The sequence below is a fragment of the Elgaria multicarinata genome, chromosome 1, assembly GCF_023053635.1.
Source record: "Elgaria multicarinata webbii isolate HBS135686 ecotype San Diego chromosome 1, rElgMul1.1.pri, whole genome shotgun sequence".
Taxonomy (NCBI): Eukaryota; Metazoa; Chordata; class Lepidosauria; order Squamata; family Anguidae; genus Elgaria; species Elgaria multicarinata.
In genome coordinates this window covers 58,439,230-58,511,318 of record NC_086171.1, presented here as the reverse complement: position 1 = coordinate 58,511,318, position 72,089 = coordinate 58,439,230, and the positions used below count along the sequence as shown (strand labels likewise).

Genomic DNA, 72,089 nt, shown 5'->3' with positions numbered 1-72,089 from the left:
AGTATTTCAATATCAGCAGTGGTGCCTGTCGCTGCTCCTTCAGCATCTTAATACATACAAACTGTTCTTTGTCTTTATCATCAGCCCAGATACCAAGGTCACACTTCAGCTGTCACTAAGATTCGGCAAAATTCCAAGCAGTTTACATAGAGCCAGATCCACCCCATGCCACAGTAGGGAACCGTATTAATTCAACATGGCTGGACTACAACCTGCAGAATCCAGTAGTCCTTTGAGCCTAGCAGGGTCAAACTAACACTTAGAAGCAAGACTTAGAGAAGGGCTTACTCCCAGGCCCTTTCTACACCTAAGGATTATCCCAGGAAAATGGAGGGATCATCCCTGCCTGCTCCTGGTGTTGTCCCTTAACTAGTGATTTAAAGGCCTGCTTCCCTGGCGCGTTAATAGCCAATCAAACACACGAGGATGGAGAATACACTTAATCCATTTACTTCCAATACTGCAGTATGGGGGCGCTCTCCGGTTCCATAAAATGGAGGCGCCCAGAACAAAGGAATCTCACAGTATATATAAACCCTGACTAGAAGAGGGTGTTAGTCTCTTTCTAACCCTTCTATTGGTCAGATCTGGATTAGCAAGTTAAGTTACATTCAATTTTCAAGTTAAGGTGCACAGTCTCAAGGAGTCATAGGTTACATTCAATGCTCTATTGGTAGAAAGTTTTTCCCTTTGTCTGCTAGGACATAATGCCCACCATTAAGGAATGCAAATCTGGCATATAGCCACTTGTAGCCACCCTTTGGCAGAGAAGCCATCTTTTAACCCTTGGCACATTACATTCATCAGAGAGATGAAATCTCTCCCTGGGGCCATCAGTGGGATCCCCTGTGTGTCATTTGCATGCACAGGGATGATCCTGGGAGGATCCCTGGAGAAAAGGTAGGTGTAGAAATGGCCCCAGTTAAGTAAGTAATTTATTTAAACACACTTGGTGAGGTTGGTACTTTTGTTTAACAGATAACTGTGCTGACCCTGTACTCAATCATGCAAATCCTATCTCATGGGCACATTATGACAAAAATGCAAAAAGGGTGTTGGCCACCATGTAGTTCATGAAAGATCTCAGTACTGGCCTACAGAAATGTGCAACTGAAAACATTAGGTTCACTTAGATGTTTATTTTGGCCTTTACCCCAAAGTAATGCAAATTCCCAAAACAGAATGCAGTGGAGGAGATCTCTTGCCACAAGGGATTCATAGAATAAACAACCTCAGTTTAGTAGAGTGAAACTATGGCTTCCAAATTCAGGCTTCAACCACATGGAAACATTTAAATAAATTCAAATTAATAAATGTGCTTTAAAAACAAATAACCCTGAGGTGCACCCCTTTAGAGTCCCCTTAGTATGCATGCCAAATTTTAGATGTCTAGGTTTCACAGTTATGGTGCTATGGCACCAACGAATGGACAGACACATCCTCTTTTATTCTTATAGATACTTTTAAACATCAACATTAGGTGTTAAAAGGGGCTGGAGCTCAGTGGTAGAGCATATGCTTTGCATAGAGACAGGTTCAATCCCTGGCTTTTTCAGGTAGGGCTTGAAAAGAATCCTGCCTGAAACCCTGGAGAGTGGCTGTCAATTAGCGTCGACAATGTCAGGCTAGATGGACCAATGGTCTGGCTCACTGTAAGGCAGCTTCCTACGTTCCCAGGATATGTACACACCGCAATTCATGTCATATTTCATTTTTGTTTTTCCCCATAGTGTCAGAATCACTTTGACATTTTTCCAGAGCTGGCATCAAGATCCAGCGTGGCTGGGCTCCTACTGAGGCCCACACCCCAATGGAGATGGGGGCACTACCAAGAGGCCCTGGACCTCTGCTGCTGCTCCTTCCACTCCTTGCCATTGCTATCTGTGTGTTTGCCTGCCCTGTTCCTTCTAGACCAGAGGAGGCAACCTTTCCTGCCAACTCTTTCCCTGGAAATGAGCTTGCAATGGCAATGAAGAGGACGGAAACCATCCAGAGGAGGAGCTTGTCTTGCCTGCGGACTGCCCCCACCCCGCCATCAGGAAACTACCATGGAGTGTATGTATCCTATACATACTAGTCTAAACCCCATGTCATCATGGGGCTAGAAGTCTGAGAAAACAAAGCCTTCCCTTGATGACTAGCCACAGTTTACTCTGCATTTTCCATTAAAATAAATAAATATTAATGTGTTTTTAATGTTTTTTTTTATCTTGTACACCATTCCGAAATTTTGAATAGGGAGTTGTATATAAGTATTGTAAATAAAATAGATAAATAAATAAAACAAAAATTAGCTGAATCAGTCTGATACACAAAACTGGCACTGAATCCTGTTTTTTCAAAGGTGGAAACGAAACAAAAATGAGCAAATCAGCAAATGTGAAAGCAAAAAAGATGTTCTTTCTAAAAATATCATAAAGCATTTCTTGAAGTTTGCAGCTGAAAACATGATATCAGATCAGGAACTGTTTGGCGCATTCTTTTTTAGCAGATCTTTTAGAATGTCTTTACATTTCAGATTGAAAACAAGTGATGTCAGATCAGCCGCTGTTTGGCATGGAGGAAATAAACTGGCATTTTTACCCTAGAGTAATAGAAGACTCTTTGGCACTTAGCAAAGAAACATAATGTTTTGCTATTATAGCTCGAGCTTTGAACTTTTTTGAAGTTTCATTTTTTTCCCTGCACATTTACACTGCTTTTTTTTAAAAAAAAAAATGAGCAAAATCAGTCTGGTAGATGTCTAGTAATAAGTGTTACACTAACGTATTCTTATATAGATGTGTTTCCTCCTCCCAGAAATACAGGCTCGTTCTATTTGCATAATTGCATCTATGCATTCTTACCCAACTGAATAAATTTGGTAAAAGTTATATTCATTGTATTTGTGTGATATATATCTATATATCTATATATATATATATATATATATATATATATCCAACTTGTTTGTTGCAGGCAGTGGCAATGATTACTCAGTAGGTGGCACTCTTCATTAGAGACATGTTTAGGACAATGATAACTCGAGGTCACACTGCCATTCATTCCCATTGCAAATGCTTCAACTTTTCAGGAACATTGTGTACTGAAGTCAAAGGTTCACTGGAGATTTCATGACAGATGTTTTGTTACCTGGCTGAGGCACATGCTTCTTAGCAGAGCTGCTCTACCATTCTCCTCCTCCTCCTCTTCTTCTAAAACAGTGGTTGGAGCCATTAACCTTGTTGCTTCAAAAAGCAATCTGGATCATTTTGTGAAGGATACTTTATTATTTTTAATTGGACATTTTAGTTTTGAACCATTGGGGAAGGAAAATTTGACAGTTTCCTCTTTGATTGATTGATTGATTGATGAATGACATCACCCATTTCTCCTCCAACGAGCTGAAGGCAACATATGCAGTTCTATCTTCACAATAACCTTGTGAGGTTGGATGGGATAAAAGATTGTTGTGACTGGCCCAAGGTCACTCAAGGAGGTTTGTGGCTGAGTGGGCATTTGAATCCAAACACTCTAATGTAACCACAAGAGCTGAACCTAAAGTCCAGGGGCCAAATCTTGCACTCAGGTTTCCTCAAATGGCCACACACCATTCCCCACATCACCGGGTGGTCCACTCCAACCTCAGTTCTTTGGAAGTTTCAGTTCCTTTGAGTTTGGTGGGGCTTGAGATACAAAACATGGCAGGGCTCCTCCAGTTTTAACTGTTGTGATGAAGAGGGAATTTTGCCAGGTGCTGCATGCATACAAATGACACCTGCTGAAATTCCCTTTTCTATACAATTGTTATAGTTACAGGAGCCCTGTCCTCCTTTCCCTATGGTCACCCTAGTCCTATACAGGTATGCTCAGAAGTCAGTTCCTTTGAGTTCGGTGGGGCTTGCTCCTAGCTAAGTGACATAGGATTGCACTGTTATTGTATCCCAGTGTGTATAGTTTACAGGAAGCAAGATGACAAATATGCACTACAAACAAATGCAAAGAAGGTTGTGGAGATGTGTCTGCATCATAGTAATAATCATCATCATACCCCCAAAACAACATTTTGCATCTCATTCCTCCACACATGAGTGTCACAAGTTAAATGACAAGGGATTTGGTTACCATAAATTAAACTACACGAGATATACATATGTCAGTCATAAAGGACAATGTACCTAGTTTTCAGAGAAGCTATATTTAATTTTTACAATACATTGAAAAATATATAGGGATAAGAACAGCTCACTATCATTAGATGAACATTTAATGATTCCAAAAATTCATATAGCGAGGATCAGTGCAGTAGAGATGTGACATGAGTAAGTTTGGGGTAGTAGAATTGTAAAGAAGAGGGAACAAGAGTAGGTGGCATAAAAGAGGATCCAGTAGTATACAGGTCATGGAAGTTGCAACTCCTTAACCCAGGGGTGGGAAACTTGTAGCCCTCCAGATGTTTTGGCCTCCAACTCCCATTATCCCTCACCATTGGCTATGCTGGCTAGGCCTGATGGGAGTTGTAGGCCAAAATAGCTGGAAGACCGCAAGTTGCCTATCTGTGGCATTACCACTGGTGCTTTTTGAAGTAGAGCCTTTATCTACAAAGTTAATTTTCCACACAGTTTATTACACAATATAGGGGGCTTTATTTCTCATTGATTCTATACATTCTGATTGCTCCTCTAAATGAGTGATTTATTGCATGCTTGTGATTGGCCACTCATGAAAGTCTGCAGATCTTTTAAACAACATCGTGAACAACCAGGACATCTCCCGCAGTATCCGTTGGAAATTCCATGATGAAAAGAACCTCTTTTAAAGTGGTAACGTCTGAAAAAAGCGGCGTCTTCTGCTGCTAGATGGCGCCGTCTCAATGGAACTGAATGGAACTAAACTGAGGGGAAGTATTCATGTCAAACCATGTGGTCGCCTCTCTCCATCTGTTTAATTAAGTCCATAACAATCATGCCAAAAAGCAGGAAGCACAAACACAATTTCCTCTTAATGTAAAGACACCCAGGCCAGAGCTAGACTTAAGGTTTATCCCAGGATCATCCCGGGTTTGTCCCTGCCTGAGTGCTGGATGCCCTGTGTGGCACTTAGATGAACAGGTTTGACCCCAGGAAAATCCTGGGATAAACCTTAGGTCTAGCTACGGCCCCTGTTCCCCTTAACACTACATGTGCTCACTTCAGTTTGCAGGCATAACATGTTTCCCCAGTTTTGAAAACACAACAGTTTGTTTGTTCTTATGCGCTCGTTGCTATGTATAATTGCAATGCTCCTAGGAATGCAGTTGCATTGACTGATCTGCCCCCTTCCCAGTAATGAGCATTTCCACTCATTTTGGGGCTTGCCTCTGGAACCACTAAATTGCTGTTCTGCAAGAGGTAGGGGACGCTTGTGGACCAAAAGTGGCAGGGCTGCTGTGCATGGACCAGAATCGGTGGCCAGCTCCGCTAGCAGATGGACAGCGTTGGATCCTGCCCATAGTTTTGAAGCAGTAACTTCTGGCCCTCTAGATGTTTTGGCCTACAATTCCCATCAGCTTTAGCCAGAATAGCCAAGTTCAAAGTTGTTTATTTGTTGTTTCAACTATCATGGTCATATCAACTTTACAAATGCATACCCCAGCAATACAGGTGAGCACACACAAACTTTACAATACAAAGAAGTAAAATACAAAAAGACATTTACAAGATTTTCATTAGAAGGTGCCCACAAATATGTAAAAGTTAGTTTTAATACAAAGAATTAAAATAAGAGACACTGAAAATGAAGAGCCAATGAAGAGGGATATTGAGAGTTGTAGGCTAAAACATGTCAAGGGACACAACTTTCCCAGCCCTGCTTTAAAGTGACAAGCACACGTAAAGGTTCCCTTCTGCTCCCCAGTCACAATGTGTCCCCCTGTGCCCCCATTTTGTAAACCTTTTGCTTTCTGTTGTAGAGCCTTTGATTGTGTGGAAAAGGCTGTGAGGCTTTGGAATCCATCACAGTCCTATTAAGTACAATGGGACTCACTCCCAAGTGAGTATAGGATTTCAAGTATAGGTTAGGAAGTTGGACTTGGAGACTGAGATCATCAAGCTCACTGTCTGACATTGTGCCAGTTACTATCTCTCAGCCTAACCTATATCACACAGCCAACCCTGCCACTAGTCAGAGTGAAGCAACTGACTCATGCCGTAGCTAGACCTAAGGTTTATCCCAGGATCATCCCTGAGCGTTGGATGCCCTGTGTGGAACTTAGATGAACAGATTTGACCCCAGGACAGTCCTGGAATAAACTTTAGGTCTAGCTGTGGCCTCAGACAGCTAATTATGAGTATCATTAAAGGGCAGTAAATGGTTAGTTATTTAGGCAACAGGGCCAGATCTGCACCAAGCAGGATATGACACTTTGAAAACAGTTTGAAAACTGTATATGTTGTGTGTCCTGGGGCCCAACGGTTGTCACTACTGTTATAAACTGTTTTAAAGTAGTAGTGTAGATCCTGCCCTATACTCGGTCTTACCTGGGGCTTATTTTTCAGTAGATTTGCCTAGAGGAGCTTACTTCTGAGAAGCCACACATAGGATTCCACTGTGTATCATTGTGGTATTTTATTGTCAGGGATGGGGAGAGGCTCTGTTAGGATGTTCTGCCTCAGATGCAAAAATAATTTGAGAAGTTGGCTTACTTAATTTGCCGACAACCATGCTAATACAACAACTTACTCGTAGAAGCACAGCCTCCATTCAGCATGGTAAGGTGAGGTGAGACAGTTTCTTACTATTGCAACAGAGGAGCTGTGGATCTGATCGTTCCAGCACCTAGTAAGTAGGTGCATTCCTTAGCAAAGCTAGAATGCAAAGGGTACAAAGATTAACCCCTCTGAGATAAACAAGTTAAATCTGGATCAACAAGCTGATGAAAAAGCCAAAGCAATTCACAACACCTTCGATCTTTTGGAGCACATTGGGTGGTAGGCCTGTACTTACTTATAGACAGCTCCCCACTCTAAAACAGCTACTTACCAGCAACAGTGAGCCACATAACAGAAATATGGACTCAGGGATCAAAGCCTGCAGAAGATCCAGATGCCAACTCTGTCCCCATGTCTTCTATGTCAACAATAACTTCAAGAGCTAATAATGTTGTGCACAACATCAGAGGTTCATTCACCTATTCACCATCCAATGTGATATGCTATCGTCTGCTAGCAATTTCCTTTTGCATTCCTCATTTGAAACAGGCCAGTCTCTTTGCAAAATAGTAAATGAACTGAAATCTGACATCGTGAATGCCAATGTTCAAAAACCAGTGATGAAATGTCAACCTTGTTGGGAGATTGCCATTCCTTGGGCATCCATTCCTTGGGCATCTCTGCCAGTTCCATGAACCTTAGGGCTTTATTGGAAATAACCAGTGAGTTAAAACAGTCTAGTCTGTTCTGAATCAAGAGACCTAAACATGTGATCTGCTTTTTGGTTCAAGTGTGCATTCATCAAACCTAACCTGAACATAAGTTGAAAATAAAATCAACCCTTATTTATCTCATACTGAAACCTGGACTATTATTTGAAAGTTTAACCCTAAGTGATTTAATCTCTACAAATATTATAAACTGGGAGAGCACATTTTTACTTCAGCTGCATGCTAGATTATAATTTCCTACATGACAATTTCTGTACCATTTTGATTAATGTTCAAGATATAAAACCATAGTTAGGATGCAATCCTATGCATGTTGAGACAGAAAAAAAGTCTTACAACTCCCAGGAGTTTTTTCTTTCTTTCTAAACATGCATAGGATTATGCCCTTAGATAGTTGTGTGTTTATTCCACAATGCTCTTAGACAGACAGAGCAGTCCTATACTCACATTATACCAGAACTGGAGGTATCCTGTTGTTACATTGACTCAGTCCAGGAGAGGAGCGAAGAAACATGTAAACCCAAAATGTAAGAATGGCCTAAAAACCACAGGCACGCCTGCCAGCGTCCCTGGAAATAATGCCACAGTTCTGATGAGTGACACAGCTTCTCTATCCCTACGCCATCACATCATGTTGTGACAATGACACCAGGGAAAAGACCGTAAAAGGGTGATCCACACAGCATCTAAAACTAAGACAACAATTCACATCTAAAGAAATCTTATATTATAAAGAGCTACAGAAAGAGATGTGTTTAATAGGGACATTCAAAAGAAGCAAATCTTTCACTTGCACTTCTGAAGTAAAAGCACTCACTCTGTAGCAAGATTGGAGTGTACAGAGGTTGCACATGGATCCTGTACAGGAAGAGTCAGGAACGAGCTACTTTTTAACACTTGCATTTGTTTGAAGTGAAGCTTAAGAGCACAATTATACTGGAACAACTCTGTTCTATTCTCTGTGAAGCACTGGATTAGAGAAATAGTACACTAGAAAAAGGTCCACTAAAATGAATGAGAATTGTATAAAACCATGGTTATGTAACTCCCATTAATTTGGGCAGAAATTATTACTTACAGCTTTCTGCCCATGTATTTATCTTTACTGTACAACCACAGGATAGTTACAAGGAGCTTCTATCTCTCCCCTAGAACTACCCCCTCTCATTCTCCTATATATGGTGCAATTTATTTATTCTTGTCTATACAACAAATTCTTTGGTTTTTCAGGGTGATAGTCGAGATTGTCTAATGCAGATAAATTAATCCTTTAACTGGTGGTGCAGTGGAGTTGGGAGCTCACAAAGTGGAAGCACCAGGACTTTTTTATTAGCAGGGATAATTCTGTTAACTAAAAAGGTGGATAAGTATTATAAAAGCCTTTTAATAAGTTAAGTTTCACTAGTGCAGAAAAAAGTATATTGCCACTGTAGGGCTGTGTTGTCTGACATTAAGAACACACTAACAAATACTAAGAAGAACCCATTTAAAAAACACTCAAAGTCAAGGGATTTTTTTTTAAAAAAAAAAACCCAGACCAAACGCGTTTCGACCCTAAAGGAGGGTCTTCCTCAGTGGTGTTCACCAGCGAAATCGGGGCCAGCTTTCGCTACAGAACATAATAAAGAGGCTCCTTGCAGATAGAACACCACCTTGGCAGTTGGGACAGGAAGCTGTATCCCAAACCTGGGATACTGGCTGAAATATACTAGCCCAATACATACTTTAAAAAGCAAGGGACAGTAACATCTAGTGGTATTGGCAATTTGTAAATAACTACTTGGTATTTCTAAGTGTCTATATAGTATATGTGGCCACTGAGGAAGACCCTCCTTTAGGGTCGAAACGCGTTTGGTCTGGTTTTTTTTTTTAAAAAATCTTTCTTTCGTCGCCAGCTGAAGACCTTTTTATTCACTCAGTATTTTAACACTTAATTTTAACTTAAATTTAAATTATACTGTTTTAACTCTGTATTTTAACCTTATATCAATTTTGCTGCGTGGTTTTATCCTGGTTGTGCTTTTTATATTGTATTTTGTATTTGTTTTTTTAACTTGTTGGTTGTTTTATGATGGTTTTAATTTTTGTGAACCGCCCAGAGAGCTTCGGCTATTGGGCGGTATAAAAATGTAATAAATAAATAAATAAATAAATAAAAAAATCCCTTGACTTTGAGTGTTTTTTTAATGGGTTCTTAGTATTTGTTAGTGTGTTCTTAATGTGTTCTTAATGTCAGACTACACAGCCCTACAGTGGCAATATACTTTTTTTCTGCACTAGTGAAACTTATTAACATATTAAAAGGCTTTTATAATACTTATCCACCTTTGTAGCGTATGGCCACAGCTAGACCTAAGGTTTATCCTGGGATCATCCAGGGTTCACCCCTACCTGAGCACTGGATCCCCTGTGTGTCACCTAGATGAACAGGTTTGACCCCTGGATGATCCAGGGATAAACCTTAGGTCTAGCTATGGCCCAAGTGAACATGGATACGATCCGCCCCTTTCTCTTACTTTACTGTCTTTAAGGGGCCTGGATAGCTCTTTTGCTTATCTGATAATTCTGTTAACTGCCACCCACTCAAGCTTTCCTGTTCCTCTAGGCTGCGACCCTCATAGTAGTTGGGGTGGGGAATGGATTTCCCCCAGCAACAATGTACTGTTATGAGCTCTTCCTGTAATAATGCAAAGTATTTTGGAGTGGCTTACTTCTGAATGGGCAATTAACCATTAGATTTACATAAGCCATGCCTCAGGTGTAGATGAAAACTGCTAGAACTGGTTTGTTGATGTGGATGACTACAGCTGCTGCATTTTTGGACTTTTCTTGGGGCATGACTATGGACAATGGCTGATGAGTGCCTGCACTTCAACATTTACCACAACATTCCTGGCTTTAACAATCTTTACTTCCTCTGCCCATCAGGATTGTTAAAGAGTTGTAAAAGGGCAACTCCCCTTTCAATGTATACTTACAGATGAGATGAGTAGTCTGAGTAAAAATAACAGCTTGCATACCTCTATTCAGCCTCTATCTCATTTTGAATAAACACTGGGTACAGAAGATATGCCAGTGGTTTGCACTGAGATGGATTATATTTATGAATTGCCTGGTTATATTTATTTCCCACTCAACTGTACTGGTTCAGCCCCAAAGGCTCACAATCTAAGAAAGCATACCAATGACTTAAATGAATTAGAATTAAATTAATTAGTTCCCTGTATTAAATTGAGGATTGCGGTTACTATACATTAATTACTGCGTATCTTTTTTTAAAGGACAAACCATACGGAAGAGTTTTTCTAAAGTGCGGAGAAGAACCAGATAAGGTTGACATTGCTATAGGTTTTCACTCCACTCTAGACCATTAGTCACATTAAGCAGCTGTTAATATCAGAATTTAGCCATGATCAAAATCAGGGCTGGCCTTATGGGTGGGCAAGCTGAGCAGTCACTCTGGGCTAAGCTGGATGGTGGAATGTTGGTGGTAGGAATGGATGACTTGTGGTCCTCCAGATGTTTTGGCCTACAACTCCCATGATCCCTCACTATTGGCTATGCTGGCTAGGGCTGATGGGAGTTGTAGCCAAAACATCTGGCGCTCTACAACTTGCCCACCCTTGCACTGGTCTGTAGTGATCTACAGCAACAAAAAGCTGTAAGTGTGTTTAACGTTTTCAAAATGTTCTACTGGTTGTTTTTGTACTAAGTATAAAAAATAACTCCCATCAATTAGCTTTGAAGTGTATTCCTTTTAAAATTCCCAGCTTGATATCATTCATTCTACATAAAAATCAGATGAACAAAGCTTTACTCTGAAGCAACATTATCAAGTGCTATAAGCACTACAATACTATAAACCTTATAAATAATGATAAAAGAAAGCTGTCAGTTTATGGTAGTGGTGGCAGTGGCAAAGGCTTTCCTCACTCAGGCCACCCTTTTCCATAGTGCTGCCCCGGACCACAATTTAAATTGAAACACAAACTCCCCCTCCAACACACACAACTCATTTGCATCAACGTGGCATTTGCCATAGCACAAACCATCTCTTGTAAATATTTGTTTAGGAGCATGCTATTTTGTGAAGGCTTTACAAGAAATAAACTATCACAAGGGACGAATTTACATGGCAATTGCAGCCATAGTCTTCTGCATGAAAACAATCCATGGTAAGATACTCCTGTGAATCAGTGGGAATCAGTTGAAGGCACATTGATTTCAGTAGAAAGTTGTGCCCCTTTGAAAGAGATGAGACACACTGAAGCATAACTAAGGGCAGGAGTGTAAACAAATGCTGGGTCACCATAACTCAGGGGTGCAGAATCACTGGCCCAGGGGCCAAATTTAGCCTACCTAGGGCCCAGATCTGGTGCACCTGTGGCCCAAATCTGCACATCCAGGATTCTCCAGATGGCCATACCCCTTCCGCTGTCCCCCCACCCATTTCCACTGACCTCTGATGGTATGTTAGTTTCCTGGCCATTTGCAGTTTTTCCCCCATTCTAAAAGGTAGAAAGGCCTCTCTTAAGGCTCAGTTACTGGCAGTAAGAGCTTTAAGCTAAAACAGGCTAGTATATTGGCCCCACCCCTTTTGCCACGCCCACCACTGGCCCCCAAGAAGAGATTTCCTGAAATCCATGAAAGAGGTTCAACACCCCTGGCATAAAGTTATAACTGAAGTTCTACAGCCTACTTGAAACTCTTAAAGCAATAGAATAATAAATCATTGTTTCCAATGTGTATTTCCTGGAGCACACAAGCTAACTGTATTTCATGGAACACACTATCATAGTCTCAAACCAGATTCTGTTTGCTAAGTATAATTTGCTGCAGCTTGAAACTGACCAAAAGCAGACTAGATTCCAAGCAGGGTTCTGCTCCACCACCTCTCCTACCCAACATTTTATTTTATAATAATACCTCTTTCTCCAGCTCTTTTCCAATAGCAATTAGCTTGTCTCTAGATCTCAAGTCTCTAGATCTCATATTGCATATCCTTACATGGCTTGGGACCACAATACCTGATGGAACGCCTCTCCCGATATGAACCTATCCATACACTACGCTCAACATCTAAGGTCCTCCTCCGAGTGCCTACTCCGAGGGAAGCTCGGAGGATGGCAACAAGGGAGAGGGCCTTTTCAGTGGTGGCCCCCCGACTGTGGAATGATCTCCCCGACAAGCCTTGCCTGTCACCAACATTGTTATCTTTTCGGCGCCAGGTCAAGACTTTTCTCTTCTCCCAGGCAGTTAACAACATATGCTGAGTTTTTAACTGACCCCAGAATAGTTGTTTTAAATGGATATTGTTGTTTTTATGCTTTTGATGGTTTTAAATTTTTGTATATTTGTTTTTAATGTTCAGTGTTTTTAACCTTTGTAAACCACTCAGAGAGTTTCGGCTATGGGGCAGTATAGAAATGTAATAAATAAATAAATATCCATTCCATTTCCCGATTATGTCCTTCTCTCCATCCATTGCAGGGGGAAATAGCTGGAAAAATCTCACATAGTTTTCCATACTGTGAACACTGTTACTGCAAATGAAAAAGGAATTACTCACACCCAAGTCTTTTGATAGCATATGGCCGTCAAGAAACAGAACAGGCTGATAGGAATGTGTGTATGTGAATATTTCTGGCCTTATGTTCCTATAATCAGCAGATCTAAGTGTTGTTCTTCATGACACATGGTGCCCATGTGCTGGAAAAGATGGATGTCAGCACATTTGTGGAAATTCTCACTGTGAAGTTCCAATTCAATGTGACAAGCAAGATTGAGAAATAGCCTAAAACATATGAATGATACATTATGAAGCATGTGAATGATCATTACCAGGAAATGATGCAGCCTGGAAAATTTGGTGGAACTGAAAGGATTGCCTCCAACAGACATTGAGCTTTATCACACCAGCGTTATACTGTGCAATCACTACGAATTGCATGCAAAGGACTCAAAAGTTTTCCATTTTATAATCTGGTTTTATTGTGAAGTACTCCCATGCATCCTGCTTTAATTGTGCTATAAAAGCAAATAGCCATATTTTGATACTAGTTTTTGAGCGTATCATCCGAGTGGCCACTGGGGTGCAGGAGCAGGATTGGAAGAAAAATTAAACAAATGCTTACATCTGCGTAAGCTTTAAAGACAAAGACATCAAAATTGGCACAGTAATAGATATTAAGGAATGCTTTATGCATACCAAATTTGAATTGGACTGGGTCATCCATTGATTTTTTATGATTTTTTTTACATTTCCCCCCTTAAACCCACTTCCTGGTATGCAAAGGATCTTGCCACCTGGTAGCAACAACAACAACACCGACAGCTTAGCGCTGTAGGGATAATTCGAGGGAAACAGGTACGTGGGATGAAGCTTATTGTCTCAATGCCACAGAAAAAGAAACACAAAGCAAGCGAGGTGATACGGGTAAATCTAAATCCAACCCATTGCCTTCTATGCTATGTCAGGTCTGCAGATGTTTCCATCTAAACACATATTGACTGGGTTAAGATGACACAATATCCTATGATGAGTTAAATAAGACATGGTGGCTTATTTAATCCATCATGGATTGTCATATTGTCTGTCAGGTGTGTGTTTTAACCCACAATGGCTTATTTAGAGCTTCATCTCACATACCTGTTTCCCTTGAATTATCCCCTACTGTGCTAAGCTGTTGCCGTTGTTGTTGTTGCTACCGGGCAGCTAGATCCTTCGCATACCAGGAAATGGGTTTAAGGGGGAAATGTAAAAAAACCATAAAAAATCAACGGATGACCCAATCTGATTCAAATTTGGTATGCTTAAAGCTCTCCTTAATATCTACTACTGTGTCAATTTTGATGTCTTTATCTTTAAAGATTACGCAGATGCAAGCATTTGTTTAACTCATATCAAATCCTGCTCCTGTGCCCCAGTGGCCGCTCGGAAAACAACAAATGATACGCTCGAAAACTAGTAGCAAAATACGGTGAGGCTTTTGCCTCTGAAGCACAATTAAAGCAGGATGCATGGGAGTACTTCACAGTAAAAGCAGATTATAAACTGGAAAACTTCGGAGTCCTTTGCACGCAATTCGCAGTGATTGCACAGTATAACGCTGGTGTGATAAAGCTCTTAGCCAAAATAATCCACTCTGATAACCCACGGTCTGCAGAGTAGGTTATTTAACCCATCATCAGTTATCGTGTTGTGCGGCAGAAACAGTGGCTTATTTGGGTTGCCATACTATAGAAAGGGAGGCATTTGGGTCGCCTACAGAGTCACTTGACAAGAGTGGTCAAAACTGCTGCTACCACAGATCTATTGCCATGATCTCCCTAGCAACTGATTGTGCTTGCAGCCCAACCCCACTCTAACCCTTCCTCAGGTGCGCTGCAACCTCCCAAGTGTCAAACACTGTCTTGGTCAGGTGGCAGCAACTGTGCAGGGTTGTCATTTTGCCTTGTGTACATCCTTGCTGGGGGATGCTGTGTATGAAGTTTTGTCTGGTTCCTGCAAACTTCAATGGAGTTATAGCCGCCACTCCCTTTTTGAGAAAAGGTGCTTTCGCTTGCATTGCTTTGTCGGTTTGCAGGGATTCAAAGGGCCTTGTGTTCATCCCTGCTAGGGAAGGATGTGGCGATTTCTACACCAGCCGGGTGTAGAGGGAGGGAGGGGGGAGGATCTCGTGATCAGAATATTGCTCTTTGTGGCAGCCTTCCTTCATTTCCAAGAATACATTCCATTACTCGTAGATATCTCACAACACACACAGAGAACTAATCACACTTAGTGATTAGTGCAATAAATTCATATCAAACCCATACATTACAATGTATATACTGCTAAAACTTTATTAATAATTTCTAAGAAACTTGAAAGGTCTGGATGGAATAGCATGACAGGTTAAATCATTTCCAGCCCCCCCCCCCCAACAGGCCCCCTTCAATTTAGGTGCTTTCCTCAGAGCTGGCTGAACAGGTTCTGGGCAATATGGCAAGAATCTAGTCCAGAATTTGGTACACAATTATATACATGGTTTTAAATTACCTTTATGAACTTTATAATAGCAAAGCACAAAGCTCTGAGAGGCCTCGTTTCAGATACTGTATTACAGTCTGTCTCATCTTTCCTTCCTCCTCACCTCGAAAAAGTTAACACTGATTAATGTTCACTTATTTATTTATTACATTTCTCAAGGTTATAATAAGACAATTACTGTTGACTGATAAAAAACAAGATTAAAACAGCAGCAGAACATGACAAAACTGAAAATAAAACTAGCAATGTGAGGTGGGGTGGGGCAGTGCAAAAATAGAAAAAGCACTAAAAACAAATTCCTAAAATTCCTGGGCTCCTGCAAGTGCTGAGGGTGTTTTTGTTTTTTTAAAAAAACAATTAAAAAATAGAATGAAGATCCCTCAAAACTTCATACTTTAAAAGGTATGTAGAAATCCTGCCCCCACTCCCCTAGGAGAAAATTCTCTGAAATCCTCACCTCTCCCAGACTCTTTCGCCACAGTTTTCGTCCCCCCCACCCCCGCCCATGAAATGCCAAAAATGGAATGATTGAAATTTTCAGCACAGCACTACTAGTTATGTTGCCTAAGCATGTAACTGAATACCAGTGGCGAGGTGTGTGTGGCAACCATGGTAGAGGACTATTTGCCTTTATTTCCTGCTTGCAAACTTCCTGGATGCAACTGTTTAGCCACTGGGGGAAGCAGGATGTTATGCTTCAGCTATTGGTTGGTATAAAAATGCAATAAATAGATAGACAGATATTTATGAAAAGATGTATAAACTTGGCTTAGAGAGCACATTTCCATCACATTGTTGTGTACAGAAAACTCCATCAATACAGCATAGTAATATACTATCAAATTAGAACCCTGTTACTTTATTTATTTATTTATTACATTTTTATACCGCCCAATAGCCGAAGCTCTCTGGGCGGTTCACAAAAATTAAAACCACAATAAAACAACCAACAGGTTAAAAGCACAATTACAAAATACAGTATAAAAGCAAAACCAGGATAAAACCACACAGCAAAATTGATATAAGATTCAAATACAGAGTCAAAACAGTAAGATTTAAATTTAGGTTAAAATTAAGTGTTAAAATATTGAGAGAATAAAAAGGTCTTCAGCTGGGACGAAAGCAGTACAGTGTAGGCACCAGGCGGACCTCTCTGGGGAGCTCATTCCACAACCGGGGTGCCACAGCAGAGAAAGCCCTCCTTCTAGTAGCCACCTGCCTCACTTCCTTTGGCAGGGGCTCACAGAGAAGGGCTCCTGTAGATGATCTTAAGGTCCGGGCAGGTACATATGGGAGGAGGCGTTCCTTCAAATAACTTGGCCCCAAACCGTTTAGGGCTTTAAATGTCAATACCAGCACTTTGAATCGGGCCCGGACCTGGACTGGCAGCCAATGAAGCTGGAAAAGGACTGGCGTAATGTGATCTCGCCGGCCAGTCCCTGTTAGTAAATGGGCTGCCCTATTTTGTACCAGCTGAAGCTTCCGGACCGTTTTCAAAGGCAGCCCCACGTATAACGCATTGCAGTAATCCAAGCGAGAGGTTATCAGAGCATGGATAACTGTAGCTAGGCTATCTCTGTCCAGATATGGGTGTAGTTGGTATATCAACCTAAGCTGATAAAAGGTGCTCTTTGCCACTGAGTTCACCTGTGCCTCAAGTGACAGTTCTGGATCGAAGAGCACCCCCAAACTACGGACCCGATCCTTTAGGGAGAGTGCAACCCCGTCCAGGACAGGGCAAACATCACCTCGCCGGACAGATGAACCACCCGCTAACAGTACCTCCATCTTGTCTGGATTGAGTCTCAGTTTGTTAGCCCTCATCCAGTCCATTACCGTGCCCAGGCACTGGTTCAGAACAGTCACTGCCTCACCTGGGTTTTACTCTGTGCAGCACCATGTACATTGATGGTGCTATATAAATAAATAATAATAATAATGAAAAGGAAAGGTAGAGCTGGGTATCATCCGCATATTGATGACACCTCAGTCCACATCTCCAGATAACCTCCCCCAGTGGCTTCATGTATATGTTAAACAGCATAGGGGATAAGATAGAGCCCTGTGGAACCCCATGGCTTAGAAGCCACGGCACAGAGCAATAATCCCCCAGCAACACCTTCTGGAATCGGCCATCCAAGTAGGAGCGGAACCACTGCAACGCAGTACTTCCAACTCCCAGCTCAGACAACCTATCCAGAAGGATACCATGGTCGATGGTATCGAAGGCCGCTGAGAGGTCCAGGAGAACCAACAGGGTCGCACTCCCCCTGTCTCTCTCCCGACAGAGGTCATCCCACAGGGCGACCAAGGCAGTTTCCATTCCAAAACCAGGCCTGAAACCCGATTGAAATGGATCTAGATAATCCGTTTCATTCAAGAGTGCCTGGAGTTGCCCAGGAAAGGAATATTAGCCACCAGCCTGTAGTTGTTAACATCTTCCGGGTCCAGATTAGGCTTCTTCAGGAGTGGTCTAATTACCGCCTCTTTTAAAGAGGCCAGCACCACTCCCTCTCTCAAGGAGGCATTTACAACCTCCTGGACCCAGCCGGCGATCCCCTCCTTACTTGATGTAATGAGCCACGAAGGGCAAGGGTCAAGCACACAGGTGGTCGACCGGACTTGGCCAAGCACCTTGTCCACATCCTCGGGCTTCAATAACTGAAACTCATCCAATAAAACTGAGCCGGACAGCGCTCTGAACGCCTCTACTAGTGGAGCTGCATTAAGTGTGATGTCCAATTCATGACGAATCTGAGCGACTTTATCTTCAAAGTGCCGTGCAAACTCGTCGCAGCGTGCTACCGAGGGTTCAACTATCTCACGCCCTGGCCCAGAGTGTAACAGGCCGCGAACCACCCGGAAAAGCTCCGCCGGACGACACTGAGAAGAAGCAATGCTGGTGGAAAAGAACTGTCTCTTTGCCACCCTCACCGCCACAGAGTAGGCTCGATAGTGAGCTCTAACCCGTGTTCGATCAGACCCAGCACGAGTTTTCCTCCACCTGCGTTATAGCCGTCTCCCCTCTTGCTTCATTGCCCTCAGCTCAGGTGTATACCAAGGAGCTGACCGGGCTCTGCTCAGAGGGAGAGGACGCTTGGGCACGATCGTGTCAACCGCCTGAGTCATCTCTGCATTCCACAGAGCGACCTGGGCTTCGACAGGAGCACTGGCCATATCAGCAGGAATCCATCGGAGTCCATTAGCCTCCGGGGGCGGACCATTTTAATAGGCCCCCCACCCTTGCAGAGGGGAAAGGCCGCCGAGAGTCTAAACCTCAATAGGAAGTGATCCGACCATGACAAGGGGGTAGATGTTAGTTCCCCCACTTTCAGATCACCATCCTCCTGTCCAGTCGAGAAAACCAGATCAATCGTGTGTCCTTTTACATGCGTTGGGCCCGTGACATGTTGAGACAGCCCCATGGTTGTCATGGCAGCCATGAAGTCCTTAGCCGCTCCGGATACAGTGGCCTTGGCATGGAAGTTGAGATCCCCCAGAACCACCATCCTAGGGGTCCTCAACACCAGGTCCGAGACAACCTCCGTCAGCTCAGGCAGGGAGACTGTTGGGCAGCGGGGTGGACGGTACACCAGCAGAATCCCTAATCTGTCTCGAGTACCCAACACACAGTACAGACACTCAAGATCAGCACTCGACTGAACAGGAAGCCTAGAGAGGGAGATTGTATTCCTATAGACCATGGCAACCCCCCCTCCCCGGCCCTTGAGTCTGTGCTGGTGCTGCACCGAGTACCCAGGAGGGCAGAGCTGGGTGAGAGCAACCCCTCCCAGTTCACCCACCCAGGTCTCAGTGATGTATACCAGGTCAGCCCCCTCATTCACAATCAGATCATGGATGAGAGAGATTTTGTTTTGGACTGACCTGGCATTCAGCAGCAGCAGCACCAGACCCAAAATGGGCGGTAACCATCAGTCAACACAGCAATTATTAAACTACAGATTGAAATGAAAATGTTTTAAGGTGCAATACTATACATGTTTAGTCAGAAAAAACCTCCTACAATCCCCTGCATGCCCCAGTCAACCTGCCTGGCTGGAGGAATGCTTGTAGAATTTTGTAGGATATTTTTCTGTCTAAACATGCATAGGATTATGCCCTTAAAATGTTTTCTTCAAAACAAGTAGTGCAGGGTTCACACAATGCACTAACACTCCCACCCCTAGTGCAGGTTGTTGTTGAACCATGGGTTTTCGTGTTGTCTGAATGCAGCACTTTTTCCACAGGGTGGGTTACCGTGTTGTCTGAACGCAGTGCTTTTTTTGCAGGGTTGCTTGTTAACCAGGCAGTGTGGCTTGTTTATCACCTTGAACAACCCAACAACAAGCCATGGGTTCTCAAGGTGGCTTGTTTGAGGAAAACAACAACAACAACAACACCCCACACTGCATGGTTAAAAAAACACCCTGCAGGAAACGTGCTGCGTTCAGACATAACGCACCCTGCGATCAGACACATGTTAACCTACCCTGCATTCAGACAGCATGGTAACCCATGGTGAGTTACCACATTTTGTGAACCCAGAAAGGGTTTCTGGGGATGGGAATTCCACAAGTGTAGGGCCACCATCAAAAAGGCCTTATTTATTTATTACATTTATATCCTGCCTTTTTTTCCTCTAAGGAACACAAGGCAGTGTACATAATCCTCCTCCTCTCCTTTTTATCCTCACAACAGCAACCCTGTAAGGTAGGTTGGGCTGAGAGTCTGTGACTGGCCCAAAGTCAGCCAGTGAGCTTCCACAGCCGAGTGAGGACTAGAACCGAGATCTCCTAACTCCCAGTCCAACACTCTAAACCACTACATTGGCTCTCTCGCACCAACCTGGCATCTTTTATCTACCGCCCAAAGAGCAGGGCCTCAGAAGCTGACCTTATAGCTAGGGCATGCTCTTAGAAGAGACTTTGGTCCTGAACCAACCATGGTGTAGTGGATCCAGGGATGCAGCACTTCTTTATTAGCAGGGACACTGACTGACATCATCTTCCAGCCTCCTTAGCTGCAATTCTCGCAATGCCTGAAAGGAAATGAATTTTTCTATCAACAATATATTGTTCCCTCTTGGAATGCAGAGCATTTTGGGATGGCTTGGTCTGGAATGGATAATGAAGACCTGTTAGCTTTACAATAGGCTTGTTTCTGGTGGAGATAGAACTGGTTTGTTGACACGGATCAACAGCGCTGCCTGAATTGTTGGACTCTCCTTGGGGATGTGGCTATGGGGACAATCATGATGATTGCTTGCACTTCAACATTTACTACTCCACTGTCCAGCATGGTTTTTCTGAACTGCTTAGACTGCAATCCTATACCCACTTACCTGGAAGTAAGACCCATAGACATGTATAGGATTACACTCTCAGTAAACCTTGTTGCATCTGGTGAAGTGGGTTGTAATTCACACAAAAAACAAGCTGTAATACAATATGATGGTCTTTAACATGCAACTATCTTAGTCTCCTCTAACCTGAGGCTCTTTGGGTGTGTTGAACCACAACTCCCATCACACCCAGCCAGCCAATGGTTAAATTCCAGCCACTGTTTTAGCAATGTTTCTGCTTTTATTGTATTTTGTTTAATTTTGTATTTGAATTTGATGTACATTGATGCAGTTTATAAATTCTATAAAAATAGCATTGGGGATTATGGCAGTTGTAGTCCAACACATCTGGAGAGCACCCAGTTAGGGAAGGCTGTGTTAGATGCCTAATTGTTCTTAATATACCTGTAAGCCTTTGAACGGTCACAAGCTTGCTTGCTTGTTTGCTCCACGCAATTCCAAGGAAGCTGTTTCAGTGCTAAACCAGTGCCTGTCAGCAGTTATGGACTGGACGAGGGCAAACAAATTGAAGCTTAATCCAGGCAAGACAGAGGTGCTCCTGGTCAGTTGAAAGGCAAATCAGGGAATAGGGATTCAGCTTGTGCTGGATGGGGTTACACTTCCCCTGAAGACACAGGTCCTCAGCTTGGGCGTACTTCTGGATTCAGCCCTGAACCTGGATGCCCAGGTTTCAGTGGTGGTGGGGAGTGCATTTGCACAGTTAAAGCTAGTGCGCCAGTTCCGCCTATTCCTGGAGATGCAGCCAGTGTGTTGACCGGAGCTGGTTACAGGGAGCATACAACTCCCCTGTTAAAACAGCTCCACAGGCTTCCAGTCCGTTTCCAGGCAAAATTCAAAGTGCTGGTTCTGACCTATAAAGCCCAATATGGCTTGGTTTTCTAAAAATACCCTATTCTCCCTTATGAGCCTGCCCATGCTTTGAGGTCTTCGGGGGAAGCCCTTCTCTCAGTCCTACCATCACAGGCATGCAAGGTAGGAATGCGGGAAAGGGCCATCTCGGTGCTGCTCCAGGGCTCTGGAACTCCCTTACCAGGGAATCTACAGTAGACTTAGCTAGACTTAAGGTTTATCACTGGATCGTCCAGGCGTCGAACCTGTTCATCTAGGTGACACACAGGGGATCCAGTGCTCAGGCAGGGGCGAACCCTGGATGATCCCAGGATAAACCTTAGGTCTAGCTGTGGCCTGGGTTTCTTCTTGACGTGGTTTCAGAGGTGGGACTGTGAATCTATTCTGAGTTTCATTCAGAACCAGCTATTCTGGGTGATTCTGAATGAAACCCAGAATGGATCCACAGCCCCACTGAAATTCGAGCCTCTTTATCTTCACGCGGGCAACAAGCGGCCATACAAGGCTGACTCCCGGCCCCCACTCCCTCCTGGGCCTGCCGATAAGCGGCGGCTGTTACACCCGCCCTGAGCGCATTCCCGGCTTTTTACCAAGGCCTCTCCGTCTTGGCGCAAACGACGGAGGCGCTTCAGCTCCGCCTCTCGCCGGCGATCACGTGAAGGCGGCGGCTTAGCCCAAGCCTGGGGTAGGTCGGCTACTGGCGCGTTTATTGGTTGTGCGGCTCCGAGTTGGGAACCCGCCGTGATCTCGGGCTGCTGTTTCGTTCCCCTGGCGGTCGGGAAGGACCGTTCCAAAAAGTCGGGGAGGAAAAGCGAAGAGCAGCAGCAAGCTGGGTAAGTCCCGTAAGCGTCCCTGAAGAATCCGCTGCGGTGGGGTGGGGGGTACGAAGGAAAGGAAGAAAGCACGGGTGCGCGGTTTCGGTTTCTATGGGGATGCGTAGCTCACGGCACCACAGCTTTCCCCAACCGGGGGCCTTCCAGATGCCTCGGACAACATCTCTCACCATCCCTGTCCATGATGGCTGGGGATGATGGGACTTGTAATTATTGTTTTTTTAAAAAATCTCCTCGAGGGCACTGGGTTGGAAAAGGTTGTTGTGCTGGATCTCCAGCCTCTGGGGTGGCCATGGGAGTCGTTATTCCTTCCGCACGCGGGATTATTAAATCAAGGATGTTTCCCATCGCCGCTGTCTCCCGGCCGCCGCATGGCCCTGGGTCTGGTCCTAGCTCTTCGCCGCGAGGATAGGAATAATTCGGCCTTTTGCCCGCCCAAAAGGCACGTAGGGGAGGGACAGCTTTTTCACGGAGCGCTGAGATCTGAACTCGTCTCAATGAACTGATCTCGTGGTTTTCTTCCTCTTGGGTGTCTTATTTTACAAATGCCTTGCTTGCTCCGAGGGCGAAAAGGTTAATGAACGAGAACAATAAGAGAGAGAGAGAGAGAGAGAGAGAGAGAGAGAGAGAGAGAATAAATATTTTTGTTTCTCTTTCGTGAGCGTCTCGCTGAAACGCCGCGGTGATTCATACCCCAACTGGATTACGGCTCTTGAGTCGTTTGTGTGCCAGTCCGCAGGCATGTCCTGGATTCCGCGCACCTTGACACTGTGATGAAAAGCGTCGCCTCTGAGGCGACGCCAAAATTGTATGTCTTGGGGTTGATAGGACTTTTCCACAAGCAAGCCATCCTTTGATGTTGCAGTAATCATATGATGAACCAGAGCTCTCTCCAGCCGCCCTCACTCTCGCCCGGTTGATTTTATCAGGATAACACCCAGAACAATACAGAATCTCGATCAAAGATTAAAAAAGAGTCCCATAGAAGGCAATCACATTTGTATTTGATATTAAAAGTTAAACATAGGCCTCTTAAACCAAGGCTTTGGTGAATTCCACTGTGGTTAAAGCTGTGGTTTAAGGTGTCTTCTGTACAAGGCCATAATAAACACTGGCCTGTATCCAAAGTTGGTCCTACTTAGAGTAGACCCATTGAAAGGAGTTGGACTAACATTGGCTATAACCCACTAATACAATCTGTGTCAGTAAAAATCGGTCATCTGGAGGAATGAAAAATAAATGACCCAAACTGAACCCAAACATTAAAACCAATGAATAGTGACGTACTGTCCAATCAAGATTTCATGTATGTGTTTAAACTTAAATGAAGAAGAAACAGTCCTTTCTAGATGGGGAGGAGCAGAAATTAGGTCAAAAGGAAAGAGCTCAGGATAGTGGCATGATGTGCTTCCTTGACTTTGCTTTTAAATTTCTGTGACATCAATAGATCCCTACTTCCACAATAGGGAGAGGATGGGTGGCAACAGGTGAAGACCGATTTATTTTCCCAGGCTTTGCTGTCCTTTAGTTTCAAAAATGGTGTTAGTGGGTTTTTTTAGATGTTTGCTCCACTGCTGGCTTTGAACCTGATTATTTTTTTTACTTTGGTTTTATTCTGTTTTAAACATAAGGAGTTGGATCTAGGATTTTTTATTTATTTATTTATTTATTTATTTATCATACTTATACCCCGCTCCTCAGCCAAAAAAGGCTCTCAGAGCGGCTTACACTTAGGAAAAAAGACAGTCCCTGCCCTCAGGCTTACAATCTAATAAAGACATGACACACAAGGAAAAGGAGTCAAGGAGGGAGGGAGGGAGGAGAGAGAAAGAGAGAGAGAGAGAGAGAGTCCAGCAGGAGCAGGCCCCGATGTTACTTCTGCCTTTTTAAGTTACTTACTTCTACCAAAGGATGTGCCTTTCATGGGAGGATCTTCTGTGAGAGAGCTTTAAGCTAAAATATGCTGGTATTTTGGGGTTTTTTGGGCTCCTCTCCCTTTTCCTTTGGCCCCACTCACCAATGGAATATGGCCCCTGAGAGTTTCTCCAAAATGGTCTTTGGGTGGAAAGCGGTTCTGCACTCCTGCTGTAGACGGTTTGGTCTGTGCTTAGTTAGGTGACTTCCACTTACTGGATGAACAGGATTTGCAGCTAGTAATAAACAAAGCTAAATTCCCTATGTGTATATAAGGGGCTGTCCAAAGGTAAAAGGTTAAGCAAAACAATTTTAGCATCTTGTGCAACTGGGCAGTGTCAAACCTGAATGCAAACTTGCAACAGTTTACCAATGCACACTCTTAGCACAGGTGATAAATGGAACCTAGCTGACCACTCATTTCCGACAGTGGGAGCTAGATTGCTTGAGAATTATGTGTCATTTAGACAGCATTGCACCTCAGCAACTAATATATTTGCATCACATCTCTTACAGTTTTGAACAAAATAGCCAGATTTTTGACGGATCGTCTTCCAGCAGTCCTTTGGCCAAATCCAGTCACCAAGCCTGTGCGAACAAAAGAAAGTTCCCACCATCCAGGGTAAGTCGTAATTGGTACAATCGAGAAAATGCTCCTTTTAAAAGTAAAACTGCTAAATGCTTTCAACTTGTGTTGAAAGGGATGCTTTAGGGTGGATCCTGCACTGAGCAGGGGGTTGAACTTGATGGCCTTGTAGGTCCCTTCCAACTCTGCTATTCTATGATTCTGTGTGTTAAGGTGGTGAGATAACTGCTGCCAAAGAAAATGATAAAGTTGCCAGTAGTCATAGGCCTCAGCTAGACCAGGCTATATCCTGGGGCGAACCCCAGGATCGTCCCTGTGCATACACATGATGCACAGGGGATCCCGGGATCAGGGAGGGATCATCCCTCTCTTGCCCCAGGATATAGCCCTCCCCTTTGGGCCCACTTTTTCCGCGGTCCCGGGGTGAGCCCGAGACTGTGGAACGTCTAGCCCTTTCTGCAGCTTGACACCACTCCAGCATGTGTGATTACTCACACGGAGCCGGGAGCCGCCCATCAGGGTTAGGGCAGGAGGAGCGGGGAAATGAAATAAATTTAAAAAAGCACCTACCTTCAGCGCACAAGCGTTCATGCGCTCCTCTCCCTTTAAATTTTTTTTAAAATGGCAGGCGCAATGCCTCTCTTCCTGAGGTCGTTGTGCCTTACGTGTAAACAGGGGCAAGATCTCACGTTAATCACAACGCGAGATCTCCCCTTCTCTCCCCCGGAACAAAAAGAAGGTCTAGCTAAGGCCAAAGTTAAGTCGCTACTGCAGCTGAGCCTGTTGCACTAGATCAAAGAATAGGCGATTATATCATTGTTAGTGAGCAGGCTGGGAGCTTTGTTTGGTTTTGCTGTTTTTCAAAAACTCAAGTTGTTTTCAAAAACTCAAGTTGTTTCTAGCCAACGTTTCAGGAAGATACTGAATGGGTATTATAAGAGAAAAATCCCAGGTCCCAATCTTCTTTGCAAAGTATCCCAAATTTGTAATGCTTTATTGCTGGATATTCTATGGAGGTAGTTGATTTATCCTTTGTAGCAAGGCAAAGAAATCATCCAAAGAAATGTGTCCGATTCCTTCTTGCTTAATTTGTACCCGTCTGACACTGGTCAGAGACGCTGTGGCAATGCCCCTAGTTGCACTATCATAGTTGAATTTGGGATCACAACTCTTCTTTTGAGTAGTGGTTGCTTGAAAGGCACTTTTTTCCATTTGTGGGACATTTGTCTGCTCAAGTAAAACAGCTAAGTGGGCTTGCCTTTTAGTTTACTGCAGGCAAAGCCTTTAAACAAAAAACTTGAGAGGATAGTCCTATACATGGGCAGTGGCTACATGAGCAGCCCAAGAGGGAGGCTTTTGCATTCAGAGTTGGAGGTTTTGTTCAGTTTTAGTAATTCGTGGAAGATCCTTTATAATCTTTTAGGGTAACATAGAATGAACTCATTCTGTGTCGACCAGTAAGTGTCTGTAGCCCTGTTCAGATGAGCAGCCTGAATGGTGGTTGGGAAAGTACCACCATCATAATAACACTGGCTGCATCCCTGATATAGGATGGTGGTGCTGGCGAGGACAGGCACACTGTTTTGGACCTGGAATTTATGAAGGTGACACTGGTGAGGACGGGCACGTGGTGTGGGCCCAGAATTTTGCTTGGCATCACCAATAGCCTGCTCACAAACCAGTAAATGGCACTGGCAGGGTGATGCTAGGGTGTTGCGGCCTAGTGAAGCCTTCTTGGACAGTGTCTGCTTCTGATGCATCTAATGAAGGGTACAGTGTCCATGAAAGCTTATGCCAGAATTAATTTGTTAGACCCTGTTCAAACGATATGTTAAACTATGCTGTTTAACCACAAAATGGTTAACGGAATGCTTAACCATGGTTTACGGTGTCGTTTGACACACATTTTCCCTAACCCTCTGCCCCATTAACCACATTGTGGCTCACTAACCATGTTATGCAGCGTGGTTAGCAGCACTAACCATGGCTAAAAGTGTCATCTGACACGTGTCTGTGGTTATGGGGGTGTGGTTAAGGGATTAAGGCATAGAGCTTCCAGTATAGTTGCCTAACTATGCAGGGCTGCTCTAGCCAGCGAGCTCTATGGCTGCTCTGGGCTGCTGATTGATACACTCGCTGTGGCTGCCATTTCATGTTTCACATTCATTTTTTGGTGCAATTTTTGCTCTTACAGTAGAGCTTTTTAAATCCCCGCTTGCAATTTCCCCATACAAAGCATCCGTTTCTCCTACCTTGTTGAAGTGCCATTACACTCCTCAGGTTCTGATTACTGTGACAGCGCTGCCTGATGACACAGCTAGCACAGCCATCCTGTAAGGCTTCCGCCTCCCCTGTGATGACTGCAGAGGTATAGCAGGCATGGCGATGCAGAAAGCAAAGGAACCGCTCACTAAACGGGGTGATGCACGCATGTAATTGCTGATTTCATTGGTGTCTGCTCTAAAATGATGTCCGTAACTGCCAGGGCTCCTAGCGCTAGGGCTGTTGGGATACAGGGTGGATCAGTTGGAGGAATCAGGTGCTCCACTAACCACTTTGTGGTTAGCGTGTGATTAAGGAAAACTTAACCACAAAAGGGTTAAAAGTGTTGTCTGCAAGCGTTCTGCATGTGGTTAGCGTTAACCACAGCTGAACATGGGTAAGCTTACCACAAAGCCCAGAGTGTCTGAACCAGGTCTTAATCTTTAACGGTGCAATCCTATGCATGTAGGACTTTTTTCTGTCTAAACAACTCCCAGCATTCCCCAGCCAGCATGTCTAAAGATGCATAGGATTGTGCCCCAAGAGGTTAGTCATAAGACTCCTTGATGTTTTTGCTGCAATAGATGACTACCCCTCTGGAAATTCTTTTGTTGCTTCCTGAATCTGTGGTGTACCAAAACTAAAACTTCCCTTTTCATGTCTGCTGCCTTGTAGTATCCTTCTGTTTCACTTGTATATTTTGCTTTAGCAAGTCATGAGAATCCTAGATTCTCATGGCTTTTTATCACATTATCGTCTCAGGTAGTTCACTGCCTAATGTAAGCCTATGTGGCAGGGTCTTGCTATTTACTGTGTTATCTGTACAGCACCATGTACATTGATGGTGCTATATAAATAAATAATAATAATAATAATAATGCTAGGGATTAATCAGGCATGTGGAAGATTTGGAGTACCCCTGAGCACAGTGATGACACAGAGATGACCCGTTTTCATGTGAAGAGCAGTTTGTCTTGCCTCTGCAATGCATCCAAAACCTCTCACTTCCTCTTTCCCTTGGGGCTTATTCCATTCTTCCTGAACCTGGTGCCCTCCGGGTTTATGGGACTATAACTCCCCATCAGCCCAGCCAGCATGGCCGTGGATGATGAGAATTATTGCCCTACCCAATTGGAGGGCATCAGGTTGGGGAAAGCTGGCTCATTGGCAAGAAATATTTTGCAAATAGCAGTGCTACTCTAGGCATTGCATGTTGCAATCTGTGCAGTTGTGAAGAGGCAGCAGTGGAAGCAGCATGACCCAAGAAGGTCTGATGTGACAAGACCTGCTCTGCAAACCTACATGGAGTTCTGCTGCTAAATCCCACTGACGGCAATGGGACATAGGCAATCCAGCTGCCAGTTCTGGAGTAAATGTGGAGTCACCTTGTGCCTGTTCAGACAACACACTAAGCCATTGTTAGGCCACTAACCCTTTTGCAGCAAGTGGTTAGTGAGTGTATTTAAACTGTGGTTATGTAGGACCCATGGTTAGGAATGGTTAACACAACACACCAAGTCATGGTTCACATGACATGCTAAGCCATAATTTTTATCTTGAAACGCTTAACCACCATGGTTTAGTGTGTTGTCTGAACAGTGTTGTCTGAACAGGCCTGTGTGGTTTTCCTCATGGTTATTTTCGTCAATGAGAATTAAAGGCATTACTTTTCCCAGGATTTTATTTTTATGGAAGAAAAACCCTTTCTTTTCACATTATGTTCTCACATTAGGGAGTGGAAAGCAAGATACTATATTTTGTAAGAAAGCATCCCACTTGCTATTTATTTATTAACATTAATATACTATTTTATTTGCTAAAAGCTATCAAGGCTATTGTTGAAAAACAATAAAACCTTAAATAATTAAAAGAGTAAGAACATTAAGGGTGCGATCCTAAAGGATTGCCTCAGGATAGACAAACTAGGAGCCCCTCTGTCTATCCTGAGCCCTACTGGGAGAGAATGTCTCTAATTCCTCCTTTTCTTTCAAATTATAACCTTCCATTATATGGGTGGATTGGACAACAGTGAAATATTAAATTTAAAATGCTACTAGTTACTAGAAGTCTGATTAATTTTCAAGGAAAGAACATAGTGGCACTATTCTGTGCGATTTCCTGGTTCTCTTTTCTGACCTCAGGGTTCTAACTCAGAGTCAATTATGTTGCATATGGATAACAACAACAATTAACTTCTGTCTGGGTAACCATTAAAGGAATGTGTAAATGCTACTTGCTCGTGTTACATGAATCATATGCATGATATTGAGAATTCGGTCATCCTTTTGATATGTTTGGGATGAGATAGATATTGTGAAACATAAATATTGTTCATCCATAAATATTTATTACTATGTCAGGGGTTCCAGGACAACATCCAAACAGGTTGTATAATATCTGTTTGTCTTCAGAGACTACTTATAAAATTGTTTAACCCTGACCACCACTGCTAGATGCATGCATTCTGACTGAATATTTGACAAGCAGGAGGAAGTGGAAGTTGAACACCTTGTTGGAGCACATGTTCAGCCCTTAACTATCTAAATAGCAGAATCCTGGAAGAAGGATGGGCATGCTTTCAGGAAAAAGATATAATACATTGTACTGGAATGTTACGGAACAATGAGGAGCATGCCAAAAGGAATAATTTATTTATTTATTTCATTGCATTTATATCCTGCCTTTTTTCCACCAAGAATTTAAATTAATTATAGGTAAAATTAACAAACTATAAGTAATGTAAATTAAAATATTTATTTCATTTATTTTCCACTTTTCCTTCAAGGAGGGATGCATATTACTCCCCCTTCCCCACACTGTTTTATCTCCACAGTAATTCTGTGGGCTAGGTTCTGCTTATAGCTGCTAAGCTGCCAAGGATTGGCAACCAAGGACGGGTACTGACTGCCCTGGGCTCCACCCTCCATTGAAATGGAAAAGAGAATGTCCTAAATGCTAATTGCCCAGGCCTATGGAAAAATCTGCCTATCACCCCCTACCTCCTACAACTCCGGGCCACTCATTAATTGACAATGCAAACAGCCTTGAGCACGTCTTCTGTGACCTTCTACCTAGTGTACCTATCGATTGTCTCTGGCCCTGGCATCCTCCACCTTTGTAAAACCCTTTTCAGCAGACTGGCTTTTGTATCCTATCACTTTTTTGAGCCCATGAACTGAGGGCCAAAACAGATACTATTTTAAAATTTAAAGTAATTCCCAAAGTGCCCTATCCTTGCTTTACATCTATGTCTAGTGGCTACATCTTTCTTTCCTTTCCTTTTCTTTTTTTTACTTTAGAGTAGGTGCAGAGGGCCTGATTTGGATCAAGATCCTGGCATGGTTTTAAAGTTTCATATTTGGGAGGGTTGCACCTACTCTAGAGTAAAAGTTTCAAAACGGTTGAAGTTGCTAAACACAGATTTAAAGTAATGTCTATTTTGGCTGTAAGTATGCTTTGCGGAAAATGGCTTTACTGGCATCCACATTGCCCACGGTGTTGTGAAGCTCCCAGCGGGACATCCATCTCGTGTCTCAGCTTGTGCATTGAATTTAAGAAGTGCCGTGCTTCATCAGACCAAAGGCCTATCTAGTCCAGCATCCTTCTTCAAACAGTGGCTAACCATATGCCTATGGGAAACCCATAAGATGGACATTTCTGCCAGGTGGAAGCCTTATTGAGCCCTAGGACCACCTGATACTCCTCTTCTAGATTATTTTCTGATGTCAGTCCTGTAAGCAGGGATTCTGATCATCTTGCTCCTATTTGCAATCTTTTGGTGTGGGTGTATTTTTCCCCCTCATGTCCCATATGTGCTTTCCCCTGGTTGTTCCAGGCCTGTGGAAATACTATGTGAAACAAAACTGGCAACCTTTTAATTTTCTGCTGTAAGAAAAGGTGTTGGCCCAACAGCTGTGTTTTAGTTTAAGCCTGTTTGCCTATCCTATTATTTCAACTTCTGAGCTGCTTCAATGACTCCTGCACCCAGCTGAAAACTGATGAATCCTTTTAGAGCTAGATACTAAGCAAACATCAATTAAGCCTGAATTTACAAAAAGCCTCTTGTAGAAAGCTTTTGCCTTGATGAATTTAGAAGAAGAGCCATACCTCAATGACATGCAGAAAGCCCTAGGTGCCAATTCCTGGAATCTTCAGGTAGGCTTAGGAAAGAATCCTGCCTGCATCCTGGAAGAACGGCTGTCAGTCAGTGTCAAGAATACTCAGCTAGATAGAGCAGTGGTCTGACTTGGTATAAGGCAGCTTCCTAGGTTCAAATTGCCAAAAACTTGAGAAATGGCAGGCCAGTGTTTAAATTCCACCTTCTAAGGCAGGCCTATTGAATATTGAAAGGAACTCCCTTTATGCTTATGTCCTCCATTGCAACATATTGCAACACCCTGGAAAGTTCCCCCCACCTTTGATCATGTTTTTTTTTACTTTCCCTGAGCACACACTGAAATTTAAACTTCCTGATTTTAACTAAAAAAAAAAAAAGGGCGGGAGAAGAGAGAGCGTTCTGAGGTAATAATACTGACCCATGTTTTCTTAAAAGTTTGAGTTATTTTGGAAGTGCCCAAACACTGCGTAGAAGTTTCTTTAGGCATAAAATAATGTAAGACTTAATTGAACAGAGTACTGGTAATGTGCACTTTGCTTCGTGGCCCTCTGAGGTATTGCACTCATGTCCTCTTTATGGGATTACCAGAGGCAACTGGTTGGCCACTGTGTGAATAGCCTGCTGGACTAGGTAGGCCTTCAGTATGATACAGCAGAGTTCTTCTGTTCTTATCTTGGTCACTTATGGTCTCTGCTCCTGGCACTTGAGATGATGTGGGTTGGTCAACTCAGCTGGATTTAGCTGTGTATGAACTCTTCAGGTGTTCCTTTCCAACCATGTAAAGGGGTCTGTGGGAGGACCTGGGGCTAGCTCCACCCCCTTGATGCTGATGCGTATATAGGCATCAATATTGGGCAAAAGGCGGGATACTAATAATAATAATAATAATAATAATAATAATAATAATAATAATAATGGCAATGTCCCTGAGCTGACATGTGATTGACTGAGTCTGAAGGTGGCATCTTTATCACACATAGGGTTCCCAACACTAAAAGAGGAACCTAGTTGAATGCCTGAATAAGGCTAGGAAGTCAGCTAAGGGCACAAGCCTATGTATGTTTAGACGGAAAAAAAAACGTACAACTCCCAACATCCCCCAGCCAGCATGACTAGTTGGGGCAAGTGGGGAGTTGTAGGTCTTTTTAGTCCAACATACAGAGGATTGCACCCTAAATTGTTCATTTATAAGCCCCTGATGCTGTGTCCTCCAAGATCATACACATTTATTGCTGCTTCTCCAATAACTGCTGCTTCTACTTCCAGTCCCAGCGCTAAACCAGGATACAGTTTGTATGCAGTCTTTGAGCACTATACTGATTTTTGAAGTGTTAGTACTGAAACACTCTCCATTAAATATAAATCTACAGTCCAGTGAGATAAGATGGGAAGGCCTCTGAGAAATCAAAGGGCAAATTTATTCCAGTTTGCAAATGAGGTTGTATCTTCAATCCCGCTCTCAGAAAAAGAACCCACAACATAGATATCTGAAAAGATGTTATGCCCTGGGCTATCGTGGGTAGATACTTTCAGATATTTTCATCAGATATTTTCATCTGAGCTGTTTGGAGGAGTTTGTGAGTAAATTCAGTTTGTTATTGCAAATTGGAGAAGTGGTTTGGTTCACAAATGAGGCAGAAGTAAGCATTTGGAATAAGCTTCTTAGCCTGGCTTTAACAGCACCATGGAATGAAGCTTGGACAGGATTTTGGCTACAGAAATAATAAACATGTCAGGATTTTATGGTGTCACTGTTGTTGTTCAGCAAACACCTGTTATTATTTGATTTCAGGGTATGTTGATGCCTTGTTGCAACCAAGGGGTAGCATAGCACTCATCTCTCCTTTTCTCTTCTCCACTGACCGCTGGTAAATATGTCTCTCTTGCTTATTAAAACAAGAAAGTCTTGTGGCACCTTAATCTGGCAATATGTTGGGGAGGGGTGGATGTAGAATGTAATAAATAAAATAAAATGCATTGACTATAAACATAAAATATGCTGTAATATACCAAATACTGAAATAATGTATCACAGCAGTCTCCAGCTGGATCATACCAATAGTCATGATACCTCTTGCAGTTTTCCCAAAGGCCTGAGTCATAGATTGTGACATTTATTCTGGTAAGGAAAGAATGGTAAATAGTGAGGTCAGAAAGTACTGACAATCACATTATTAACAGGTTGTACTGAACTCCATAGTGAATAGCTCGTGCCCTACGTAGTTTTGGGAGCAAACCATTTCTCATGGCATTGCACATTATTTTAGGGCTGTATGTCAGAAAGTTGTGAAAAACAACGGTAAGCTTTTGGAAGTGGGACTGTCCTTATCTAGATCCAGGCTGCCTTGAAAAATCCCCCAGTTTTCCCCAATCCAAGGCTCATTCGAAAGGGAAACTCCCAGATCTCTTCATTTGGTCACACATATGAGGGTGTGTTGCATGTTTTCACTGTTAAGGAGTGGAAGTGAAAGTCCAGTTTTCAAACTTTTTTAGTAATAAGATTGCTAAGGGCCATGTCTGTGTCACATACATTTTTATTTATTATGGAAATATCCAAACAATTCTTTTAACTTCATGAGTTAGATAAGAGAGGCCTAAGCATTCTCATATTTAAAAATGGACACAAAAGTATGTTCAATGTTTCAATGTTTAATCTGTGACTCAGGCCTTTGGGAAAACTGCAAGAGGAATCATGACTATTGGTATGATCCAGCTGGAGACTGCTGTGATACATTATTTCAGTATTTGGTATATTACAGCATATTTTATGTTTAAAGTCAGTGCATTTTATTTTATTTATTACATTCTATATCCACCCCTCCCCAACATATTTGCAGATTAAGATATTATCCCCAATTGATACTTTCAGTGGGATACAAAACATGTGCAGCATAGCTGAAAATTGGGGGCTGAAGGACAGACAGGAGATACATGTCTCTAGCCAGAGCCAAAAGCTGCTCTTCACAGCTGCCACCTAGAAACGTGTAGCTTTTTGCTACTGTAAAGGAACACCAGAAGAGTCATGCTAGATCAGATCAAAAGCTGATCTAGTCCAGCATTCTGTTCCCAAAGTGGCCTTCCAGCTACCTATAGGAAAACCCCAAGCAGGACCTGAGCACAACGGCACCTTCCTACATGTGTTCCCCAACAACTGATATTTGAGAGTCAGGCATACAGCCTCTGATACTGGATATAGCCTTTGTGACTAGTAGCCATTAATAACCTTATCCTCCATGAATTTGCTTTGCCTTGAGAAATGTATCAGCAAAGAAGCTGGCATGACTTCTTGGCTCATATGATTGATGCAGAAAGATGAAGAAAAGATAAACATGGATATTCTTAGAGGTGCTTTCCCTGTAGGAAACCTGGGCAGGATCTACACTACTGCTTTATAACGGTTTATAATAGTATTGAAAACTGTTGGGGCCCAGGACACATTCCATATACCATTTTCAAATCACTCTCAAAGTGTTATATCAAGCTTGATGTAGACCTGGCCCTAATATAAGCCTACAGTGACATTTTCCTGTGCAATTTTATCCAAATCATGAATTGTAACTCTGGACAAAATATTACATTCAAGGTATTCCTTTTTAAAAGTTCATTGTTTTTACTTGGCCTTACCATTTGTATGTTTTAGGTTGATTTTACATGCCACTTGGAAGATGACGCCAAAGCATGAAACACAGGTAGGTGCACTTGTTTGTTTTGTTTTGTTTTGATGTGGAGAAATGTGTTCTTTTTTATGAATAAGGAAACTGGTTTGACATAAGTGAAAGGAGAAATGTGGTGTAAAAATACTTCAAGATTTGTCCGCTGCTCTTCAGACAGCAGGTCCTTCCGGCTTTTGTCTTGCACGGAACTATATAGCCGACCAGCTATGAATGAGCTGTGAAGTTTAAACCCTTTGTGAGATATATTTGGGTAGCATATTAGGACACAAAGAATCTTGTGTAATATCTGCAAAGAAGAGATGGCAAAAATAGTTCCTCGGACATGTATGTTGTTATGCTGTGGATGTAGCCATAGGAGAAAGGCAGCTTCTGCAAGGCAGGGTCACTGATACGTGCTTGAAATCATAGAGGCCGTTGGAATATGTGTGTGTGCTTTTTAAAAAACATTCAACTGCCTTAAAGCAAATTCTTCTGAAAATCTGCTTCCCCGTGCAGATTGCTCTTGAGGACAAGTGGAATCATCCTTAAATGTAGCATTTATGTCCAGGATCTGATCCATCTCTCTTGTAGGGGAGATTGGTTTTTGCGTGTGACAAAAATGAAGAAAAATACAGCTGTTTTCCACATGTATTGACAAACAGAAAGAAGAGAACCCCCCCCCCCAATTAAATAATATATATGCAGGTTACCAGCCATTTTTTAAATCTGTGTAATATTAGGACAATACTGCTTAGTTTTATAGGGCTGTCGTATTGCATGTGAAGAGTTTTAAACAACTGGAATGAGCTATGCAAATATTTGACATGAGTAGTTAACAATACTCTTTTTAAAAGGTATTTCCTCCTACAGGAGAGAGAGAGAGAGAGAGTGAGAGTGATACAGTTGCCTTATGATATTTACTATCAAAGTTCATACAACTTTTCTGTCTGACCAAATATACCACTTGTATCAAAAACAAAATTCAACTTATTATACGTTCAGTATTTTTTCCTACAAAAAAATGGTCAATCATATTCATATCTACAATGGCTAGAATCTTGTGATCAAATCTAATGATAGAACCTAGTCTGCATTGGGAACCACATACATCAGAAGCACAGACCTGAATGTGCCTGAATTCAGATAGTAATCATCCAGACTATGTTGCTTTCAGTGGGGCACAGGTTCCAATCTGCACACTAGTGCAACTAGCCGCATGTAATTATGAATAACTAGAGTTTGATTGAGGCTTTGTGAGCGCGCTCTCTGGGCCAAAATAGACATTTCTTTAAATCTGTGCCAACTAGGTATGTCCTCCCCATTTTTACTCCAGAGTAGGTGCAAGCGCCTCAGTCTGGATTGGAATGCTAGTGTAGAAGTAGGGGACGTTTAAGATCTAGATCAGGCACCCTGCACCTACTGTAGAGTAAAAATAAAAAAGAAGGCATATCTGTTAGACACAGATTTAAAGTAATGAAGGGCAAAATAAGATGTCTGCTTTGGCCCTTTTTCTTTTTAAATGAAGCTGAGATTCTTTTGTAGTCAAATTCTCCACCCAGTATCCCATTATGTGTTTCTGCAGATCCACAAACCCTTGCTTGTCCTAAGGCAGACCAATGGCCACGTAGCCCCGGACTGTTTACTCTGATTCGCAGAGGCTCTCTGGTGTCTTAGATAGAGGTCTTTCCTGGCCTGGCTGCCTGATATCAAACTGGGGATGCCATGGATTGAATGAGTGCCATGCCATGCCCCCCCCCCCCCCCACATCAACCTTATTACTGTTACTCCTGTTATGAGAGCTTAAATGAAGAAGAAACATCTAGAGAATAGTTTCCCTTGTTTAAGAATGGATTCATTACGTAAATAAACTCACTGGGGGTGGAGTGGGGTGTAAGTTCCCCTAGTTGAATGGTTCACCGTTTGGGCATTCATTTTAATGGCCTGTAACAGTTAAAATGCACAGCACAGTTATGTTAGAGCTGATGGATCTCCCCATTAAAAAGGCATTGCAAGCAAATCACAGTGATATTAAAAAGAATTTGTAGTTCATTCATGCAAACAGCAAATTTACAAATAAAAATATCTGTGGATCTGTCTTTTAATGAGCCCAAACTGAACCAACACTTAAGTTCAATGAGGCAGAACCAAAATCTCATGCTACAAATGGCAGATAATGTTGTTATAATTGTAGGTAGAAAGACACCTTGAAGTTTCCCAGCACCTTGGTGGGTTAACATTAGGGCCATATACAAATACTATTTATTTTCAAGCTGTTGGTTCAGAAACACACTAGAGGCATTCAAGAGGCAGCTGGACAACCATCTGTCAGGTATGCTTTAAGGTGGATTCCTGCATTGAGCAGGGGGTTGGACTCGATGGCCTTATAGGCCCCTTCCAATTCCACTATTCTGTGATTCTATGAATTAAAAAGTAGCTGTCCACTATTATACTCTTTAAGACAGTAGTGGACAACTTGTGGTTCTCCAGATGTTTTGGCCTACAACTCCCATCAGTCCTATCCAGCACAGCCAATGGTGAGAAATAGTGGGAGTTGTACGCCAAAGCACGTGGAGGACTAAGTTGCCCACTCCAGCTTTAAAACATGCTTTCTTTGGCTAACAACAACAGCTTTCGCTTTTACTTTTGAAGTTGTTCTTATTACTGGTGAGTTTGTGGGAAATGATTGGCATGGTGTCAAGTGGAGGGAGAATCTCTGTGCGTAGCAGTTTTGGTTTGAGGAAGAAGGTTGTTAAATGCCTAAGTTGCACATTCAAAACTGCATGGTGAGGAGTGTCGCCCTCTTCACAGGCACGCCTCCATCCCTGCTGCTTACGTCTAGCCAGATCCTTCCCATCCTTCAGCCTTCCCTGCAGTCCTCAAGGCTGTGAATACATTAACATCCCATGTGCTGCAGACCACAGCCTCCGTGTGTACCTCTGCGCCATTTGGTGATAGGCAGATACCCCCAGCAGCTTGATTTGGAAATTGGGCTTGGCAAATGAAGCTGTTTTCCAAAAAGGAAAAAAAAAGGGGGGGGGAATAGCTTCACTTATTCCAAGCCCAAAATGAACCCCCTTGTCTGCCCTGTGCTGCCCTCTTTCCTTGGCCTGGCAGCAGTCGTGACAAGAAAATCTTACTAGAGGCTTTTATCCCCAAGGTTTCTCCCTGCTGTGGCAGCGGTCCACCAGATATTGGAGATCCTGGGAAATAAAAGGCTCATGTATCCTGAGAAAACCACGTTTTCAAAGGCCCCTGGTGCCAGGTTCTTTGGTGCGCCTCCAGCAAGACTTCGCTGATGCTGTTGATGCCACTGGCACAAGGCCTGGTAAATGAGTTGTTGCAGGTAGACAGGCAAGAAGAAGTTATTTTCCAGCCTTGCGTTGCAGTTTAGACCAGAGAATAATTTATGGACGATGTGCTTGAAGATAACAGAGCCAGTGTGGTGCAGTGATTAGCGTAGATTGAGACTGGGAGAGACTAGGGGTCACATTCCTATTCAGCCGTGAAGGTCACTGAGTGTTCTCGAGCCAGTCACAATCTCTCAGGTTAACCCACCTGACAGGGTTGTTGTGAGGATAAAGTGAGTCGAGTCCATGTACCCACCTTGAGTGGCTTGGAGGAAAGGAGGGATTTATATATGTATTAAATACATATCAATTGAATAAAATAGGAGTTGTCAAGGTTTGTATTCTGAACAAGGAAATTACCAATTTCAGTGACATCATTAATCCCACTATGTGGCTAGGGGGAAGACAATGTTGGGAGCAGCATGTTGACCCTCTAAGTATCCCATGTTTATCATATGACATCTGATGAACTCTGGTAGTTAAATGTATGTGCTGTAATCCAGGAATCTTCAGTTCAGCTCTTGCCTCTGCAACCAAATCTTGGTTCTGCTTAATCTAGCACTGTGCCTGTTCCTACATCACTTTGTCTTGTAACGAAAGAAGAGGCTGCGGCTTTTTCTTGATCTATCCAGGAGTTGTTTGTGGCTCATGAATGTGTAAAGCACGAGTCCTTCATTCTTCTGGATTTCATAATACTTAATCACCACAAAGCTAATCTTCTTCCTGGTATTATTTTTCCTCCATTATTTTTTTTCCCCCAATGGATTGAATCCAGATTTTAGTCTTATTTAGAGTAGACTTCTTGAAATCAGTGGGACAAGTTAGTTGTGATTGAAGTCCCATTGATTTCAGTGTGTCTGCTCTAAGAATGCTGTTTTTGCTCATGTCCTGCTGGTGGGCTTCTCACAGGCATCTGGTTGACCACTGTGGGAAGAGAACACTGGACTAGATGGGCTTTTGTTCTGATCCAGCATAGCTCTTTTTATGTTCTTGTGCTGAAGCAATAATGCTTCAAAAAGGGCAAAAAGGAGGAACCTGGGAACTACAGACCAGTCAGTCTGACATCCATCCCTGGGAAAATTCTGGAGCAGATTATAAAGAAGTCAATCTGTAAACACCTTGAAATCAATGCGGTGATCACTAGAAGCCAACATGGATTTGTCAGGAACAAGTCCTGTCAGACTAATTTGATCTAATTTTTTATCGGGTAACCTCCCTTGTGGACTGTGGGAATGCTGTGGACGTCATATATCTTGACTTCAGCAAAGCTTTTGACAAAGTGCCCCATGATATTCTGATTAACAAACTAGCTAAAAGTGGGCTAGATGGAACAACTATTAGGTGGATTCACGTTGGCTACAGAATCAGACTCAAAGAGTACTTATCAATGGAACCTTCTCAAACTGGGGAGAGGCAATGAGTGGGGTACCGCAGGGCTCAGTCCTGGGCCTAGTGCTCTTCAACATTTTTATTAATGATTTGGACGAGGAGGTGCAGGGAATGCCTATCAAATTTGCAGATGACACAAAATTGGGTGGGATAGCTACCCTGGAAGACAGAAACAAACTTCAAAGTGATCTTGATAGGCTGGAGTGCTGGGCTGAAAACAACAGAATGAAATTTAATAGGGATAAATGCCAAGTTCTACATTTAGGAAATAGAAACAAAATGCACAGTTACAAGATGGGGGATACTTGGCTCAGCAATACTACAAACGAGAAGGATCTTGGAATTGTTGTAGATTGCAAGCTGAATATGAGCCAACAGTGCGATATGGCTGCAAGAAAGGCCAATGCTATTTTGGGCTGCATTAATAGAAGTATAGCTTCCAAATCACATGAGGTACTGGTTCCTCTCTATTCAGCCCTGGTTAGGCCTCATCTAGAGTATTGCGTCCAGTTCTGGGCTCCACACTTCAAGAAGGACGCAGACAAGCTGGAGCATGTTCAGAGGAGGGCAACCAGGATGATCAGGGGTCTGGAAACAAAGCCCTATGAAGAGAGACTGAAAGAACTGGGCACGTTTAACCTGGAGAAGAGAAGATTGAGGGGAGACATGATAGCACTCTTCAAATACTTCAAAGGTTGTCACACAGAGGAGGGCCAGGATCTCTTCTCGATCCTCCCAGAGTGCAGGACACGGAATAATGGGCTTAAGTTAAAGGAAGCCAGATTCCAGCTGGACATCAGGAAAAACTTCCTGACTGTTAGAGCAGTACAACAATGGAATCGGTTACCTAGGGAGGTTGTGGGCTCTCCCACACTAGAGGCCTTCAAGAGGCATCTGGACAACCATCTGTCAGGGATGCTTTAGGGTGGATTCCTGCATTGAGCAGGGTATTGGACTCGATGGCCTTGTAGGCCCCTTCCAACTCTGCTATTCTGTGATTCTATTAGAATTTGCAGTATGCTAATCTCGTAACTCCAAGGAAGCCTGAGAAATCAAGAGAAAAAGCCATACTTGAATAAGTGACAAGGTGTGGAATATAGCAGCCTACTTCTTTTGAAATGAATTTTTTAGCGCTATAATTTAATAACAGTTTTGGCCAAGAAAATAAAAATTCTTAATCAAGGTAACCCAACTTGCATTCTGTGCAAATTTGTTGTAATAAACAAATTCTATCCCACCTCAAGGCGGTTCACAGTAACTGAAAATGCATGCAGAATATGAGGAGCACTGAAGCCCGGGCTCTTGTCATCAAACATTCGGTATCTTGTTAAGGACACACACCCCTTCACACTTCACACCCACACCCCTGGGAACATACGACAGCACGCACTTGGCCTGGAAAAGTCTCAATATTCATCCATGACCACTCTAGTTTGCAGGTGATGTGAAAGTCCTTTGTAGACAGTACTTGGCTAGTTGGATAAATCCGCTCACTTGGTATAAAGTGAGATTTCACAAGATTACTCTCCACATACTTTCAGGCTTAAGTTTGCAGCCACATAGTCTAGAAACTTAATTTAAAAATAAGTTGTTTATTCGTTCAGTTGCTTCCGACTCTTCGTGACTTCATGGACCAGCCCATGCCAGAGCTTTCTGTCGGCTGTCGCCACCCCTAGCTCCCCCAAGGTCAAGTCTATCACCTCCAGAATGTCATCCATCCATCTTGCCCTTGGTTGGCCCCTCTTCCTTTTGCCTTCCACTTTCCCTAGCATCAGCCTCTTCTCCAGGGTATCCTGTCTTCTCATTATGTGGCCAAAGTACTTCAGTTTTGCCTTTAATACCATTCCCTCAAGTGAGCAGTCTGGCTTTATTTCCTGGAGTATGGACTGGTTTGATCTTCTTGCAGTCCAAGGCACTCTCAGAATTTTCCTCCAACACCACAGTTCAAAAGCATCTATCTTCCTTCGCTCAGCCTTCCTTACGGTCCAGCTCTCGCAGCCATAGGTTACTACGGGGAATACCATTGCTTTAACTATGCGGACCTTTGTTGTCAGTGTGGTGTCTCTGCTCTTAACTATTTTATCAAGATTTGTCATTGCTCTCCTCCCAAGAAGTAAACGTCTTCTGATTTCCTGGCTGCAGTCAGCGTCTGCAGTAATCTTTGCACCCAGAAATAAAAAGTCTGTCACTGCCTCCACGTTTTCTCCCTCTATTTGCCAGTTATCAATCAAGCTGGTTGCCATAATCTTGGTTTTTTTGAGGTTTAACTGCAACCCAGCTTTTGCACTTTCTTCTTTCACCTTTGTCATAAGGCTCCTCAGCTCCTCCTCACTTTCAGCCATCAATGTGGTGTTATCTGCATATCTGAGATAGTTAATGTTTCTTCCTGCGATTTTAACTCCAGCCTTGGATAAGTACAGGAACCTAAAAACCTTGAGATGCTTAATTTTGGACTTAAATGCCATATTCTGTGTTTGCCTCTCATGCGGTAGGCTGTTGATTCCGCAACAGAGTGGTTAATCTCTAAAATGCTGCACCATTCCTTTGCTGCTATGACATTTGCTTATCTGGATTGTCTCCTCATGGGGGAGGGGGGGAATCCTACCTCTTTAATCACCGGTCCTTTCTCAAAAGGAGTACTAGAACTATGAAAATGGGGGAGAGGATACAAAGGAATAGGCCTACAAGGGCACTCTTACCAATTTAAGCTGCAGTTCTAAGCACGATTATTAGGGACTGAGTCCGATTGAATGCAGTAGAGCTTACTTCTGAGTAAACATGAGTAGAATTGTGCTGCAAATTTATATTCATAAGGGAAGCAGACTATAATGACTGCTGTGGGGCATATTTAAGCAATGATTATAGGTGTGTGGCAGCAATCTCAGAAGAACAAGGGAGAAAATGAAACAAGAGTAGGGGTGGGGAGGTCGAGAGAGTAAATACTGAAACAAAGAGCTGCCTAATCTACTAAAAATAAAATTAATCCAGGTGCTGAGGGGAAATCACTAAAGCCTTTTCAGAATTTCCCCCTCCCAGAAAGCCTGTTCAAGGCCTCTTCAGAAATGGGGAAATTCTAGGAAAAAGAAACTCCCTGGGTACTTTTTCTATAACACGTTCATCTGCACGATTTCCTCCATCTTCTAACAGTAAGGACTTCATATTGTCTGTGATATTGTCTACTGATATGTGAGCTAAGTGCCTTACAAACCTGTTGTGGTTTATGCCCCCTCCCCTCTTTTGATGGTAGTGGGCTGGTTTGCATATAATGCTACTTCATGCTGTGATTTGTTGAAATTTGGCTTGTTGTTGTGTCCGAAGCCATCTCTGAAAACAAGCCACAGTTTGTTAACCAGCTACAAACCACAAATAGAAGCCATGAACTTGGTTCAGATGTAACAACAATCCAGAGTATCGGTTGTTGCTCTACCTAGAGTTTATCCATGATTTTTCTGCCAGATGATCATGCAAAGAGCAAGGTGCCCCCCCCCCCAATTCCTGGGTTGTTTGATCCCTTCCTCCTTTGCCCACTTCCTCCCTTTATCCCAAATGCCTTTGCATGTAGAACACCCCCTTTTTTACCACTATTGTCTGCCACCTCAGTAGCCTGATGAAACAACCCATGATTTTGTGTTTGCACATAATGACAACCCATAATTAAAAGAACCCATAGTTCTGGGTGCACATGATTCAACAACACATACTCTGGGGTGTTACGTGCAAACCAGTTAATGCCTTGTTGGTTTACCAACTCTAGTTTATATAAATCAAGGCTTGTTGTGATCTCTGAACCCAGAACTGTGGCTTATTCCTGGTTTGTTTGCACTGCTGTTTGCCCTGAAACAAAGACACACAGCTAGAGTAGCCTGAAAATAAAACTGCTTTGGAGGCTGACAAAATGGGTGGGAGAGAAACAAACCAGAAATACAGAAAACAAGCCATGGTTTGTTTGCTCATCTGCAAGACAATTCATGTCTAAAGCAACAAATCATGGCTTGGCATTATATGTGAGCACAGCCAATGGCCTAGTTTTCATGCATTGGCTGAGTAGGAGTTGTCATTGAATCGTGGGTTGTTGAAACATGAGTTTCAAGAACAACCCAAGAATAGAACCCATGTTTCGTTGTTGGGTTGTGAATGCTACCTTTGTGGTTTACAACCCACAGTTAAACCATAGTACAGAATTCCCATGTAACGACAACCCACAATTCCATCACAACCCATACTGAGCCCATGCTCTGGGTTGTTGTTATGTGTGAACCAGGCTATTGTTTATTCCTTCAGTTCAAAAATGGGGCAAGCCAGCCCTGCTGCATTCATGGGTGGTGGTGGCTCCTATTTGTTCTGCTGAGTGGGACCCTGGACTTCTGCCCCAGAGTTCTTCCCTGATGGCACCATTGGGTGTCTGGGTGTTCATACTCCAATTCCCTAGGAGGGTGAATGCCCCAAAGTCAAGGCTTATCCCAGAAGGCAAAGGCTGGCTGCAGTAGGAGAAGTGCAGCCAGCTTTCCAGTTCTTCAGTCCATCCCTTTATTGTTGGTGTACTGACAAGCCAAATAATGGAGACTTGTTGGAAAGAGTGCTGTGTCCTTGCTTTGGGTGGAAAAAAACCATGAGTTAGGCACTCTGCCCACAGAGGGACAAGTTGCTTCTCCATTTCTTGGTCGTAATGGAATTTACAGTGCAAGTTGAGTTTGGGGGAAGCTTTCTTTGTGGCCGTTAGGAGTTAAAATCAAATTAACTTTTTTGTCAAAAGGTGAAGGCAAAAGGATATAGAGAAATGCTCTTGAGAGGTTAGATAGTCCACTCTAGCTTCAGACATGTTAATGTATTCTATTAACCTTGAGTTTCTTCACTTTAGCTGGGCTTCCTCTTTTGATAACATGAAACCATATCATGCAAATGACAGCAGTGGGGCTGCAATAATTAACAGAAGGTGTCTGCCTCTAGGCAAAGGCTTTTGTCTTTTTCACATCCTCATGGTCTTTTGTTTTCTGTATTGAGACTAGTTGTGGGTGAATGATTACATTAATGAAGTCAGAGAATGACAAGGTCAGAGAATCACAAAAAGCAAAGTTAGCCTGTTGACTATACATAATATGCCCAAACCCAAAGAATCTACCCCAAGCCTGATTTGAGAACTGGGACAGTGTTTTCATGTACCAAAGGCGCCTCTTTATTACTCAGTAGTTCTCACATTGTGGCATGCCAGGAACCTAGAGGGGAAACATCAGTTTCCAGGGCAAGATAGTCTGGAAATATCTTGACGGCTTCTTCCCCCTCCTGCAGTAGCCAAGACCTTTGTTGACTTGGATGCCCCCCCACCCCCGCAGAGGACTTTCAGATATTCACATTGGATTTGTAGCAATGAGCCCACCCTTACTGCAGCACTTCCTCATCCCAATATGTTTTTTGACAACATCCAGAAAGAAGTGAGGCTTTGTTCTAATGACGCTTCCCTGTGCATGGCGTTAAGGGGAGGGGAGGGGGCAAAAATATTGTTCTCTTCCTCTTCTAATGCCAGTGTAGGATGATTCTCCAAATCCATGGAGATATCCTTGTGTTCAGCCAGAAGTGGTCTGCACAAAATTCTGTGCAAGGGGCTCTGACTGCTCAGCCATAGGGCAGACTATTTGTGCTATGTTGGGAGTCCAAGAAGATAGAGTAAATTTTAAAAAGGGGGTGGGGGGGTTCAAACATTTAAGATAACTCTTTTATATAATCCCCGTCTAGTGAGATCTATTGGTTAATTTTGAAAGACAGATCCCAGAAGGACACCACTTCAGTGATTAATTGATTGAACAGTGGTGATGCTGAACTGTAGGGCAGCCTTCCCCAACCTGGTGCCCTCCAGATTTTGTTAGATTTCAACTCCCATCAGCCTCAGCTAGATGGACAATGGTCAGGAATGCTGGGAGATATAGTCTAAAATATCTGGAGGGCACCAGGTTGGGGAAGGCTGCTGTAGGGGTTGAGCAGGTCTGGTATACAAGATAAATTTCCTCTAAGGCCCTTTCTACACCTAAGGATTATCCCAGGAAAATGGAGGGATCATCCCTGCCTGCTCCCGGGATCCCCTGTGTGTCATTTCCACACACAGGGATGATCCCAGGATGATCCTAGGGGGAAAAGGCAGGTGTAGAAACGGCCTAAGTAATATGTCTCAAAGTAATATTCCTATTTCTAGTATACAAAACATGTAACATTTTACAGGTACATCAGAGGTGGGCAGAACATTTTGCTGGAACCATTGCAGATCCACCAATCTGCTTCAAAAGACATACACCCCCTCCCAAAAAAATTCTGAATCTATGAGTTTGGTACCGTGCTGAACAGAGCTCCAAGTTATTCCACGCACAAATCCACTCCTTGTTACGTTTCTTTATTTCAGCAGTATAACTAGGTGTGGGAGAGGGATAATTTTGCTGCTGCTAAACAACTGAGAGTCAAAATCCATAACAATCCACTGCAAATCATCCAGAGATCTACTAGCAGATCCAGATCTTCCCAATGGGGCTTACACCAAGGAAAGTGAACATAGGATTGCAGTCATAGCTGAGAAGGTTATAAATATGCTGCATCACTTGTGTGAATGAACTATGTTTGGAGCTATTGTGAGTACATTTGTGGATTAGACAGTGACTTGGTTCAGGTCAAGAAACCATTGTTTACCACTATGTAAATGAGTTGCTGCAAACCTAGGTTTGTGCATTTCCCGCCTCCGCTCTTCTTGCATTGTGTACAGCAGAGGGGAAGATTGGAAGCATCCATTTCCAGCTTTAAACTAGTTCTCCAAACCTCAAGAAACTGTGGGATGTTGTTGAGCTTGCTTGTTTTTGTTATGGTTTCAAAACAAGCTAGGATTTGAAATCAAGGTTTCTGAATCCCTGAGTTTGGATGGTCCAGGGAACTATCGTTTGTTTCAAAGCAAAAGTGGATGTTTCCAATCACTTCTTCCTGGTGCATGAAAAGAGGAGAGGGGAAGGGGTGCACAAGCCTGAGGCTTAGTGTTACGTCTGAACTGGGCTGCCTTTACAGGTGTACACTAAGCAATTAGGGCTAGACCTGTAGATATTACAGATTGTGAGATGAAATTCAGGAATGAGGCTTGGACTCCTGGGCCCTCTCCACTTTACAAGTTCATGTCCTGGTTCACATGTAATGCTAACCCATGGTATGGGTTGTTGAATTCTGGGTTGTCGTGAAATGTGGAAATGGCTGTGCTAACAAACCATGCTTTGTTAACAAACCATGTTTTGATAGCCATGAACAACACAGAACCCATTGTTTGTTCTTGGGTTGTGAACTCTGGTTTGTTTAAACCATGGGTTGCTGTTATGTCTGAACTGTGTTTGGTTTTTAGCCAGGCTAAAGAGGCTGTATGTGCCAGTACTAAAGGACTGCAAAGGCATTTGGGATATAGGGAGGGAGCAGGCAAAGGAGGAGGGGAAACAAACAACTCAGAGATTGAGAAAACAAGCCAAGCTTTGTTTGATTATCTGCCAGACAGTCTGGCTAAGGCAACAAATCATGAGCTAAATAAACCATGGGTTAGTGCAGGGCTGGGCAATATGTAGCCCCTGCTACCCCAACAAATTTAGGTCAACCCTCCAAGAAAATCTGCTAGAGCACTGAAAGGGTCAAGTTTAGCTTACAAGTAAGCTAAATTTGACTCATTTAGAGCTCTGTATCTGGGGAGCAAAATGGCCTCCAGACCTCCCAATGTTTATTTATTTATTTATTTATTTATACCGCCCAATAGCCGAAGCTCTCTGGGCGGTTCACAAAAATTAAAACCACAGTAAAACACCCAAGAGTTTAAAACACAATTACGAAATACAGTATATCCTTGGGTTAGCCATCCTTGGGTTAGTGTGTGTAATCCAGGTCAGTGTGTATCAGGACACAAATTCATAAGTGCCTATGCAAGGCATGACAATCCATTGTCATGGAGGCCCTGATTCACATTCAAGATTATTTACACAGGATGGGAATGACTTGGACTTGCACCCCAACATAGGCATCGCCCCATGGCTGGGCCATGTGTGATTCATCCCTTAGAAGCTCATCAGAAGACTTTGGTCTTGTATGTTTAAACAAATCCTATTTTAGCAATAACTGACAGGGCTACTTTACAGTATCAGCAAAGGCTGTTGGCTCCTTGAATGCCATTTTTAAAAACCTTTTTTTAAAATAAATAAATAAAGTGACCTGTTACACAGAGGCCGTTGCCTGTATGAGGCTGATTGAAAATAGCTGAAACGCTAGTTTCTTTGCTTGTATTTCCTGATTGGTAACCTACAGCATTATCTAATTTAGAAATTTTCCTTTGGCTAGTTGACAAGAAGTTTCCCGGACATGTGCTGTAGATAGCTGAGTCATTTTGGTTGGTTGGTGATCAGTTTGGGATTTTTTTTTCCACTTCACAGCTCTTTTTAAGGCATGCAGCTTTGGCCACCAGTTGCATAAGTACCTTGTGAAGAGGCAACCTCATTTGAGACTCTCTGTCCAGGGAGATTTTTATTCCCATATTAATAGCTTTATTATGCACCTCCAGGAATTCGTAACGGTCTTGGTGCGAGACCCCAGGCTACAAAAAGAAGACTATTGGCATTCATATATAGATTATGAAATCTTCATTCATGTAAGTATGCGTATTACATTGTGAAAACGCTTTTCATTTTACAGCGGTTCTGTCCGGGGCTCTGATGACTTCGTAAATATGACAAGCTAAGCCTTTTACAGGGTATTTGTCATGTATGCATTATCTTTTGCGCTCAGAGAATTGAGGCAAGCGATGCTTGGCCATGTTGGTTGGTAAGAATGGGAGTTACGCTCCAACATATTCGGAAGGCAGCATACTGTGGGGATGGCTGTTTAAGCAGACTGTGGGTCTTGGGCCCCTTCGGAATAAGAATCGGGGGGTAGAACAGCCCCAGAAAATGTAGAATATAATTTTCAGGTTCAATCCCCGCACATCTCCACAACCAGGCTCGCTTCTTTCTGTCTCCCCCAATGTGGTGTAAATCTTGGTTGGACTAAATTGTGATTAAGCTAGGGCATTCAGATATTCTGGTTTGGAGCAAGGAATGGATCTGTCACAATTATTATTATTATTTATTGCATTTTTATACTGCCCAACAGCTGAAGCTCCCTGGGCGGTTCACAAAACCTAAAACCATTCAAAGTATAAAACAAACAGTACAAAAACTTGATATAAAATACACATTAAAAATTGATTAAAAACATACCATGCATGATTAAAACATCTTTAAAACAGTCTTTAAAATGTCACAAGCATTGCACACATGGAAAGAACTGGGAAGAAAACCCCATGTTATGCTTTGGATGCTAATTATTTTAATCTGATGATCATCTATGAAGTTCTAATTGTGATCTGATTCACATCCGTACCATTTGCTGAACTCTCATGCCAAGTAGAATTAAATTTTGGGTAGTTCTGTAAAGGGATTGAGAATTCTACTCTAGGAATGAAATTTAGTTTGGGATCAAGGGGGCTTAATAGACCCTTGAAAGAACATGCCGAGGCCTCCAGCTTTACCTATTCTGGCTGCAGCTCCTCATGCTGTGTCAGAGGCTGGCCTTGAAGGGATTTTATTTATTTATTTATTTAGTTTATATCTCTCCTTGCTGCCAAAAATGGCTAACGATAAAATCCAGATTAAAACAAAATATTAAGTGAAATTTAACAGAATAACTAATAGATTTAAAACACAATTAAAAAGCCAAGAAATAAACAGCAAAGCCAACTAATTTAAAACCTCTTCATCTTCAAATCAGCCTAAATGCTAAAGGGCTGCCTAAATAAAAAATGCCTTTACCTTTATCAAATGAGGAACCTCATTTTGGAGCAGCTTGTTAGGTGGCTCGGAAATCTGAGTGTTCAGATCTTTTAGATCCTGGACTGTCAGGTCATTGATAATCGGAAAGTGGTGTTTCTTCAAGGTACATTATTTTGCAGATCAAGCAAGTCCTGTTTCTTTACAGACAAATAGCATGTGTTTTACAAGGAAAACATCTTGTGTCCGACGGCGCTTTCGCGAATTTGTATGGCTTCGTCAGAGACTTCAGAGCAACGCTGTGTTAATGTGAGTTAATTCCAAACCGTTAAAATAGAAGGTCTCTGCCAAAATGGCTTTCAAGTTTATACATGACACAAAGGAAGAAGGACTTTGGGAGGTGTGGGAGGAGAGAAGAAAAAGCCCTGGTTGCCTGTGTGAGGGTTGGGGAGTGAACCTAGCACTGACCATCCCTTTATTCAGGAAGTCACATGCAATGCCCACCCAGTGTGGTTAAGTGTACAACGAGAGGCAAGTGTGAGGTGCAGAAATCCATCCTCAGGAGCCACGTGCAACAAGCTTTGCATATTTCCCAGTTCAGAAAAGGGTGTTTACACATGTCTGCTTCTGCCCATATGGGACAAAGCAAATATCTCTAAATTTATCGATCTTAGGATCTGTACCACTTTGCATAGCTTTCCGTTGGCTAGTCTTTCCTCTGGTCTGCTAGTTCCTTGCAGGTACACTCATTCAGTTCAATTGATTAGCAGCTTCTGTTACTGTCATCTAATACTTCATGCATCTGACCAGGGTGGATAACCTAATGCCCTCCAGATGTTCTGGACTACAGCTCCCATAATCTCTGAGTGTTGGCCATGCTGGTTGGAGCTCATGGGAGTTATAGTCCAAAATATCAGGAAGGCACCAGGTTGCCTACCAGGTTGCCTACATGGATCTTTAGTCCATGTAGGCTTATGCCATAATATATCTGTTTGTCTTTAAGTTGCCCCAATATTCTCTGTAGTTTTTGCTGCAAAAATGAATATGGCTGCAACTAGAATCTCCACCTAAGGTACATGGCTATTAGTTTCGTCAGGTATAAGTAAGCTGCCCTTAGTAACCTCAGATCAAGTTGTTTCCTTCCGTCTTTCTCCATTAGAGGTCAGCGTCTTTTCAAAAAACATTTTTTTAGTACTAATTGTTCCTGTGTGTTGTTTTTTTAAAGGCAATTGCCAGAACTTCCATCAAAAACTCCCTTTTTTAACTCCAATAATCCCCAACATGTGGACCAACGTCGTCAAGGCTTGCAACAATTTCTCCAACAGTAAGTATATTGCTTCCCCCCTCATTTGGTAGGGGTTTTAAGTTGTTTTAATGAGATCACTAATTTCCTGTTCTTCAGCGGTCTCTCATCTCTTGTACACGACAGCCACCTTGTGGCCACAATTGGGTGCTTGCACAGCCTCTTCTGCTTGCATGGAAGGGGCTTCCATACTCAGCCCAAATGCTTAAGAGATTCGGTATTTCTATTGCTGGATACTTTTTGTTTTCTCTGGGATTTGTAATTCCCCCCACCTTTTGAAGCAACATTGTGTGTTAAATACTGTATTTATTTTTGTAGAATTGTGATATTGTCATAAAACTAATTTGTAGCTCTCTAATGTAAACTAGACATACTTTAAAAAGTCAAGAGACAAACTACCCCTTTGTTGCAGTATGACGAGTATTAAGGCAATGCTTAAATAGGGGTAGGATGGGGGCGGGTATGATAGTATAAGACGGTGTACTGTTCTAGTATTAGGACTTTTGAGGTTATAGCCAGGGTGGTGTAGTGTTGGACGGGGACTTGGGAGATCCAGGTTCTCGGCCATGAAGCTCACTGGGTGAGTTTGGGCCTGTTCAGACAACATGCTAAACCGTGGTTACACCTCTAACCCTTTTGCAGCAAATGTTTAGTGAGTGTGCTTAAACCGTGGTTATATAGCCACCATGGTTAGGAATGATTCACATGACACTCTAAGTCATGGTTCACATGACACGCTAAGCCATAATGTTTAGCTCAACATGCTTAATCACTGGCTTAGTGTGTCATCTGAACAAGGTCACTCAGCCTAACCTCCCTCATAGGATTGTTGTGAGGATACAATAGAGAGTGAGGAAGACCATGTAAGCCACCTTGGGTGGAAATCACTTAGCACTTCTTTTTTAAATCCTTTCACCATCTCGTGTTAACTTTACTGGCCATGTCAAGAGTCCAATCTATTGTTAGATTGGTTAGTTAGATTGTAGAATCTAATATATTCCTAAATGTCAATTCAGCACTTCTAACAAATACTATATATGTTAACACCTTATTTGGCTAGGAGAATAGTACTGTAGTAGTAGTGTGTAAATGGTATTAAATACTATTATTGGTACCATCTTGGAACAATAGTATATGATTGCACCCATTGTTGCTCTTGAAATGCTCCAAATGGTTTTTAATGGTTTTCACAATGCCATGCTAGAACATCCTATAATAAAACTCATTTTATGTTTAAAAACAACAACAGAGAAACAAAAATGACATCTAACCCCATCCTTTAAAGCTTCTCATCATTGTCTTCATGGCAGCCAGATTACGTTAAAAGGTCCAGCGAGGAGAGCCCTGATGTACTTACATTGCCTGTAGCTGCCAGTTTTTACTGGCACCGAGGACTTGTATACATAAGCAGGATTTATAACATCGGGGGGAACTGCTAGGATTATAGCTCCTGTTACAGTGTTTAGAGAACTTTGCTCTTCTATCCCATGGTCACATAAACATCACCACACTGATCGTTGGACTGAGATAGGATTTCCCCTGCCACCTTTGGAAGTTGCAGACTGGAAAGATGGGGAAATCCCCAGCAGTGCACCCGTTACAATGCATACCTCCGAGAAGTCATATCTGTGTGCTCTCATGCTCATGAACAGGGAGATGAAGGAGGAAAACCTTGCATTATGTTACTGAACATAATACATAAATATGAATCCCCTGCCTTTCCGTGGTACAGCACTCTGGGGAGGGACAAAGTGCTCTATATACATACTGATTTTAGCCAAAAGATGTAGAGATCTACAGTCAATAGGAAACTGCATGGGCATTATAAGACTAGCATTAAGAAGCCCTGTTGCCCCGCCATTGCTTGCATAGTGCTGATAATAATTATGTGTCCCTAGTGAGCAGCTAATGGTTTTCAGAGAGCCATTTTGAGAAGGTAATTGGCTACGGCCTTAATGCCACCGAAACTGTCCTCTCACAATGCATTGCTCCATCCACAATCCTCTTTTGTTTTTTTGACTCTGTGGTTAACTAAGGGCCAGGTCACCTTGGGGGCTCCCAGTTGCTGACCACTAGAGTATATACAAGACTAAACAGAGCCAGTGTGGTGTAGTGGTTAGAGTGTTGGACTAGCACTGGGTTTTAGTCTCCGTTCTGCATTTAAGCTCACTGGGTGATTTGAGGCCAGTAACTGGCTCTCAACTCCCCCACCTTGCAGGGTTGTTCTGAGTATAAAATGGAGAGGAGGAAGATCATGTATATCACCTTGGTTTCCTTGAAGGAAAGGCAAGAATTAAATGGAATTAATTGACTAATCAGTCATATTGGTGATATCGGTGTATGTGATACAACTGTACAGATTTGGTTATTTTCCCCAATGGGTATACCTGTCAGTTATGACTTGGGCTTGGGTCACACTAGATGACGACCAGCATGGGAACACTGCAGGAGCATGTGTGGCCATGGCTGCGTTAATGGCTGGGAGTGCCATTTGTTTGAACTGCTGCCTCCCCATGGGCATGGTCCTCATAGCTGCCATGATAGCAGCAGCTAGATATAACCACCCCGCCCCCGTGGACAGGTTCATACAAACTGTGTCTCCGCCTATTCAGTAGCAGCCCTACGTGCTCTTGTGGCACTTGAATGGGGAGCGGGGACTACCAGCAACTCTACCTATGCTGTTGTTGTCTTTTCATTAGCATCGGCTGTCTTGTGGAATGCTGCAAAGAGCAAACCTTCTCACAGCTGCTGTTGCTCTTTATTTGGTTTATGGTCGGAGGGTGATGGCTCACTAGCTTTGCATGCAAAAGATCCCAGTTCCTTCCCCAACATTTTAGGTAGGGCTGGGGAAGACCCTTGCCTGAAATTCTGGAGAGCCTCTGCCAGTCACTGCAGACAATACCCATTGGGCCCGTGGCCTGACTCAATCCAAGACAGTTTTTCAGAAACCTGTAATTTTCTTAATTCGTGGAATCTCAGATTATTATGCTCGGAATCACAGGAAACAGTGGAAACATGCCCATTACATTGAATGCACTGTTTTCTTTATACTTTTCGTGTTGGCATTGAATCTAGGGGCTGGATTAGGGGCGGGGTTAGACCATCCTCCCATTTAATTATTTTAAGCACAGTCTTTTGACTCTGTGCAGAGCCAGTGCAACACTGACATTAATGGACTGAAGGTTTATACATAGCTGTTGTTGTTTCAGTGCCAGAAGGCTTACTGTCTGTCTGATTCTTCTGGATTCTTAGGATCCCCCCTAGCCTGCAGTAATAATAATAACAGCAGCAGCATTCTGGTTACTAAGTTTTGTGAGGTTCTGCTGCCCCCCCCCTTCCCACTTGAATAGGACCAGGAGGTACCTGGCCAGACTGTACGCCAAAGCAAACATAACCAGCAGTTGAGCACATCAACATTTTACACTTCCAGCCCACCATTTTGATTGGTAGTGTCTGGCCATGATTGTGCATTTACCTTTCTTGTTCTGCTTTCTTATAGCTGTCTATGATGTGAATTCTGGTTTCTTCGGGCCATGTCTATTCATTGGAACAAATCAAGAGAAAGAGAAATTGCACTTCCTGAGTTAAGGCTGTAGAGAGGGAAGGAAAGAGGCATCCCATATTGGTATAAGTAGTAGCTGGTTAGGTCAGTTAATTAACCCATGATTTGGCGCAGTGTGCATGCTGCTGCCATTTTGAATATGCAACTTAACTACTAATTGTTGGTTAACTGTTGGTTGTTTAACCCATAGCGTCCATGTCCAGACGTCATGAAGCAACCTTTTAAAGAGACAGTGGCACATACCCAGCACACACCATGGCAAATCGTGGGTCAATTAAATAACCTATGATTTGCTGCTGTTAACATCCAAACAGGCCTATTTTTAGAATACATGTGAGGAATTCGTATTTATTCATTATGGAATTCATTATGGAAAAGAAAAATAGTGACTAGACGATGCTATTTAGAGTAGAATTTGGGTCTGCACAAGTTTTGTTTTAAAACCCAAACCTGCCCAAAATATCTCTCAAGGCGATTAACAGCAAAAGGTGGAGTGGATGGAGGAGATGCATTGTTTTGCCTTCTCTGTGTATTGTTTAAGGCAGAATTAATTAATTGCGCATTCTTTTCTGAATTACAGCCCATCCTCCGGGCTCCCCACTCCCTCTCTCTCCTTGACCAAGGAAATAAAATCCTAGAGCAGGCCTGTGCTTACAGACCTCCCTGGGAACTGAATAAACCGGTTAGCTTGCTTACATCAGGGCAAGACGTGAAATCAGTAGGCAAGGTTCAACAGATAACCCCCTCTTGCACACAAGGACGCATGGACTCAACGCACAGGCACAGGGAAATCCTACCCTGTTGTCGTCGTCATGTGTGACCTGGGTCTTAGTTTCTGCTACTTTTTCCATTCCTTTCTTATGTTTAGGAAGGCCATTGCATCATTCCATTAATACAGTTAGTCATGTTTAGAGTAGACCCATTCATTTCATTGGGTTTGCTGTAAGCCTGAGAAAGCTGGCTCCAGCCCTTATTCATTCATTAGAAAAAGGAGGAAACTGATCCTTGTTATAGTGGCCTGCATTTCTCAAGAATTCCTGTTGAAAGCGCAATGTGTGTGCATTCAATAGAGGGCACCAGAACACAGGCTGTGTTTGCTTGTTCCTCTAGGTTTGAATCCTCCCCCACCCTCCACTCCATTATGATACGATGTAAATAGGCTGCGTAAATTTGTTGAAAACAAAATCAGAGTGTTAACCTTCTGCACACATGCAAGCATGCATCTGTCACTATATTGGGTTACCGAAGATACAGGAAATCTTTAGTTAGGATTAAGTTGCGCTGCTCAACCATATGTTCTCCTGCAACAGAACAGTGTGTAATATACCTAATAAAATCATGTTGAAAAGAACCAGGTTTTGGCCTCTGTCCAAACAAGACAAACCACATGTTTTGCTTTTATTAAAAATACTGGCTTTAGCTCGGAGAGAAGAAACACGTTCTAAATCTCACATCCTGAGACTCTGTGAATGGCCTGAAAGTAAACATCTTGAAAACTGCCTTATGTACAAATTGTTCTTATGATTAATTAAAACTTGCTTTTCTGTTCTAGCATTCCAGCAGAGGTTAGAATCTCGAAAAGCTTCTTACATGCAAGTACTCTAGGCTTAATATGAGGCAGGAGCTCAACTTACACATATATGAAACAATAAAATGCCTCTGAGCGTGTACAGACTTCCCTTCCCTTCTGTACTAGGGCAGGGTTCTATGTCGGACAAGTGGGAACTAAGCAGGCCTGAACCGCACACACACACTTTTTGAAATAATGTACTTGTATAGATCATATCTCAGTTCAATAAAAGTGGTGAATTCTAGCATAACTTAAGCCCTGAGGATTTATTTTTAATTCATAATTTGAGATACATGCTCTAAACTTGCTTAATGTGGATTATCTACCTTTTAATGCTTCTTAAGTATCCCATTGTACTCTTGGGGTGCATTTCTTCGCAATTAGTTTATTTTTATCTTTTCTGTTTTTCCTTCACTGCCTCTGTGTGTTTGGCTGTGATTTTAAACAAATCCAAAACACTATATGGGTCTTTTCAAAACCAAATCCAACCAAAACAACGACCCAATATACATACACAAGACATTTATTTTCTCCACTAAATATAGAACATGTCAATGCAAAAGCAAAAATGCACAGTATAAATACTATGCATCATCACACGGGAAAATCGTGTTCCCTTACCATCACTTCTCTGCCCACATTTTTGTCCCTCATTGTTTCTTGTTTCAATAGAGGAAGTAAACAACGTACATGTAACCCATTCAGTGGGCTGTTTTGATCACGCTGCTTCTCCTGCACACAGCAGGGGATAGCAGCAAGTTCCATCTCAAAAAATAAGTCGGACTTACTGGGATGGTTTCTCATTGCTGAAGAAAGCTAGAAGGAGCGGGAGGCAGACGACGTCATGACAGGGACCTGCGAAAATCTGTGTGGGCCCAGTAACGAGTGTGCAATAAAACATGTGCAATAAAATGCTTCTCTGTTGAAGCTCAAGATCTGAATTTGGCTCTGATTGAGGGCTATGGAAAGAGGCGTGAATTTCAAGATGACCTGTTTGGGATAAGAACGTGTTTGATGTTCTGTCAATTCTAAATGCATTTGAACTGATAGGGTTTCCCCACTTGTGTGGGCCTGCCTTTTCCCTCTTCTTGCAGGATTTCTACATCTTGTATAATGACGGTAATGGGAGAGGCAGCAGTGGGAAAGGGAGGTCTGTATCTTCCCCGCAAATAGTACTTTTCTCTTTCCAGCCTCTGAAATCGTTATATATTGGCCCACTAATCACTGCAAAGTCACAGGGGTGGGGAAAGAGGAAGGTGAAAGTATGAGCAACTTTCTCCGCTTTGTTGGAAGGAAGAGTGTTCAGCAAGGACCAGCACGGTATGTGGCCGTGTTTGTGCTTCAGGCACAGGTGGTTCTGTAAAGATAGTCTGTCATCTTGCCGGCTTGTGCTCTGTCTGTGTGCAATAGAGCTGTGAGGCAAGGCATTTCCTGGGTTGCTCCTAGCTTCCCCCAACTGCCTTAGTAGTGACTGACAGTAGCTCCGGCACTCCGTGCTTCTAGCTTCACCACACAGTGAGGTCAGGTGCAGCAAAAGCTAATGCCAGCGCTGCCGTCCTCACCTGCCAGGCATCTCTTGTGTAGCCTACCTGCAGCAACCGAGGCCAGGAAGACTTTTCCTTCCATTGCAGATTTGGCCAGTAAGATCGAACCATACTTGACCTGTAACCTTCCCCATCACCTGCCTCTTGCCATATTTGGGCTTCCCGGAAAGATTCCCTCTACCAGCCTTTCCTAACCTGTTGCCCTCCAGATGCATCTGACATCAACTCCTATCAGCCCCAGCCAGCATAGCCAATTGTCAGGAATGCAAGGAGTTGTTGTCCAAAATATCTGGAGGGCACCGGGCTGGGGAAGGCTGCCCTATACCATTTTAAGAGTTGTATAAAATAGGCATGGCTTCTCCAGTCAGTTCTGTGGTGACAGGAGAAACAAGAGGATTTATTTATTTATTTATTTATTTATTTAAGGATTTTTATGCCGCCATTCAGCCAAAAAAGGCTCTCATGGCGGCTTACAAAAGTATTTCTTGAGGATTCACTTCTACGCAGCTTTAGAAGTAACAGGAGCACCCTGGGCAAGTGGACCTGACAGCCCCGTGCTCTCTTAGCAAACTGTGTTGTGGTTCTCTAGTATTCTGTTAATATTCCTTCCTGATCTTAGGTCCTCCCGGGTTTCTCAACCCCCACTTTCTTCTTTCTCTAGCTCCTTAATTTCACCATCAACTGTTCCCTTAAGACGGTTCTCTCAACCACTTATAACTAGTTTTCCCTGCTTCTTCCATTCAACCCTGGTGCTGTGCCCTAATCCTGCCTTTCAGGTGGTGAGAAGGATTGGTAAATGGAGATCTTCCATGTAAGGGGGATCCCAGTTGGGCCACAATTCCCCCCTCAAGGAGGGGTTCTGTGTGCATACATTGGTGTGGGTTTAAAGCCCCTCCTCATATGTGCTAAATGCATGGATAGCGGGAAGGGGGCAGATGGATAGGGACAGGAGCTGGGTGAACCAGTAGCAGGGCAAGCCTGTGCAACCCCCCCTTCACGTAGTCTTTGTATGCATGAAGTCAGACCATTGATCAATCTAGCCTAGTATTGTCAACACTGACCGGCAGCAGCTTTCCAGAATTTCAGGCAGGTTTCTTTTCTAGTCTTACCTGGTGATTGAATATGGGACTCTCTGTACACAAAGCATGTGCTCTACCACTGAACTATGGCCCCTCCTCCCTGCCAATATATCCAGCATCTCTTCATTGGCTTCCAATTCACCTCAGAATTCAATATAAGCTTCTCCTGTTGACTTTCAAGGCTTGCCACAGTCTAGCGCCTTCCTATCTTTTTTCTCTCATCTTACATTATTGCCCCGCTTGTGCACTTAGCTCATCAAATGCCATGTTTCTTACCCACCCAAGGATCTCTACTTCTCTTGCTCGGCTTCGTCCATTTTCTATTACTGCCCCTTATGCCTGGAATTCTCTTCCAGAGCATTTACAGAACACAAGTTCAATTACTGTTTTTAAAGCTCAATTGAAAACTTTTCTTTTTTCTTCAGCTTTTAGAACTTGACTTTGTTCTTACTTTTACACTGTTAGTTTTATTGTCCCCTGTGCCTATTTGGTGCGTTCTCTTCCCTCTCTTATTGTTTTATTATGATTTTTATTAAATGTAAGGGTGTTGCTGTTTTATTCTTTTACTATGTACAGCACCATGTACATTGATGGTGCTATATAAATAAATAAATAATAATAATCTCGCATCTTTAGACCCTCTGAGAGGTTTTTTTCCTTGCAGCACCATTTTCATAGGCCCTTCCTTTCATCAAGTGTGTCTTTTCTGTGCTTTAATGGAAACTGGCTGTCTCTATCTGCTCTTATTGTCTTGTTTCTCAGCTGCACTTGCCTGCTTTGTCCCGTTTCTCCAGCCACGCTGCTTTGGGGCTTCTTGCCTTTTACGCTTTTCTACTTCTCAGGATTTCTTCCGAAGTCAGTTGTTTTGCAAACTTTCCATTGTGGAGTGTGTCTGTCATTCCCTCAGCAGTTAAAATCTTTGTGAATATTCCAAAGCATTGATAGCAACTCGTCCAATTGCTGCCAGAGGCTTCATCGCCACCCTAAAACCTTTAGCACATTATAACATAGATTATGATGGAGCATAAGGAAAGTACTATTTTAGGCATATAGAAGGCATACAGTATTGTGATTAGAGGTAAAAAAATAGTACCTTAACAGCCCAATTCTGTGCACATAGGCTCGCCTGAGCCCATTTAAACCAGTGGACTTAGATGTGTCTAACCCTGCATAGGATTGGGTTACAAATTGTGCTCTGCAGACTGTGAAAGATGCTCTCTTGGCAGTCCTCCACCGCCTAATGAACATTTGTGATAACTGAAGAAGGCCCAGTTCGGATGTCATGATCTCAGGCTGATAAAGAAATGGCCACACACATCCAGCTTCAACACTTTTATCCTGGTTGTTAAATCACACTTCCCCATAATGTCCAAACTACTTTAAGCAAATCTAGGATCCCCTCAAATATGAGACAAAGGACATGGTAACAGTACATGTATTTTAATTATACCTTTCTAGTAGTAGACCCTATTCATGCAAAAGGCAGACATTAAAGTTGCCTAGGGAGGGGGTGGGAAACTGTATCCATATTTCAGTTCGCCGGTTGGCTCTTGCTTGATTTGTTTGCATTTCTAGGTGACTGTACCTGTTTAAGGAACATCTTTCTGATTTATTATTTCTGGTCTCTTTGTTTTGTTTTGTTTTGTACCTCCAGATGGCACTGTTAAGCAAAAAAGAAAATAACTGTAAAATAATCAATCCAATGTAAAATAAAATTGGAAATTGAATTATAGTTGCGGGGAGTGGGGCGGACGGTAGCCTTGAGGTGCTGATCAACCTGTACTCTTATCACTTTTGTTTGCTGTTCCCATATGTTAGGTTACCAGCAAGTTAATAATAGTGCTTCAGCAGTTCAAGGCTTAGCAAAATTGCACTGGACATGAAATAAAGCTAAAATGAATTTCTGTCCAATATCATTGACATTAGTGCTCATTACTTTTGTGGTCCAATGCCTCAAACCATCAAAAATCAATTTTAAAGATTACCCATTATTTTATAAAGAAAATAAAATACATTTCAAACAGCAACAAAGCAGTAACTGTAGTGTAATCTCATGTACAGTTACTTAGGTTTTAGCTGGGTGGTATAACCAAACTACTGAAGGCAACATTTTTAAAAAATCTTCTCTCTGCTGAAAGCTAAATTGTCTGCATGCTGTGTTCAATAGTCAATAGTTTTTGTTCTGAATTCTGAATCTTAAAATATGGATGCCATTTTTATAAAAAAATACAACAAAATAAAAGTGTGACATTGCTGCTGCAATATGCAATATGCACATTTGAATCCAGGACTTTATTTTTCAGTGGAGTTCCTTTTTGTTAATGTTTGTTTGTGATTTCCTATATACCAGGAGTCAGTGTGAATTCTGGCTTGAAGTCCTCAAAGTTACTGCTGTTGTCAAGAAAGGTTTCGGAGTTCAAATTTGGGGCATGATCCTGTCAAACCTAAGTACTTCTTAAAATCCCAGTGATACTGATTAAAAAGTTAAGCAAGTGGGTAAATCTCCCACTTAAAATGCTTAACTTCAGGTAGATTGTGCCATTGTTTATATTGCATTGATTGAGGTGCGTTGGTGTTAAGAAAGATAATCTATAATCTGAAGAAAAAAACACACCAAAAAACGTTATAGTAGTGTGTTTTAGGAGGTGGTGGTTGCTGTTTGGATATTTGAGAGTATGAAACGGTTGTTGAGAGTATAAGAGTAAGCTTGATCCAAGGGTTTGTTTCTCCCCCCCCCCCCCATTGCAATCTGAGGTGTACATTGGCATGTGTGACATATTAAATGTTCAGGGCAATCAGCCCAATCTACTGGAGCTCATGGCCATACGGGGTTCCTGCAAAATCCTTTTACTTATTTCACTGTGCATGCAACTGGATAATAGATTGGGGCAGGCTAATGTGCTTTCGTGTATATTTCCTGATTCTCCTTGAAAGTATCCTTTGGCCCAGTATTTAACATCTCTAGACTCTGATTATTCATTTTAAAAAGAAAAAGTGAATTCCCATCCCTCTTAGATTTAGAGAATACCTTGGATTTAGAGAATAGCTATGTGAGTTAAACAAGGTTGTAAGAGGGCAGGGCTGCAGGACCTTGCTTACCTCCCAGGCAACTTCATTCTCTTGCCCTGATGACCACCTACCATAGAAACAGGATAGAGGGAAATGTCCTTAACCTTCCACCTTCAAAATGTGTGTTCAGAGCACATGCTCAAAGTGGGGTTGCATGGATCCTTTTCCTCATCAGACGGACATAATGGAGCCTGGCCTGGCCATCATCTCACACACACACACCCCGCCCACTTCATGCACTGCATACAACCCTCATTACTTTTCAGTGTAAATACTGTATGTCAGCCTTTCCTCCAGGCATGTTGAACTACAATGCCCACCATCCCCAGTCAAAAGAGGCCTGTTGGCTGGGGATGATGAGAGTTGTAGCTGACATGTCTTGCCGAGGGTTGGAAAGTGCTAGGTTGAGGAGGGCTAATGTCTGAGATATTTCCAGTGTTAACTCTTATTTATTGACCTGATAGGCTTCAGATAGCTAATGACACATTATGTTGTACCATGCATTGGCCCCTAACAGAGAAAACTTAATAACATTGTCTAATTTTAATAGGTTTAGCTCAGTGTGGTTATTCTGAGACGGAAAACCAGACTATGCTTTGATGTTATCCCTGAGGGTGGGGTGGAATGGGGTGAGAGGTTTGGAGGACAGCTTTAGTTATTCATATTAAATTAATGACTTTTCTTGCAGAAAATTTGTATTCTTGCCAAATTCAAGCTAGCGTCCTGCAATTCTTTACTTTGGCAAACTCCTGTTAGGTTTTTGAATTGTGATCAAAAGGAAGTTAACATTAGAAACTATTAACAAACTAAAGTCAACAAATATAAATTAAAACACCTAAGGATCTAAGCTATTTTGGTTTTTAATACATATGAAGTAGTATTTTTAGGGCCTGACTCTGCAGATAATGGGAGGGTACATCTGCAAATATATTTTTAATGTTCCACGAAAGAATAGATTGTATGGATAGTTCACATGGTGCAAACTGGATAGTTCTTCTGCATTTTTGTAGCTGCAGAAATAAAATTCTGCCCTTGGTGAATATAATTTATGCTAGCTGCGCATTTGATTGCATCACCCATTATATACTGAATTGAACTGTTTTATTTTAAAATTATATGCTGCAATTATTATTTTTCAAAATAACTGAAATGAAAGGTTCCTTTCCCCAATTTTCTCTAATTATTTTACCAACCTGTGTGAAGTTTAGATATATAATAATTGCATATAACATTAAATTAATAAATATCTGTAAAAATATATTTGCACCTTAAATAATTTCTATTTTACACAGGCATTTTAACATTCCAAATTCTATAGTGCCTCTTACTTGCTGTGCTAATGTTTTACCAGGTATACAAAAGTTATTGATTGTGAACCAGTTTCCATAATAGTAGGTCATTTACCAACCCCATCCCCCTTCACCTCAGCCAAAAAAGTAATTGATCCACATGGTAGTAACAGATGGTTAAATGGAAAAAAATGTCCTTGGAATTATTCTTATAACAGATGTTCATAACTATTAGCTTCATGTTTTACTCACCTAAAATTCCAAATAATTTAATAAAGATAACACATGTTCAATCACATTAGTATTTATACTGCATTCAAAACTGCACTGGGTGCAAGTTAAAAAAAATAACAATGTAAAAGCAAGACAGTATTAAGTAATTGATCTTGGAAGGCATTTCAGGTTTTGGATTTATTTTTTTGTAAAGGATTCTCCAGAATACACTACTGCTTTCAGATAGTAGACTTCACCTCTTCGTACAAACCCAGCTGAGTCCAGAAGAGATTGAGGCATGCGTATCCGGACACACGAAATATTCTGTTGCTGAAGCGATCCATGAGTTTGCCTGTTTGAAACGGCGGTTTCCTGTAGAACGTGAAGAGAGGAAAAAAGAGGAAAATTATGCAGATTCAGATTCTGAGAGGTGACTTCCTTACATTCTGCTAAACATGCACACATGATGATAAACACACTTCACTTTTGTTGTTGTTGATGATGCAATACTAAGATAATGAAAAAATTAATTGACTGAGATTTTATTGAGCTGTGACAGCTCATCATAGAAGTCTTCACATACACCTCCACACTGAATTAATGAATGCAGTAGAAATTCAATTATCTGCATTCTGATTATGTGAATTTCATTTAGTCAGACTTGAATTATTCGCGTTTAAATTATCTCGCTAAAAAAATATCCAACTGCACTCCAAATGGCTAATTAAAAGTCCAAATTTCCTGTCTCTCTTTTGTGACTGGGGATAATTAAAGTTCTCCTCTGTTACTCAGGCTTTGAGTGTGTTGTGAAAACCAATTTCCTCTCTCTTTCTCTCTCTCTCTCCCCACCCCCCCTTCTCTGCAGTTCATCCTCAGGGCTTGGACACAGCAGTGATGATAGCAATTCACATGGATGTAAAGGAAGCACAGTTCCTGAAGAACCCTGAATTATCATTTGTACATGGCCAGCACTGAAATGACAGATATAAACTTCAAATTGTGGTTGAAAGTTGCATGTGACATAGATGTGCCATCCACCCAGTTGCCAAAGCATGTCTTTTCTCAGTTTTTGAAACTGTTTGTTTGTTCATTCATTCATTCATTCATTCACAATGTATGCATTAAAGCCTTTACAATATTGAATGATACAAATACTGCCTGTGGCGAGACACCTTAAATAAATGAGATTTCTTCCATGTGATTCTATGGAGCTCACTGTAACGGAGAGAAAGGGGTATATTTAGATGCTTTATATTTGAATATTTAACTTCTCAAAATTCACAAAATGTATTTTCATTTGATTTTCTTTCTTTTTTTACAGCTGATGTTAGCTACCTAACTCAGTTATAAAAACTAGACTTCTTATCGTAACTAACACACAGTGCAACACTATGCATGTTTACTCAGAAGTAAATCCCATTGTGTTTAATGGGCCTTACTTCCAGATAAGTGCATAGGATTGCAGCCAGAGGAATAAGTGACCAAATGAGTTTTCTAGTGAACTTGTTGAAATAATACCTTTCATCCTAAAAATAATTGTTGGCTACAACGTTGTAGCCACAGTTACAGACTACTATCTGGGACAGGGTTAGGCATACTTAAGGCTAGTTGAACTCAATAGACTTAATTGTGCCTATCCATAGTGAACTGTGGCTACAGGCCATGGTTTGTGTATTGCTCTTTGTTGTGACCAAGAAACAGTGTATTGTGAAAGTGTGGGTAGTTATATTTTAAAATTGATTTTAATGTGAACTTTCTTTGACAGAGATGTAGCAATGAGGAATAAGAAGGAAAAGAAGATTTTAACCAATGATAACCAGAAAGAAACATCTAGGTGGTCAAATAAAAGTTTAATCTTGCAGAATTTATGTTTAAATTCTGCAGTGAGGTAACTTTGTAAATTCATTTAGTTTCATTAGCACCCCATCCAAACATGCATTTACTAGGGGAAAAGTTCTACCCAAATCAAGTAAATGTTTTTTAAATACTGGAGTAAATTTGGGAGATGAGAGTTGGAGAGCAAGTACGCAAGTAACTTTTTTGGAGCCAATGGTCTTTTTGTTGTTGTTCATGTCAGCATTTGCACATCAAAGTGTCTTGTAGTTCACCTTTCTGTTGAATTGTACATATACACACCTAGTCCTAATCACTGAAGGAGATACCTGATGCATGCTTCAGTAACTTTTAGAAAATTTAATTAAAGCTTGTTACTGTCAAATGAACAAAAGACTGCCTTAAACGTTGGCTGAGAAAGAATGAACTGGAATAAGATGTAATTGTTTACTTTAAAATTATTTGTATCTGTGTTTGTTATAGTTCGTCTGAAGCAATTTCTGCACTTTAAATTTAGTAGGCTGCTAACATTCAGTATACAAAGCCTAAGGACCTCTTTAACACCAATGTGATGCCACTTACTAGATGCCCGCTCAGGACCCTAGAGTAAGGCAGATGGAAGGTTTCAGGTCAACTTTTCCAGTCAAACGTTATCTTAGACCAGCCTAATTCAGTCATGAATTGCTGGATTTGTTATAGTGTTGTCAGCTTTATCTCTCTCATTTTGTGTTGAGACGGAATTATTTTCTTCCTGTATGTTGGACAGCTGCCTTTCACACTGCCAGTGCAATTCTATATATGTCTACTTAGTAGTAAGCTACATTGAGTTCAATGGGCTTTACTCCCGGGTAATTGTGTACAGGATTGCGTTCTGTGTCTTTTATGTATGTTTTTGTATACCAAATATTAGTGAGATACCTAAATGCTGACTGTTCTTTGTGTTCTACTGTTTAACATGTCTAGAAAGTGTTTGTATTTTGTCAGATTTTAAAATAAAATATTCTGTATGTAATTTATTGTTTCCTGTCTTTAAATGTCAGAAGCTGATTTGGTTCATTTTTATATTCATAGTCTTTTAATGATGAGATTTTCTCCAGTATTTCAGCTGCAATCCTGTTCCCACTTCCCTAAGAGTAAGCCTCATTGAGCTCAATGGGACCCTGCTAAGCAAATATGTATAGTACTGTGCTGTTAATTTTCTGAAAAGATTCCGTGGCATCTTCTACATTAACCCCCCCCCCACACACACATTTCTATGTCAACTCACACACACTCCACCCCTTTTCCCTATTTTTAAAAATACATTATAGTTTGTCTTTATACAAAATATAAAGCAGGGAGAGGGGGAAAGTAACTTATTTCCATGTTTACATCTTTGCATTATGCCATGCAAGTTACCAGCTCTAAGATTATATATGTGTGTGTGTGTGTATGTGTATGTTCTTGTTCAATATCTTACAGTAGTTGGAAGCAAAAAGGCAAATCTTAAAATTTACACTATACATAAAATACATTCTTGACATAATGAAAACAAATATGCATTAACCTGCTATGTGGAACAGCTTTTGAAAGAAATAAAACCCATTTTACGCATTTTAATTATACATCTCATTTTTCTTTATCAGATCACTTAAATTTATGTGTAAATCTCCCCAACCACACTTAACAAAAAACATAAAGTCCTTTGGTTTCTGATAGTTACAATAATACTGGCAAATTGTTTTTCTCCATAATAAAATCAAGTATTTTCACTTAATGTATACTTGTTCTAGCAATGATACATCCAACTTTGCTTCATAGTCAATTTTAAAGAATACCATCCAATATGAATTTGTATTTCTTTTTAGCAAAGGCCTAAAAAATCCATATTGACAAAGAAATGCATCTGCTTTTAAAAAATAAGACCAAATTGATTGTTTGCCTTTTTTTTAGTTGATCACAACACACAGAATCCTTAAAAGAGGAAAGAATTCTATATACTCTTCTTTAAAAAAAAATTGAAAATTCACCGATTGGCTGCTACAGCATCTATATATTACATTTTGCGCACTCTCTTGTGCATCACTTTAAGTCAGTTACAAATAACTTGACACAAAAGTGCCAGTTTTGCCTGACATTGCCACACACATCCCTTTTAAAAATTGGCTAGCTCATGTTCAACATCAAATAGCAAACATCAGAAACACACAACTATAAAATGAGGGTGGGTGAGAAGGGAATCAATTTGTGAAGGCAGCGTTTCTCTAACTTTCCAAACGTTAAAAAAGAAGGGGGGGGGAACCCTTCAAAGTAACCCTTTCCCTGCCAGACTCCTAAGACATACACGTGCACACGGGCAAACTTAAGTGCCCAAAAATGTTCCATCTTCCCCCACTTCTCCAAATTCTCAACATCTTTCTTCATAGGTTAGCTGCTTCTCCAGGTGGATGGGTTTGTTTGTTTTTCCTGGATAGCTGACTTGTCAACAGTGCTAGTTCCTGCCATTTTGCTTGCTTTTTACAGTTGCCCCTGGATCCACGAGTTCGAGAACCCCTTCCCTCTCCCCAGGCACGCTAACTTTTCCCATATACACCCACCCACCCCACTCTTAACCATCTGTCTTCACCCTAGGAGCAAAACCCAGGAATGCCTAGTCATCAGCAAACCGCCTTCTTCCTCCCTCCCACTCTGGTGCTCCTCTAGGCAGCCTTTTGCACCACCTGGAGTATCAGTCTGCCGGTTTTCTTACCTCAGGGCCTTGATCCACTCTTTCTTCCAACCCCGCCCCCCCCCCTCCGCTCCCTCTTCCACCCCGCATGTTGGACTTTTTTTCCCTGCAGCTGCAAATGCTGCGCGCTGAACTGCCGGCGTGAGCAGCGCGCTTGCTCAGCAGCGGCTCCCTCCTTCCCTCCCTCGCTCCTTCCTCCCCTCCCTGGGAGTCTGTGTGTTCCAGCGCCCTCCATGGGTGTCCAGCCTCCGCCGGGGGCTGTCAGGTAGAGGAAGCGAGAGAAGCCTGGCGGCCTTGATCCCGTAACCCATAGCAACGGCCCAAATAAGGAGGGGCGGGGGAAGAGGGTGTGTGGTGCAGGGGGAGGGGGTGAAGGCAGGAGATGCAAGCCTTTAGCTGCAGATCATCAGAGCCCGCGCACCGCTGTTCAAAACTTCCATTATATCATCTATATAATCAAAATCCATATAGTGTAAGCCAGTGGAGGCTGGTGGCTCCGACTCCGGTGGGGCTATAAATCCACTCTGGGTTTCAGTCAGAGCTCCAAAGGAGCTGTCCAAGGTGCTGAAGCCGAGCCCCAAAATTGTTTCAGCACCTTGGATAGCGCCTTTAGAGTTCTGACTGGACTCACAGCCCCACCGGAATCGGAGCCGCCAGCCTCCACTAGTGTAATCGTTTTATTAGGCCAACTCTTAAACTCACCACACACACACACACACACACACGAAAGAAAAGTGCAAGCTTTCGAGGTCTCCCGAGCAAGATGTCACAAAAAGCAGGTGGGGTGTGGGAGGATGGATTGGAGGAAAAGAAAAAGGCTGACTGGATGTGGTAGTTGCACCCCTATACACCTAAACTATGAAAGAAATGCAGTAGCCTTTGTCCTAGAGCGAGAAGAGTTTGGGCACGGATTCGCAAACGGCAAGATTGAAGGCGCCGTTTGCCTCCGTGCAAATAATCCATAATTTCTATTTCTTCCCTCCTTCCCTCATTTCGCAGATGAATGCGTGAAATGATAGACACTGAAGAGGCTGGAAAATGTGAGGCAAATATGCTCTTTGGAGGGATTCGGGCGGCGAAGGGGGAGCAAGACGACGACGACGACGACGACAGCATTCCCAGGCGCCGGCTTGATGGCGGGCTTTTGTTATGCAAAAGCCCCGGCTGCCGGCTGTCGCTGGTGTGGGCAGAGAGAACCGAGGTTGTCAGACGACTGCTTGAAATAAGGGTCAGCGGAGCTTGCCGGGGGGGGGGGGGGCGGCGAGGGGCGGTGTATTGTTTTCCAGCCACTATGCATTGGTCTGAAGCCGAAGGCCCGTGAAAGGGAAAGAAGAGCGGGACACGAGGTTGGGATATTCTGACTGGAGCTCCTTTGAAAAATAGGAGGAACAACCTCTCGTCAGAAATTGCATTTTCATTTAAAACCAAAACCCCAAACCAACGGTCACTGTGGGACCACAAATTCGACGGCTTTATTCTGAAACGGGGCTGTCATTCTGGTCCAGGGTGCCTTGAATGTTCTAGAAGGAGACATACTCTTTTTAAGCAAAGGTAGCCCTATTGACCCATAATAAAATAAAATAAAACACCTTGATGAGACCAACGAAAATATCACCCTCAAATGTGCAAGCCCCCCTCCCCCTGCCAGGTTTTTCACAGCGTCTTGCCTGATGAAGAGATCTGAAGATCTAAACAGCTTGCCTATTTTTTGTGTGTTTTTAAAAAATTTCTCAAATGTAAATAATTTACATCACACTTGTAAATTTGTAGAATGCTTTACAAACTTCAGGACATGTGTGCCTGTCATGTCATTGTATTTCCTATTTTCCAGGTAAGGCGCATTGACACTGGGAACAGTGTGGCATTGCTCAAAAGAGAGATGCTGGGCCTCAAATTTGCAAGCACTGACCAATAAATTCCAGATGTGTGGTAACTTGCTGTGGCTCCTCACTGATGATGAGAAATATATGCTGTACACACAGAGAAACTTCCAGGGCTAAGAATAAGTATCTCTTGGCCAAGTCTACATGATCAATCCATTACCCAGGTAGTTTTTAAGTTTAGGTCCCTTAGACCCAATTCTATGCCTTTACACGCTGCATATGAGGCAGTAATTTAGCAGATAAGAGTTTTTGCATTTACTGAGATGAAATGATGAGATCAGTTTCACCTGTCCATCAAGCTGGCATATGCACAGGAGCAGAAACAGGGAAACCTGAGAGGAATGGACAGTTGAGGTGTGGCATTACCTTGTACACAGTAAAAAAAAAGTGAGAAATCAGTGGAATAAATGGCTACGAGACAGACTTTGTTACTGCAGAATGTCCCATTGTTTCAATTGGAAAAGTCATATTTTCTTTACCCATCCATACTGCAAATCAGAATCTCTGCAAGGCCTTTGGTCTCTATGCTCATGTATGCAATCTCCAATATTTACATAACACAGTTTTATGGCTATAGAAGCATAAAATTCACCCCGTATTGAAAGGAGGGTGTCTCAATTAACTAGTGGGTTGTGGATCCTTATCCTAAATACAATGTGAGTGCAATGTTCAAAAATGTTCTGTTCTGAAATGTATCCTCAGTGTCAGAGCATTTTTAATTGGGGCACAATTCATCTGAATGGAAGCTGCAAGTCCTATTCCCATAATTCTGGGTATGTGTGGGCAAATTGTGGACACTTGGTAGCAGGAGGTACTCTGCACATGCTCAGAGTTGCCCTCCCCCCCATATCTGCCATAAAAGTGGGTTTGGGGATTGCTGCTATATACTGTTGATTATTGACTTAAATTAAACTATGGAGGGAAATGTAGAAGGGCAGAGGATAAGGTTAAAGTGTAATGGTTATTCATTGTGTGGCTGCCAGGGTAGCCTTCTCCTTACCCTCTGATGTGATTGTATAAAGTAGTTTTCATTCATAGGAGATTGCCACTGAGCAGAAACATCATAACTCATAGCAACCATGTGACTGCATCTCAAAGGGACAATTTATACCTACTTGGCATGCTCCGAAGCACCTGTACAACATGGCAATGCTTCCAAGTGTCCTCAGGGAGACAGTTGCGTATGATGTGTTGGATACTGTACAATTGCTGAAATAGCTGCTGGTTCAGGTGTTATGTCACCCATGATATCACAGGCGTGCTATGGCTGAGAAACAGCTTGAGATGCATTATGTGGGGGTGCTTTGGAAAAGGTGAAAAAGCCTAAATTAATAATAACAGAAACAAATAGAATAATCACACTCCAAAATCTGGATAACCTCTTCTTCCAAAGGTCGCCTTCCAATTTTCTTTCCATTAATTCATACCTAGCCCATAAATTGCTTTTTAAACCTTCCTCATTTTTAAAATAAAAGGTAGTTTAGGGACTTTAGCTTAGAGCAGAGGAATGTAAACAGACAAGATAGGGAAACTGTAGTTACGTGCTCATTATTTCTTGCACCACGGGTCACCTTTTGGGATTGCACCTTTAAATTTCAACAGTGAGATTTAATCTATCTAATATGCTTATAGTCAATTTTCATGTTCATTTTTGATGTGTCAAGACATTCACAAGAGGACTTTCATCATTTTTGCTCAGCGAAACTTACTTCAGAATTAGACCTGGTGGAAGACCTCCCCACTTGTATGCGAGAGGTGCCAGTTAAGTTCTGGACTTCCTTGCCTGATTGTGCTGCCTATTTTGTTGGTTCTTAGATCTGATTTTAAATGTTTTAACTGAGGACACTTTAAAAAAAGTTTTTAATTTGTTTTGTTTTAAAATGCTTTAACCTTCGACATTTTGTATTTAAAACTTTTATGCTGTAAACCACTTCAGGATGTCTTTTTAGATATAGTCAAGTAGTCTATAAATCGATTAAATAAATAAATCGTGAGATAAGGTACTTCTTAAGGGTTTTTCAGAAAATTGAATTTCAATGGTGGCAAATTTTGATCTGGCCACAAGGGGGCAGACTCAGATGAAAGTTTGTAAAATTTGTAAAGGGGGGCTGAGGATAATATCATGGCGTCTTCCCAAGATTAGATATGTGAATAGAGGTATCTCCCCCATGGGCTGGCAGGATAATCTAGAAGGTTCTAGATGTTCACAGCCACTGCAAATTAAATGACACAACTTATCTTTACTCTTCAAAGAGTCCTATGTTTTCCAAAATAATCATTCCCCTAAACATGGGGGTGCAGGTGGGGAATTGCTAGAGGGACCTTATTTGGAAATCTTGGGTCCCCTCCCCTCCATATACAATGAAAGAGTTAGACTGGTTTCAGATTGCTGAGGGGAGGAATAGATTTCTAGGGTCCCATCCACCTAACCTCTCCCTCCCTCAATGCACTGCCGTGCTAAAGCTTTTAATTTAATTTTTTTTTAACAAAAGCAATT

General features: G+C 42.3%; 1 protein-coding gene across 2 annotated transcripts; it reads left to right on the top strand.

Annotated features, from left to right (window-relative positions):
* Window positions 1-22,331: 22,331 nt before the first annotated feature.
* On the top strand, window positions 22,332-66,014 carry SNX10 (sorting nexin 10). 2 transcript variants are annotated; one of them, XM_063128918.1, is made up of 8 exons: window positions 22,332-22,475; window positions 24,906-25,011; window positions 34,995-35,043; window positions 48,298-48,384; window positions 49,749-49,849; window positions 50,766-50,864; window positions 63,384-63,599; window positions 64,035-66,014. In XM_063128918.1, the coding sequence occupies exons 3-8, from the start codon at window positions 35,020-35,022 to the stop codon at window positions 64,114-64,116; spliced, it is 609 nt and encodes a 202-aa protein (XP_062984988.1). In that variant the 5' UTR covers window positions 22,332-22,475; window positions 24,906-25,011; window positions 34,995-35,019; the 3' UTR covers window positions 64,117-66,014. The 2 variants fall into 2 exon arrangements, with proteins under 2 accessions (XP_062984988.1, XP_062984996.1); XM_063128926.1 differs by lacking the exon at window positions 22,332-22,475 and adding an exon at window positions 23,944-23,962.
* Window positions 66,015-72,089: the final 6,075 nt, after the last annotated feature.

Excerpts from the sequence above, each read along its gene's own strand:
- SNX10 (XM_063128918.1), top strand. The coding sequence starts at position 35,020 with ATGACGCCAAAGCATGAAACACAG. Across the intron at positions 35,044-48,297 it reads CGCCAAAGCATGAAACACAG|GAATTCGTAACGGTCTTGGT; the intron begins GTAGGTGCACTT and ends ATGCACCTCCAG. Across the intron at positions 48,385-49,748 it reads ATTATGAAATCTTCATTCAT|ACAAATAGCATGTGTTTTAC; the intron begins GTAAGTATGCGT and ends GTTTCTTTACAG.